The sequence below is a fragment of the Alnus glutinosa genome, chromosome 10, assembly GCF_958979055.1.
Source record: "Alnus glutinosa chromosome 10, dhAlnGlut1.1, whole genome shotgun sequence".
In the NCBI taxonomy this organism is placed as follows: domain Eukaryota; kingdom Viridiplantae; phylum Streptophyta; class Magnoliopsida; order Fagales; family Betulaceae; genus Alnus; species Alnus glutinosa.
In genome coordinates this window covers 13,346,120-13,418,208 of record NC_084895.1, presented here as the reverse complement: position 1 = coordinate 13,418,208, position 72,089 = coordinate 13,346,120, and the positions used below count along the sequence as shown (strand labels likewise).

Here is a 72,089-nt window from a genome sequence, read left to right as displayed (position 1 = left end):
TTCCATTTTGTGGTTGGAGGTAAGTGAAAAAATGAACATTTTAAATTTAGGGTTGTGTCGAAATTTGGGATTTTCGGGTTTATATTATATTGAAATTAGCCATATTCTGAAATTCCTTTAATGAATTTTGCGATGTTGCGAAATTTATTGTGTTGGGATGTTGCTTTCACGTGTGAATGTTGAGTTTGCCGGTTTTGTAAAATTGTTACCTTTTTGTTTCGGGTCGGCTTTAGCTGATGAGTTGTAATCATATGTTGCTTTCAAGTGTGCATAGATGCTGTCGGTTGTTGCATTATCATTTTTAGAGGTTGAGTCCACTGCAATAATGATAGTGGTCTGTAAATCCAATTTATTTAGTTGCCTCGTAGGGTCTTTGTCATGTTGTCTGATTGGGAGAAACATTTATATGCTTGTTTAACGATAGTGGTCCCAAAATGTATCCGATTGCATTATTTTCAATAACTCTCTTGCTTTTTGTCTAGTGGAAAGGGATAATACATCCTGCCTTTTTCTCTCTCTAACTCTTGTTCAGGCCCACATTCATGTCTTATACCAATATCATAATCAGAAAGTCTACTATTGCAGTCTTTACATTCATTACTCAAAAAGTCTATTATGTTTTTTTGCATTATTTGTTTACTCAAGTATTTTACCATTTCACCAGTTAGGATGGGGTCCCCCGAATGGTTTTTGAGGTTCATTATGGGGACTGGTTTGACAGACACTTCGGGTGTGAGTATGTTAGTGGTTCTGCTATAGTACATCACGAGACTTTTGATCATGATAAGCTATCATTCTTTGAGATAGAAGGTATTTTAAAAGAATGTGGCTACAAGTCTGGAGATTTGATGTATTTTAAAGACCCCGCGAAGAGTCTCATGGATGGTTTGCACGTAATAACGTCTGACGATGATGTCTTATTTTTGTCTTCTTGCCATATCGGCCATAACATTGTGCATTTATACATTGTGTCGTTTGGGGAAGAAAGAGGTGATCAAAGTGATAATGAAGAAGATGAATATGAAGATGAAAATGACTATGGAGCTAGGGTTGGTATGTATGATCCGTGGTGGGAAGGTAGGTTGAGTGATAATGAAGATTTGTTCGATGTTGATATGGATGGAGGTGATGGTTGGCCTAGACCCTCCACACAATCTTGTGGTGGTGGTGGTGGTGGTGGTGGTGGTGGGGCTGGACCCTCCACAGTATTCTTTCCAGGGTGAGGTTGGTGAGAATACTGATGAGGGTGATGATGAATACTGAGACTGTTGAAGTGGATTATGATGTCAATAATGTTGGTATGTCTGAAGGTAGTGGCAGTGTCATGAGCTCATTTGAGATTGCTGATGACGAGGACATTAGTTCTGACATGGGGAGGAGGGATATACTGGAGTCACCATGTCCTAGTGGGGAAGATGAAGAAGTTACACATGCACCCAATCATGATTTCCATGCAGTTGACCTAGCTGATCCAGACATCAAACTGAAACAAAAATTCTCAGACATTAAGGTGTTTAGAGGGGTTGTTAAGATGTATAATGTGAGAAGGGGGAAAGACATCAGATTTAAAAGAAATGAAAGGAGAAAGTGTATTGTGGTGTGTAGAGATCCCAAATGTCATTATCGTTTGTATGGCCAACAGATGGTAGATGAGCAGTCATTCCAAATAATTTCTATGCAACCGAAACATGTGTGTAGCAGGAAATATAAAAATTCCATTGTAAATGCAACTTGGATAGCTTACAAGCTAATTGACAAGTTCAAGGTTCATCCCAACATGCCATTGGATGTGATATTGGATGAAGTGAAGGATAGGTGGAAGGTAGATATGAGTGCAAGTTGTATGAATAGGGCTAGGAGGAAGGCTAGAAAACCAATTTATGGCAGATTAAAGTGTTAGTATGAGAGGTTGTGGGACTATTGTGAAACTGTGAGAAGGACCAATAGAGGAAGTGCTGTGTTGATGAAGGTGGAAAGACCATGCCCTGAGGTTCCACCCAAATTTCATAGGCTATACATGTCATTTACAGCCATGAAGAAGGGATTTCTAGATGGTTGTAGGCCAGTTATTGGGGTACATGGGTGCTTTTTAAAATGGCCATTTAAGGGAATGCTCTTGGCTGCTGTTGGTCGAGATGGCAATGACAATATGTATACAATTGCATATGTAGTTGTTGAAGCCGAAACCAAGGACAGTTGGACTTGGTTCTTGGAAACCCTGGTGTCAAATCTTGGAACACATGATTGGCATGCTAGGCTGACATTTATATCGCATTTCAAAATTGACTAGGAAGTTATGTCCTAAGGTGGCAAAGAAGCTAGAGTCAATTGGGCTAGATGCAACAGAGTGTGTTTCCCATTTTGCTGGTGAGAATTCGTTTGAAGTGGAAGCTCTCAGACAGTTGCGGTATGTTGTGGACTTGCATAAAAAAACTTGTAGTTGTAGACAATGGGAAATGACAGGTATCCCATGTGCAAATGTAGTTTCTGCTATACTATTTGATTGTGGGGATCCTGAGGATTATGTCTGTTGGTACAGTTTCCGGTATGGTGTGAATCTGCACGTTCCTTTGATGTTCTTCACGCTTCTCAATGATTCTGCAAAACAACAAAAACTAGGGACCCTTCCGGGGGTCCCGCTCCGATGGCTAAGTTAGCTTCTGTGAGAAAATAATACTCTATGCATAAAATTCTAAGACTTAGTTTATACCTAGGGTATGAGCCTATTTATAGGCAAAGTGGTGGAGTCAAACTTGGATTAAAACTTTTGCTCCTTGTTGATCTAGAACTGTTGTTTAGAGTTCTAATTGAACTTTAATCCTTCTTAGACTTCTAATCTGATATCTTCTTAGACTTCTGATCTGATATCTTCTTAGACTTCTGATATGATCATTATTCTTATCTGTTTGGACCTTATTTGACTTTTGAATCTCCTCTTTGGATCGGGTTGAGTGGGATTTATCCCCAACAGTTACCCCCCAATTCCCTTATCCGAAGCTTGCTTGAATAATGGGAATTTCATGTCTAAGGAAACACGATCTTTGTCTCCTTCTGAAAACCTGCTAACCTGCAAAACCTGAGGGTTAAATCTTACCCCCCATTACCTTCTTGTTTTTTCTTAGGGTTTTCTCCCTGTCTCTTGAAATGGCTAACTCCTGAAAAACATGAAAAACTCGAGGGTTAAATCCGACCCCCCTGACTCTCTTTATTTCTTTCTCTCGGCAATGATTGATCCGAGAATGCTTTCTTGTTGCTCTCGGCAAGGACTGATCCGAGAGGCTTTCTTCCTAGACTCGGCTATGACTGACCCGAGACTCTCGGCTAGGACTGATCCGAGAAGCTCATTCTCAGCTAGGACTGATCCGATAAGTTTTTTCTTGCTCTCGGCTAGGACTGATCCGAGAGGCTCCTTCTCGGCTAGGACTGATCCGAGACTCTCGGCTAGGACTGGTCCGAGAAGTTTCTTCTTGCTCTCGGCTAGGACTGATTCGAGAGGCTCCTTCTCGGCTAGGACTGATCCGAGAAGTTTTTTCTTGCTCTCGGCTAGGACTGATCCGAGAAGTTTTTTCTTGCTCTCGGCTAGGATTGATCCGAGAGGCTCCTTCTCGGCTAGGACTGGTCTGAGAAGTTTCTTTTTGCTCTCGGCTAGGACTGATCCGAGAGGCTCCTTCTAGGCTAGGACTGATCCGAGAAGTTTTTTCTTGCTCTCGGCTAGGACTGATCCGAGAGGCTCCTTCTCAGCTAGGACTGATCTGAGAAGTTTCTTATTGCTCTCAGCTAGGTCTGATCCGAGAGGCACCTTCTAGGCTAGGACTGATCGGAGAAGTTTTTCTTGCTCTCGGCTAGGACTGATCCGAGAGGCTCCTTCTCGGCTAGGACTGATCCGAGAAGTTTCTTCTTGCTCTCGGCTAGGACTGAGCCGAGAGGCTTCTTCTCGGCTAGGACTGATCGGAGAAGTTTTTCTTGCTCTCGGCTAGGACTGATCCGAGAGGCTCCTTCTCGGCTAGGACTGATCCGAGAAGTTTCTTCTTGCTCTCGGCTAGGACTGAGCCGAGAGGCTTCTTCTCGGCTAGGGCTGATCTGAGAAGTTTTTCTTGCTCTCGGCTAGGACTAATCCGAGAGGCTCTTTCTCGGCTAGGACTGATCCGAGAAGTTTCTTCTTGCTCTCGGCTAGGACTGATCCGAGAAGTTTCTTCTTGCTCTCGGCTAGGACTGATCCAAGAGGCTTTACCTACAAAATAAGCGACATCAACGGGTTCCCGGTCCCTAGACCGGGAACACTCCGATGCTTAAGTCAGCTCTATTCTTTTATTCTGAAAATACTTATTCCCAAAATCTGGGAAATTTTTTGTCTTTTATTATAACTAGTCTGAGTTAAAAATAAAGTCTAGTTCTTTGCAAATATAAATGCTAAAAAATAAAAGCAAGCCTGAAATTCTCGAGAGTCCTTTCTACATGATCACGGGCAGATTCTGCTGCTGCCTCGGCTCTCTACGCCGTGGGCTTCTACTTCCTTGGTCCTCTGTTCTTTCTATGTCATCTAGGGGATCATTCTCTTGATCCCTTTCGTTTGGTTGAGGACGGTCTCAGGGATAATAATCTCGTGGCTGCTAATCTCGGGGCTGATAGTCCTGCATTCTTGTAAGGAGGATTACCTGGTATCTTTTGTGATTTTCTTCTTTGCGCTCATCCTTGTTCATCTCGGGATTGGGCAGTCCCGGCCTCTTGCACAACAATTCGGCATTCTGCTGAGTTAAGGATTCGATCTAGGCTTCCAATGCTGCTATGCGATCTTGATCTCCACCCACCGAGGGAGGGAACGGTGGAGGCTGCGAATTATTCTGAATAACTGGCTCCATTCGGACTATGAGCTCTTCATTTGTTTGGCTTCCGGAACGTGTGTTCATCACCACGCTGGATCTTTTTTTTCTTTTATGTGGACGAAAAATCGTTTCCCACAGACGGCGCCAAACTATTGGTACAGTTTCCAGTATGGTGTGAATCTTCACGTTCCTTTGATGTTTTTCACTCTTCTCAATGATTCTGCAAAACAATAAAAACTAGGGACCCTTCCGGGGGCCCCGCTCCGATGCCTAAGTTAGCTTCTGTGAGAAAATATTGCTCTATGCATAAAATTCTGAGACTTAGTTTATACTTGGAGTATGAGCCTAACCTAAATTAAAACTCCTGCTCCTTGTTGATCGAGAACTGTTGTTTAGAGTTCTAATTGAACTTTAATCCTTCTTAGACTTCTAATCTGATATCTTCTTAGACTTCTGATCTGATCATTATTCTTATCTGATGATTATTCTTATCTGTTTGGACCTTATTTGACTTTTGCATCTCCTCTTTGGATCGGGTTGAGTGGGATTTATCCTCAACAATGTCCATGAATAATACAGTTTAGAGACCTACAAAAAAGCATTTGCCCCACTAATATACCCTATGCCTAGTGAGGAACAATGGGTCTGTGCTGTTGGGCATGACATATTGGAACCTCCAAGATGAAGAGTCACCCCAGGTAGACCTAGGAAGCTACGTAGGAGGTGTCCTGATGAGAGTAGAGACCCTAAAAATCCAAACAGAATGAGGAAATTTGGAGCAAGGGTGAGATGCTCCAAGTGTATGGTAATTGGGCACAATAAAAGGGCATGTCCCCTAAATGGGGCTGGACCCTCCGCACAAGCTTCACAATCTGGAACAGAGGTTGAGTGTCCTAGCCAGCCTGCAGCAAGTGTGAGTTGACTATATTCACTATCATTACTACTTATGTTTATTTTTACAAATAATTTCTATGTCTAACATATATATTTATCTCAACTTTATGGTTTTATGGTATTTTATTCAGTCACAAAGTGGCTATTCCAGCATATGTAGAAGAACCAAAACCCCTGCAATAAGGGTTGGTATGAAGGTACTATAATTAGTTAATATTTGTCATGCTATGGCTAACTTTATGGCTATTAACAAATTGACAGAAAAATGCAAACTCAAGTCCATCTGTTGCCACAAGGAGTTTCCAGCCAGCACCTGAGGCTGCAAGGAGATTCCAGCCAGCACATAGTTTCCAGCCAACACCTGAGGTTGCACAGAGTTTCCTGCCAGCACCTGAGGCTGCAAGGACACTGGGAAACACTCAATCTTGTGCTACAAGATTTCTCCATCTCTAGCATGGGGCAGAGTGCCAACCCAAGCAACTTCCAAAGCAGTATATGTTGCTCCAAAAGTTGGACAGTCTGCTAGGTTGAAGGCTATGTTCCACAGTGCTCCCATTAAAAAGGGTCCAATTGTAACCATTGACCTTGATAGTAATTCAGAACCTCAACGTGTAGTAGAGACTGGTGTATCACATGCTTTGGCAGTCAAAGGAAAAGGCAAAGGCAAAAATATTGTGCCAACCATTGAAAAAGAGATTCAAATTATGCAAGCGAAGGAAAAAAGGATGAACCCAATTTGGAAGAACTAATTGTTGTTGTTTGTTGTTTTTAGAAGAACCAAAAAACTGATGTTTGTTTGTTTTGAGAAGAGCAAGTTTCTGTGGTGTTTAGATACAATATGTAAGGCATGGTTTGCAAGGAAATATGTAAGGTTCTGTTTTGATACAATATGTATATTGAATAAGAAAATGTGTTCTACCATGGTTGTTAATATTCTTGTTAATGTGGTGTTAGATATGTGTTTGCTAGAATTAGATTGTATTGTAACAGTTCCTGGAGAGTGGATTTGTGTGTGCCTTTTAGGGTTATGTCCTTGAAGGTTTTGTAGGCATTTTCACAAGCTTGTTTCAACATTGCCAAATGACAGTGCTTTGGTTTTTTTCAATTCTGTGTTGATTAGGAAATTACATATTACCTATTGCTATAGGAAGTGTCAAGGAGTTGTCTAAACACCTCTCTTGTATATTGGTGGAATTTGCAATCCTTGTTACGATTGGATTTTAGCTGTTGAAGTTTGGGTTTGTTTACTTGGTTTATAAAGGGTTTTGCTGCTATATGCAGCAATAGGTTGAGGTCCATAAAGTAGCATTGGTGGTTTGGTGCTCTTAAGGTCAAACGGTGAAGGGCCAGTAGATGAGGCTTGTTTTCTGCTCTTGCACAGGATTGGTGTGTATAATGGAGTTTGGTCAATGCCTTACATAAATATTTTTCTTAGCAATCTCTCCCACAATAGACTGAGTTCTATATTATTTATCTCAACTAGCACAGTGGGGAATATTAGGTAACATAAACCAAGTTATTAGTCTACAATTAAATTAACTTTCACCTGATTTGGACTAAGTGTTAATTAGCACATAAGTCCATGTTGGTCTGGTACATATATAACTAAATAAACCTTTAATGATAAGTTGATAACTATAAGTAGTGTCACCACAATAATAACAGTAGTTTCAAAACATGGGGTGCATAGACATTCATTACAAAACATGGGGTACATCATAGACTTCATTACAAACACAAAAGTACTAAACCAGTACATATGGACGATTCAAGGCAATGGCATACGGCAAACTTTGCCATTGTACGTCTCTTTGTAAGTGTATCCAAACAAATACAGTGAAAGTGCGCAAAAGATCCATGAACAGAGAAGAACATTCTGGTACTTCTTCTTTATTGTGTGGACTTTGACCTCCCCAATCTCCACTTCTGACTTCAGTTGCTCAGACTGTTTCTCAATTAATGCCTTTAGTTGCCCAATCTCTATCCCCATTTCAGCTTTTACCTTCCCAACTTTATTTGCAACCATGCTTTCACATCGCTTTGCTTCTGCTACCAACACTTCGTGCCTCTGCCGCAATTGTCTTGCCACCCTCATACCATATTGACACAACTCAGGATCAAGCCATTCAAAGAACGCACAATCACGGTTAATCTATAAAACCAATAACAATGATTAATCACCACAACAATTTGAGACCATTATTCAATAAGAGTGAGTTTCATGCAGCTCCTCAACTACTTCACTAAGAAGGTAGAGACATCATAGATAGCTTAACCTAAACAATTTGAGACCATTATTCAAAAGATCAGGAATGCATTAACAGTAGCTTAACATATACTGCGTTTCAACCTATATATTGATTTTCTCACATTAAATCCCAATGAATTATATGTTCTTCAATTTGTGGAGGTATTATTATTTTGGAATATGGGGAATTTAAGCATGATGTATACACATAACCACTTATAGGATTTCCATTGTTTTTTGGAGTGATATGATAGTGTACATTCTTTAAGAATTTAATTTAGTTAATTAATTTGGTAGAAGGACATTCGACCTATTTTCTGAGCGACAACAAAAGAAAAGAAAAATAAAACCTAATATTCATCTACGCATTACTCAGTAAACTTTAGGTTTACACAATGCTTTTCATGCAAGAAACGAGTCAAACTACAAGGACTTAAAACATGGAAGTAGAGACCTAACATAAGAATCGAACACCAATAACCAATAACCATTGACATATAGTGACCGAGAAATACAGACCCACATTAGAATCGAACACAAACAACGAATGATCATTATCTACTCACCACAAAAATTCGAATCACTAACTTACCTTCCAATTTTCGCAACTCACGAATCTCCTACCGAAATTTTCAGTGGTGTGGGCAGTTTTCACCATCATCGGCCGCTCACAAAAACAAATGTGCTCAATTGAAGATGTGGCCCCGCTGCGTTGCGTGGACTCGGAGGTGCTGATTTCAGTGGAAGATTCCATGGGTTGATTGCTTTTTGAAGACAACAAAAGTCTCGAAAGTTGTGGCTTTTAGTATTTTTTGACCTAAAAGGCGTGTGTTGTTTTTCAAGGGCATTAAGGTAATTTAACGTGTTAAAACAAGGGTATAAATGGGACATTATCTTCGAACTTGGCATGTGACACGCACGTGTTAACTTTTCTGTCTGGTTTAACCGCTAAGGGTGACAGAATGCCTGAATTGCAAATTTATGGAACTTCGGGGGGGTACATTGCAATTTTTTAAACTTTGGTACCCAAATTGAAAATGGCCGACAACTTCAGGGGGTTGAATTGAAGTAATGCTACATATCATCCTTTGTCCTCCTTTTGTCCCCCCAAAATTGATGTAGCTATTAAAATTACCATTGGATCAAAATCAAAAACTGAATTGTTTTTAACCCAAAAAAAAAAAAAAAAAAAAAAAACTCTTGGAACATATCTAAAACTGAATTGCTTGCCGTCCAAACTTTTAGTAAAATTAGATGTCTCTAATTATTAATTTAAGGGATAAAATAAATTGTTAGGAATCCGAATCCATATATAGAGTTATTGAAATGAAATCTACCTTGGAATAACATGTAAGGAAACCTTGACAATAATAATAATGGAATATCAACTTTGTAGGTAATGCATAAAAACCTAAAACTGATGGAAAGTAAATGAGATTTGCTTAAACTGACAGCAATAATGTTTCGAAATAATAATCAATAAAAAATTATAACACTAAAAAATAATAAGTACGAATGTGATTGAGGGACTCCATATGGTTTTTTGTTTATATATATATATATATAAGCTAGGTTTTCCTCCTTTCCATAACACACACAAAATAAAAAATAAAATCCTACATTAGTGCAAATTTGGTCTGCCCCATTAACACTACCTTTAGAGAGGAGCAAAGAGGGAAGACTCAGCTGCTAGTATAATTTTTGACATGCATATAACAGTTATAACACATACCAGGGCGCATCAAAACCTGCGCCCATAAACCAGAACATCACATAATGCTTCATTCATTTGAACAAAACCAAAATTTGGTTTCAGTTTTTCCCATGGAATAATTACTAGTGCATGAAAACCTCAACCATGCTACTTTGGTAGTTTTTGATCATCTTGACTCTTGGTCTTGCAATTAAGCAGGCTTAGCGTTGGCTGGATATTCCAACAGGGACGACATGAAGATAGCCGTAAAACTATAGCATACCAGGTCTACTGCAAAGCTGATTTTCTCGTTCAGATATTTCAGAAATATATAATCTACAACTTACGTTGATTTAGGCTGCATGCGGACAGAGAGAGAGAGGCACTCGGTTTGTTGGGTTCGAGAGAGAGAGCAAGAGAGAGCTCGGTCTACATACATCAATCACAACTATTCAAAGTTAAACCACAAATGAATACCGCAATTTTCACAAAGCTTGACAAGAAAATAAATCAAAAAAACCGTAAATAAGGTGTTTGAGGGATTAGGATTCAGACCAACAAATCCAGATCTGAGTTTCAAACCCAACTAGATTGAGAATAATGGAATTGAGATTCTAGATCCAAAAACAAGTGGAAAAACAAGATCTTTCTGATACTACCAGAGGAGATCGAGGAAAAATGGAAAGAAAAAAAGAAAGAAAGAGAAAACCTGACCTCGGTGGGCTTGTCGGATCTGTACGGTGGGAAGCGATGGAGATGGGTATGGGTCATCGGAGATGGCTGTCCGGTGGTGGTGGGAGGTTGCAAAGGCTGGCGGTGGTGGGCGGTAGCGACAACTGCTTTGGTTGGGAGAAGTTTTGAAATTTGGGGAAAAGCTTTTGTGAAATGAGGAGGGGGGGGGGGGGAAGGAAAGAGAAACTGTATATTTGAATCAGAGCACCAAATGAGCACCACGGTGGGCTCATGCGTAAGGTCGACGGTGGCCGACTCACGCTAGGGTTGAGGAGAGGAGATGGAGAGAGGGGGGGAAAGATTTTGGGGGAAAATGGTTTGGGGAAGAAAAATGGGTATAGAAAGGACGTGGATGGGTTTTTAAAATTCATTTTTTTTTTTTTTTTTAGAAAAAATAATATATTAAAAGCTAAAAGGCCCTTTCCACGTAGGAAATGGCTGGGCATGGGACGGTAAAACGTCCCCTGCCTATCATTACTCGAGGGAAACAGATGCTTTCCGTTTCATTTAAAACAAAGAAGAGCCGGTTATTTGAGTACTAGTAATAGATATTTTATAGGTAATTATTTATAAATATATATATATATATATATATATATATATATATATATATATATATATATATATATATATAGGAAAAATACCAAAAAAATCACAAAAAATCACATACAACGGATTCCTTACAAATTTCTTAAGCATTGGGAATAGTACAGTGTTTCCCAATGTGAGAGAGAGACACATAACATAAATAAAATGAAAGAAAAAAAAAGTAAAAAGTAAAAAAAATAAAAATAAAATTCTATATATATATACATATTTTAATGGTTTAGAGAAAAATTAAGAGAAGTTATTGTGGTATGTTTTTAGATAAGTGAAGCAAAAAGTAGTTTTGTTCTCTAAATTTAGAGAAAATGGTTGGTTGTCTCTGCTAGTGCTCTGTAGGTTATAAAATAAGGGGCAAAATTGTCATTTCAATTTTTTTAGATAATTTTACCCCTAATTTTGTAACTAACCGGCTCCTCGAGGATCCTATTGCTCTAGGGAGCATATCACTATTTTTGTACACTTGTTTGGTTTCTTTTTTATTTATTATTATTATTATTATTATTATTATTATTATTATTTTTTAGAGAGAGAGAGAGGGGGCGAGGGTGAAAGAAGAAATCTCCTGTTTTTTATTATTATGGGTATGGTTGATCGTAGTTCAGTGTATTATTAAAAAAAATCATCTTAGAATATATAAAAATGAGAGAGAAAGCGGAAGCAGAGAGAGAAAGAGACTAATGAAAACCGTTAAGGAAACATCTTTACTATTTGAATGTAAATGAAATTGTATTATAATGAGTACTATTTATAGAGTAGTTAAGGAGCGGCGAAAAAGAAAACCTAGACTAAAAAAGAAAGATAATAAACCTATGAGGAAATAGAATAAAGACTTAATATGGAGAGAATATTCCAAAATACTCTTAACATTTTGAAGTCATAGATATTGTACAACTATGCTACTTTTTGATAGATGAGAATATGCCATTTTTGTTTACTTTTAGCTAATCCTATAATAAAAAAATACCAAAAAAAAGCTTCCTATTTTGCTAGCCACTTTAATTAAAAATTTTACTAGTTGCTACAATGCTAAGCAAATTTGCATTGCAGTGTAACTCAATAATAATAAAAAAAAAAAAAAAAAAAAAAAAAAATCAATCTGATTCACTCTATTCTTTGAAACTAGTAAAAATAGATGAAGAAAACATTTTTAAATAGAAGAGTCGAAATGTTTAGCCGAATGTCGACGCTTTGAATAAAATGAGTAGATAAAATAAATAAATAAAAAGACATTTTGTACATAATTTTAAACAAATATTTATTAAGCCAGACGTGAATGCTTGTATTGAATGGATTTCTCTTCCTGTTATTCATTCTCCAATCATATTCCATTGATGAAATATTGTACATGTTCCTGGTTCTTGTACTAAAGATCTGCTTACATATAATATATTTTTATATGTTGGCAAACAAACGGAATGTTTTGGCATCAAGAACGGTTTGTCGAACCGATGCAACTGCACCCACCGCGGATAACACTGAGGCTGCTACAGCTATCAATGTGTTGGCCCAAAAAACAAGGCCACGCTTTGAGGGCTTGAAGGTCACATTGTAGAAAACCATTGGGAAAATTAGATCCAGAGGAATGAATCCAAATGCCCCCAAAATTGCCATTATATCTCCAAAGAAAGGTAGCATTGCCGCAAAAAGTGTACCTACGATCACTGATATCGACCGGGAAAACAACCTAGGTACAACGTTACGAATGGAAAACTGATCCACGTTGGGGTCTGCAAATAACTTTTCGAACACTTCATTTGTTGGTTGCAAGTATACCTGCAGCATAACAAGTATGACTGTTAATTTTTTACACGATTTGTGAATTTGATATGAAATTAGCAGATTAGGATTTGTGTAGTCTGATCTGTTTAATTAAATAGGTTGGGTTAGATCGAGTTGACTTATATAGTCTTATATTCATACTTCGACACGACCTGAACCCAACATGCAATATTCCAAACTGATAATTTTTTACACTCCCTGCAAATTAAACCCAAAACAAACTTGACATGAAATTAATAAGTTAGGAATTGGGGATATTACCCTTTTAATAAAATAGGTGGGATTAAGGTTAACCTATATAGTCTTATAGTATTCATGCTTTGACACAACTCAAACACGACATACGACATTCAGGGTAACAATTTTTGACACTACCCATAATACTATAATTTTGTGTTAAGTTCATATCAGGTTTATGGGTAGTGTCAAAAATTGTTACCCTGAATTACCGATGTATATTGAACCGGCGGTAACGCAAGCGCTGTAAGCAAGAGCAAGGAAAAGAGAGACAAGATTGAAATGCCTGAGGGAGTGGAAGGATGGAATTTGGGCCAAGAACAGCATTAGGACTCCGAAGATGGTGGTAAACTGGTAAAGCTTCATTGTCCCATTTGGATTTGACAGTAAGTAGATGAACTGCCAAAAAGAAACTCTAAAAGCTAGTTAGTTCAACATTCACACCCAGTTCAGTAAATTAGTTAAATAACACTTTTTCAAAGTATTTATATACGGTTTAGCATTTTAGCTATCTAATTTTACTATTTGGATCCAGTTAAAATATTACTATTATTATTTTTTTATATATATTTTTACTATTTTCAAACAAAGGACATAATCAAATTGATTATCATTATTATTATTATGTCCCCTTAAAAGATAACCATAAAGTGTATTTTTTTCATTATATAGTTGAAAATGTTATGGTTACGTACATCGATTTGTTTCCCATAGTTGTGTAATACATTTAATCTGGATCATATATGTAGGTGTCACACTCACGTCCCAGGGCGATGTTCCGACTGAGTGACTATATTGATGAAATCATGTTGAGGTCATGGAAGGCCGTATTACCTTTCATTGACATATGTTGGGATATCCAAGTTTGTATTATAACTACACTATTCACATCGTATAATTTGTTGGACTTGATCCCTTTGTGATATTAAGTAACTTATTATGCTCGGACTTGAGTTTTAATTATGGAGTTTGTATTATGTTTGGAGTTGAGTGACTACGTTAAGTTTGAACTTGAATTGTTATTGTTATGTGTTTTGGACTTGATACAATTGTTTGGACTTCCTGTTGAGTTTTGCACTTGGATATATAGTTTGGCATTTGATTATAAGTTTTAAATTTGAATTGAGATTTAGGTTTGTGTTGTTGATTAAGAGTTTTGTACTTAATTACGTTTTTCGGACTTGATATTGAGTTTTGCCCTTGATTAATTATGAGTTTTGGAATTAATTATGTTGTCTTGAACTTTATTACGTTGTTTTGGACTTGTTTTGGAATTGAGTTTTGATTTGGAGATTATTAGTTTTGAACTTTAGTTGTTATTGTTTAGAGTTTAGATAGTTTAATTTGTATGGACTTAAAATTGTATATTAGGTTTTCATATTATATGTTTGAATTTGCTCCATCAATTATTGCAGGAAAAAAAAAAAAGCACACATTTTATATATATATATTTGTTTTTTTTTTAGGGGGGGGGGGGGGGGGGGGGGGGGGCGGTTTAGTCTCGTTTAGTCTCTAAAACGACACTAAGCTGTTAGTGTCGTTTTACCTTAAGCGCCTCTAATTAGTACGTACTGTTTAAACAGTAAATAACAATAATCTAGAATCTTGACCTTATGTTTAACGTCGTTTAGCAAACGATACTATTCAAACGGCACTACATGATAGTCTTTTGTTTTTTGTTTTAGTGTTACTTTATCTTATGCATTGCTGAGGTTGAGCATTGTAGCCGCAAGCCAATTCTTTAGCAAAAGTGGCTAGCCAGAAGAAGAGGTCTTTTTTTTTTCTTTTTTCTTTTTTTTTGAGGGGGGGGTGGGGGTGGGGGTGCATATTTTGCTATAAAACTAATGCATCATTACTCATTTCTTTAAGGAATTAAGCTGTTTAAATTTTAATTTCCTTGAGGCTCTGCCCTCCAAGAAGAACACCAGCAATAACTGCGCCATAGCATATCCCAAATTGAAGTGGCCCAACAACATACTTCCCCCATCGTGGTACTGCCAATGCATTTACCTTCCACAACTTAGAATCCGTAGCAAAAAGCCCAAAATTGCAAATATTATTGGCATCAAATAAAAAAAAAAAACAAATTATAAATAAAAAAATAAATAATAGAGTGGGAATGCTTACCAAATGACAATAGTTTCATAATTTTTTACGAAGCCACCAAGGAAATAAAACCTTTTCCATATCAAATATCCCTTGAAATCCTAAGTGTCAAATTTTTAGGATGTGTTTGGTTATGCAATTTTGCAAGCCAAAAACATGGGTTTGAACAAAATTGCATTTGGGATTGCAGTTAAAAAAGAATAGCACTTCAAAAACCTGAAAAAATTCATATTTCTAAACTGCAAGCAAAGGAATTGATTTTCGAAAATTTGCGATTTTTTAGGCTGAATTGCAATTTTAAATGTTTTCATTAGCTACATTTTGATATCATTATTTTTTCAATACTAATGCCGGAAATCACATTTTTATCCGATAACTATCTACAATGCTGACATGTCTGTCCCGACCAATCATTAGATTATTTTATTTTTATTTTTATTTTTATTTTTTTAAAAAAAAAACAAGGATTAATACAAGGATTGATTGGGACCGTCTAAGATAGAATTAAAAATATAGTTTTTAGTATTACTCTTTTTTCAAACCACACATTTTAAAATCGCTAAATTAAACCAATTCTTAATTATTCTGTTAATATCTTGAACATTAAAATATGTAGAGAATTTATAATAGAGAAGGAAATGGCTAGACCGGAGTGTGCAGTATGTACAGATTACCCACCTAAAATATCTCCGGCCATGTCACGAAACCGAAGTTGGCGGCGACCGAGTTGTGCATGGTGCTCCAAAACCAGAGATAGAAGATTATATGAATAGAAGGTCAGCAAACCTACAAGGATGAGGGAAAGAACTCCCCCAACCCAACCTTGCAACGCCAATGCAAAGGGAAGACTCAGAAGCGACGGAGCGACGATAGATGTCGTCAAATGGTATCCACAGTGCAGCCATGACCCTAATCACAACAAATTTACACAGATTCTCAGAGCATTAATCAAAATTCTGAACAATACAAAATGAAGCACCAAAGTTTGGAGAAATTTTAATTACTCCCAAGCTGTTGGTTTTGCAATTAAATTTGTAATATCAATATTCCTTATTTCAGCATCTTTTAATTTCACACACCAGTTAAGATTTTCTCTTAAATCCTAACAGATGATGCCAAAATACCACGTTTTATTTATTTTAAAAAACAAAACAATTGTTGACCCATGGCAAGATGTTTAAGTTTGGTTGGGGTGCAACAATGCCACTCTACTCACATGGACGGCTTTTAAAACAAGCCTTGTAAGGTGCGATTTTAAATGCGATAAAAGGCTTTGGCTTTCCCCATTACATACCTATTGGTTTTCAAAGGAATGGTGAAAAGCCTAATTCAACAAATGGTATCAGAGCCAGGATTATCACTTCGAGTTGCGGGAGTGTCACGTTGAGGGAGAGATTGTTGGGGGTGCAATAATGCCTCATTGCTCACGCGGACGACTCTTAAAACATGTCTTGCAATGTGCGATTTCAAATGCGATAAAAAGTCTTTGACTTCTCTCGTTAGACACAAATTGGTTTTCAAATGAGATAGTCAAAGACCTAATCCAACAATTTATTTATTTATTTATTTTTATTTTTTTAATTTCTTTAGGGAAAATTTGTATTTTTATAAATTTTACAATGATATAAGAAACATTTTACGTGTTAGCTGTTACCCTAATAATAGGGATGAAATTAAAAGAAACTAAAACTTTTGTACCAAAATTACAAATTTTGATAATTCGAGATTATCGGCGCAAAACCCTTAATAGTTCGGGAGTAACTTAAGTTTCACCCAAATTATTATGTAGTCATATAATAACAAGAAACAGAAGGAAACATTGTCATCAATCATTTCTCCACTGTTACAACACGAAATCATCAACAATGGCGAAAGTTTTCCTACCATGGGGGAAAATCACTTAAGCATCTGAAAACGTAGGCATATAAGGGCTGTTGGGAATTGCAAGGAAAGTGAAAAACAAGTTACTAACCTCTGGATTTGAGTACAAACAAAGCTCCAGCATCAAGCTCTTTTGGAGGGTACTCAAGAACAGCATCTTCCTTGCCAGTTGTGGATGACATCTCTCTACTCTTTCTCTCTTAGAGCATCTTCCTTCTCCTGTTTATCTATTATCTGCTTAACTTATCAATATTAATCAGCCACACAAATTAAATCAGTAGGCATGGATGATCTTCTGTGTCTCTTTGAATGTGTGCTCGGCCATGCCTAGCCTAATGGGAGATGGTGCTTATAGAATCAATCATTATTATCTATGAATAGACATGTCCTCAATTTTAGGAAATGGACAAAACAAAAAATAAAGTGCTTCGACCAGCGACCAGTCAATGCCATGCCAAGCTAAAGTCAAAATAATGGAAATTAAAGCTACTTTGGACTTTGCTAGAAAAAAGTTTGATGGAAGACAACGAAATCGACATCAAAATTTGGTTTATTGTTTGACTTTAATATACGTGAAAAGTAAGTATAACGTATGTAAACGGCAGCACAAGAAGACAGAAAACAAGTTAGCAGGGAATTAAATTAATAAAACACCATATTCTACGTAGTTTTCCTTTAATTAACAACAAAGAAAGGCAAGTCTTCTATCGGTTATAATCTTAAGAAAATGACTCTTGCACAACAGTTGTACAATTCTTGTGCAAGGTTTTAAAGATATGAGGTGAGTTTTATGTGGTGAGTTTCATCACATGGGTCCCATGTGGGACCCATCCCATGTTTCTAGAGTGGTGTACAAACAGTTGCACAACTATTATGCACCAATCACTCCATCTTATGGGATAAGTCATATCTAGCCGTAGATTTTTGTTGGTACAGTTTCTGGTATGGTATGAATCTGCACGTTCCTTCTTCACGCTTCTCAATAACTCTGCAAAACAACAAAACTTAGGGACCCTTCCGGGGGTCCCGCTCCGATGCCTAAGTTAGCTTCTGTGAAAAAATAATGCTCTATGCATAAAATTGAGTCTTAGTTTATACCTGGGGTATGAGCGTATTTATAGGCAAAGTGGTGGAGTTAAACCTGGATTAAAACTCCTGCTCCTTGTTGATCTAGAACTGTTGTTAGAGTTCTAATTTGACTTTAATCCTTCTTAGACTTCTGATCTGATATCTTCTTAGACTTCTGATATGATCATTATTCTTATCTATTTGAACCTTATTTGACTTTTGAATCTCCTCTTTGGATCGGGTTGAGTGGGATTTATCCCCAACAATTTTCATCTAGTCTTTGAGTTTTGCTTAAGTTTTATATAGGTTATTCTATCACTTCACCTTTAAATTTATCGGTTTGGCATCCGTGAAAGAGTTTGAAACTTTGTGGATATTTTCTTTTTAATTCAGTAGAGGTGTAAAGCACCCTTTATATACAAGTATTCAAGAAAAAAAAATAGAAAGTTGTTAATTACAAATTTACAGGGGAAGCTGTTCTCTTTCCCTGTTACCATAAATCCTAGGATAAAAGAGTATGGTGAGTTCTGAACAGTATGGGCATACATGACTTGAGGTTGGTTGTCATGAGCAGTGTAGCTTGGCTTGTGATGGGTTCCAAGAGGTCTGAAACAGTATGGCATATGCAGGAAGAAAGAAGAAGTTGCAGCAGGTACTACACAGCAGACTTGGAGCGTGTGGCAGGGGATTTCTCAGAGTTTTCTGCAGGGGGGTTTATCAGGAGGTTTAATCCTCCACATTTGTCTTATTTAAGATTTGAAAACTTCCATGGCCAAATCCCACATAACATGTTGGATTTTGGTTAGAATTGATCATAAACACCCTGTCCTGCCTTCTCTCGCCCTAAAGTTGTCGTCGTTTGGCCTAAAAATTGCCGAATAACTAAAATTTTGGCTAAACCTGCCGGCGATCCACGACCCAACTTGACCACAATTGTTTGTTTTTCTTTGATTGATCATCATACAGAGATACTTTTTCTAATGTGTTGTTTCATCTTCTTGTATCCATTTGAGAAAATTCAAACTAGATTTTTGCGGATTGAAGAATTTAAAAGTTAGCATTTCAAGCTTCCTGCATTCCTAGTAATACCCATTGCTATACCTAAGGAATGTCCATTCAAGCGTACCAAACGTAAATAAAAAAAACCCGAATGCCTACAAAAGGGTCACAACTTCTCATTAATTTGTACGTCTTTGTCCTATTAGTTCGATTGAGTGAATAATTAAGAGAGCCACGACTGTTGACATTGAAATTAGGCTGGTAATTATGACACGAGCCGACAAGTTGACACGAACACGACACAAATTTAATGGGTTTGAGTTTACCTTAAATGAGTTTGGGTAGTAAATGGGTCGACCTGACGGGTCGTGTCACGGGTCACCCGTAGGTGACCCGCCAGACACAATGATGTTTTAATTTTTTAATTTTTTTTTTTTTTTCTTCCTTAAAAAAAAAAAAAAAAAAGAAATTTTTTAAAAGAGGAAATGGGATCATGTGGGCACAACTCGGGAACCCCAAAATTTGAGTTTATTGAGTCAAATTTATCTAATTTTCTTTCTCAGTTTGCTCTGCAATTGATTATAGGAGGGTAAGGGTTTTGTAATTCAGCTGGATCATACTAATTCCTTTGAAATTAGCTGGATGTACAATAAAAATCATTGATGCAATATAATCGTAATAATAAGTTAGTGTAAATTTGATTTAAATTTTTTTTCACTGTAGATTCTTGATTAAATATATTTGCTACAATTCTTGATTAAATAGACTTACACCACCCATCAACAATAAGACTCCTAAATATATAACAGCTTACAAACTACTCAACACTCCTAACCATGACTAAAACGTCTTGAAATGATGATTTTTATTCAACAAACAAATAACCATTTTTACTAAAACTAAAGTACTCGAGAGGCAGCATATATATATAGATATTAATCTTTTTGCAGCGGTACATATCTCCATGGAACGTAGCAGGCATGTTTAAGCTAAACGGGTCGACCCGATATGATTCATTATGCTAAACGGGTTTCATGGGTGTGTCGGGTGACTCGTTAAATTACCGTATCGTGTCATATCGTGTCAAGAGTCCCAACCCGTTGAAATAAACGGGTTGTATTTGAGTGTAGCTTAAACGGGTCATATGTCTTCACAGATCGTAAACGAAACAACCTAAATACCTGCTTTGCCAGTCCTTTGAAACTCATTGATAGGAACCGTGGCCGTGGTTGGAGGAGTAAGAAGCCTAATCCGCGTTATGTGGATTAAGCTTCCACGTGGTGATTAAGTGAAGTTCAAACTGAGAAGTTGATTGCTATCACACTTCTCAGTTGAGTAGCGATAGAGCTACAACTATGTTTCCTTTAAATTGTTATGTTTATCTTTTGCTTATGTTTATCTCTTTTGCTCTATGTTATCGTTTGCTTTATTTAAGTTGGGAAGAAGGAGTAATTAAGTAGGAATAGAGTTCTTATCAGATGGGTTGTTCATGCCCAGTAGGAGTAGTTGTCTATTTAAGGGAGGAAATAGCCAAGAGGAGGAGAGATATAACACATTGGTGTACGGTGTTTTCCTACCTAAAGTGGAAAAGGGTGTTTTCCTACCTCAAGTGGATTATTTATCAATTCCAGTATCATTTCTCATTCAATTCCATTCACAACCCATCCATCAATCTAGTAGATCCTTATCAAGTGGTATCAGAGATTCAATTCCATTCACAACCCATCCATCAATCTAGTAGATCCTTATCACTCATGCTCCATATACGTACAAATTCATGTTGCCATGAGTTGAAATTGGTCCTTTAAAGCTACGTGGATCTTTAATGCCCTCAAGAACTTTGAAAGGCATGTGCCACAACTATACTGGAAAATGATTTGCTGGGGGACGGGAAAGCAGGCTATTTTTATCAAAATAAAATTAATTTTTAATAAAAAGGTGTTCTTTAATGTCACATAGGATACTTTTTTTTATTAAAACTTATTTTTTTAATAAAAAGAGCTAGCTGGGGATGTTTTCCGTCCCCTTATCAGGGCTCTACTATACTTGCCATGTGCATTAAATGCCTGCATGTCCCAAATTATAAGATTCGTTAGCAATTCGAACAATAAATGTAATAGAATTTTAATAGGAAGAGAGTTTTTTTTTCTGCTTATATTAATTTTTTTATATTTACTTTCTGAATTATTAGCTTATCTGTTCAATTTAGATATCCTTGCTTTTGGTCACTTTTGCCTACTTGTTACTTCTTTTACATAGAAGCTTTTAACCCTCACTGCCACAAATTCCAACAATTACCTACCTGTATTGCTGGCAATTGTGAAAGGGCCCATGAATTGCAGCAATCTAGGCATATAATTATTGGAGATCCGAATCCGACTACTGCTATGTCTAACTTGTATTGCTTGGTTTTTTGTTGATTGTAGCTAAAGTTGGCCAAACTGTCGCTGGGTTTTTATTTGCCTTGATCGGCCACATTAGTTTATAGCCGCAGTTAAAGCTACCTTTGGTGAAGACCAAAAATTTCTTGTAGTTTTCAATGTGATAATTTAAAAAAAAAAAAAAAAAATCATCATTCAAATAGTTAAATATATTCTACCATTCGCTATAAGATTGCAGTTCTTATAGTTGTCATTCTTATCATCATTAAAATTGCGGACTAATTAATTTCTTTTGGATCGAAGGGCATAGCCATGCATTTGAAGTGTGGATACATAATGTTATTGTCAATATTAAATGTTAAGACTCATACATTTTCAAATCAAGAAGTATTTGTCTAACGGATGATAGAGGCCCCCCCCCCCCCCCCCCCCCCCCCCCCCAATAATCAATACTGAGGATACGACTACTATGGATGTGTTTGCTAGAAAAACTAGGCTAAGCTTTGATGGCTTGAAAGTCAAATTGTAGAAAAGCATTGGCAGAATCAAACCTAGGGGGATGCATCCAAAGGCCCCCAACAATGCCATGATATCTCCAAAGCAAGGTAAAACTGCAGCAAATATTGTAGCTATGATCACTGCTGTTGACCTGAATATCACCCTTGGCACCACATTCCGGATTGAGAATTGATCTACATTTGGGTCTGAAAACTTCTTCTCAATGATTTCATTTATCGGTTGTAAGTAAACCTGCAAAATAACCCATGTAATCCTCATATGTCGCTGCAGAAAACTTTTAATTAAGACAATATTTAATAAATTTAAGTGAATTTATTAGAATTCATGTTCACCAAGGCAACATTTCTTTCTTTCTTTCTTCTTTTTTGGTTCAAATAATGCTACTTATAAATGGAATAGATTAGTGGTGTTACAATTGTTGGGGAACCCATCTTTCCCGACCAAGGCATTCGCCGACCTCGAATCATCCGAGTAGCCTGACCGACTGGAAGCCATAATTGTGAGACTGACCAAAGGACACGATTAGGTGACTGAACACCAAGAAATCCGGGATCCACTAAGAGCCCATGCTTCGCCAGAGGTAAGTCAATCTGTCAGTCACTATTTGAACTGTACCTGAACATTGTTCGTGCCAAAAGAGATCATGTCCCTTAAAAGCCAGAGCAGCTTTACCTAACCATAACTACGACAGTCTATAAATAACAGGATTCAAGTATTAAGTTTTTTTACACACTCACTTTCTCTCTCCCTCTATCTCATTGACGCATCCATCTAACTTGGGCATCGGAGGAGGACCGCTGGGGAAACCCACAGTGTGTTCTTGTCGTCTTTATAGGCTATTGAAGGCATTCTTCGAGAACGGTGTCTCCACGTTACCGGTCGAAAACTGCATCAACAGTTGGCGCCGTCTGTGGGAACATTTGTCGTTCTTGCGAAATATATCTGTACATCTGACATGGTGACTACACGATCAGAAGCATTGAGAGGCCTGTGGAGGAATCGGGTCAGGAAGCACCAAGAAAGAGGAGAAACCTCCTCCAAATCTTCCCCCAAGTTGGAAATCCTCAATGAGAGGATAGCCCAAATGGAAAAAGAAATGTAGGAGTTGGAGGAAAAGAATGTTGCGCTACAACGATGCAATGCGGAAGATTTGCACTCAGCAGCTTTGCAACCCGATGAAAACAAAGAGTGGGATGATGAAGCACAAGCCGAAGATCAAGGAGATAGGGAGGGAGAAAAGAAGAATCGCGATACTGTGGGTCGAAGGCCTCCAAAGCGCAAAGCATCAAAAAAGGTAGATAAGAAACTGAAGGAAATCATTGAGAGACTGGAGCTGAGGTGCGACTTGTTGTCGGTAGCAGTACAGCACCCGCCTAACGGAAGTACGTCGAAAGTCGGGGGCCTGTTCCAGAAATCGGTCTCCCCATTCGCTGACGAGGTGGCCTCATTCTGTCTCCCTAAAAAGTTTAAAGTCCCCGATATCAAAACTTACACCGGGCAGGAAGACTTGATTAAGCACCTGGATAATTGTCTCACTCACCTCGAGTTGCAAGGAACGCCGGACGAGGTGGCGTGTTGGGCTTTCCTGTTAACCTTATCGGGGAATGCCCGAGACTGGTATAGGAGGCTTCCCCCGAAGTCTATCCGAAATTTTGATGAATTCGGAAAGATGTTTCTGACGCAGTTTATGGCTGGGATTGTGAGGAGGAAGCCGGACGGGACTCTCATGTCGCTACAACAAGGGCGAGATGAATCACTTAAAGAATTCCTCCAACGGTTCAATCAGGGGAGGCTTACCACAAAAAGTCCCATTGAAGAGTTCGTTCATTCAGCCCTCTACCAGGGGATCAGGAAAGACGGGCCACTAATGACCGACCTAGCCCCTGAAACCGACACGTTACCGTCACGAATTCATGGAGAGGGCCGATGAGTTTATCAATCAGGAAGAAACACTTTGGGCTTTACTCGGGAAACGGGCCGCCCAGGCTTCTAATTCGGGGGAAAAGTCAAAGAAAAAGAAGAAGGAGTTCCACAAGAGGCAAGACACAGCAGAACCTGGGAGCAAGAAGAAATTCCACGAATATAACTGGACTCCCCTCAATGCACCTATCGAGGAAGTCCTAGCAGTGATTAAAATGGATCCTATGTACAAGAAGCCCCTAGAAATAGTCGGGACTCCCCATCCTAGGACGGCTCATCGCTACTGCGCTTTCCGCGAGTCGAAGGGGCATAGCACAGAAACTTGTAGGTCCTTGCGAGCCTTGATTGAAAAATTTATCGAGAACGGGAAGTTAGTCCGCTTTCTGGTGAGTTAGCGGGACCATCAAGGGTTCAGCCGAAATCCACAGCCCGAAGAACGGAGGAACCAGCCCCAGAGGTATCGGGAAGAGCCCAGGGAAAGGGCAGAACGCCCCCGGGATCGCTAGGGAGCCTAACAACTGACCACCCAATCGGGACAGACGAGAGAGAAGAAGGAGTCAAGCACGATAGCTTGGTTAGGAAAATCTCCTCGAAATTCACACAATATCCGGTGGTTTTGGGGGAGGAGGCAAATCTAGTGCAGCGCGGAAAGCCTATGCAAGGTACCTGAAAGACTTTGAAGTTTATTCGGTCCAGAGACCGCCAAAGATGAGGAAGTACGAGAATCAAGTTATTAGCTTTTCAAACGAAGATCTTATAGGGGTGTCACTCCCCCACTCGGATGCTTTGGTTGTGACTTTAGCTGTCGCCAACCATAACATACACAGAGTTCTGGTCGACACCGAGAGTTCCGCCGACATAATATATAAGTCGGCCTTCGATCTGATGAGCATAGGTCAAGGAAAATTAATCCCGACAAGGGGTCCCCTAGTTGGTTTCGCTGGAGAGCAAGTCCTCCCAGTTGGAGCCATCGAGCTCCCGGTCATGGCGGGAACCAGCCCCCGGTAGAAGACAATTATGGTGAAGTTCCTAGTTGTGGATGGGCGGTTGGCTTACAACGTCATATTGGGAAGACCAGCTCGGAATGAGTTGGGAGCCATAACTTCAACCCGACACCTGTGCATGAAATTCCTGATAGACGCGGGAGTCAGAATAGTCAGAGGAGACCAGAAGTCCACCCATGTGTGTTATAACGCTACCTTGAAGGCCGGGTCCGGAGGGGATGCCAGGAATGAAGAGAAATAGCAATTACAGTCAGTGGAGCCAGTCGAAGACTTAGAAGAATTCGAAATTGGAGGTCCAGGAAGAAGGATAAAGATTGGCTCCCAACTCCCCGAAGATTTAAAGGAGGAGCTGGTTATGTTCCTCAAAAGTAATAGCGATGTATTTGCGTGGAATCATGAAGACATGCCTGGCATTGACTCCTCGATAATCGTGCATAGATTGAATGTAGACCCCAGTTCCAAACAAATTAGACAGAGAATGAGGACTTTCGCACCAGAAAGGAACCAGTCGATTGCTAAAGAAGTGTCAAAGTTATTAGCAGCATGGTTTATCCGAGAAGTTGACTATCCCGAGTGGCTTGCAAACGTTGTATTAGTAAAAAAGTCTAATAACAAATGGAGAATGTGTGTAGACTTCACTGACTTGAACAAGGCCTGCCCGAAAGACAGCTTCCCATTACCTCGTATAGTCCTCCTGGTCGATTCAACTTCTGGGCACCAACTTCTAAGTTTCATGGATGCATTCTCGGGCTACAATCAAATACAGATGGCAGAGGTCGATCAGGAGAAGACTTCGTTCATTACTGATCGGGGTTTATACTGTTATAAGGTGATGCCGTTCGGGTTAAAGAATGAGGGCGCCACATATCAGAGGCTGGTAAACAAAATGTTTGAGAAACAAATGGGACGGAATGTGGAAGTGTACGTTGATGACATGTTAGTAAAAAGTGTGCAGGCCCCAGACCATGTCTCTGATTTGAAAGAAACATTTGATACGTTAAGACGCTATGGGATGAAGTTGAACCCGACGAAATGTGCCTTTGGATTCTCATCCGGGAAATTCTTGGGCTACTTAGTATCCCAAAGGGGCATAGAGGCGAATCCCGAGACGGTACGGGCAGTATTGGAGATGTAACCGCCGAGAACCACGAAACAATTGCAGCAGTTGACCGGAGGATAGCGGCCTTTAAGATCTTGAAGAAAGCATTTGTATGGGATTCAAGGTGTGAAGAGGCTTTCAAAAAGTTGAAAGAGTATTTGATGAACCCCCCCTTCTTGAGCTGGCCAATGGAGGGGGAAATTCTTTATCTGTACCTGGCAGTGTCGTCTTCGGCTGTTTCCTCGGCTCTTGTCCGAGAAGATGCTGGCATCCAGAAACCAGTATACTTCACTAGCAAAGCACTTCGCGGTGCTGAGGAAAGATATCCGAGGATAGAAAAGTTGGCTTTTGCTTTGATAGTATCGGCCCGCAAGCTGAGGCCATATTTTCAAGCACATGCTATCCGGGTGTTGATTGAATACCCCTTGAAGAAGGTGCTCCAAAAACCAGACCTGTTGGGTAGACTTGTCAACTGGGATGTGGAGCTCGGGCAGTTTGATATAGAGTTTCACCTGTTAAAGTGCCTCTCGGCCCCGGAAGCACGCTATGTCTTGAGGGAAATTCACGAGGGAGTATGCGGGAATCACTCGGGAGGACGAATGCTTGCCCACAAAGCGGTGCGGGCCGGGTGTTATTGGCCAACGATGGGAAGAGACTCAGTCGAATTCGTCTGAAGCTGTGATAAATGTCAGCGGTTTGCTCGAATTATGAAAAACCCTCCCGAAAAGTTGAATTCAGTCTTGTCGCCATGGCCGTTTTCGAAATGGGGAATGGACTTGGTCGGTCCAATGCCGCCCGGGAAAGGAAAAAAGTTCTTGGTGGTGGCAGTGGATTATTTCACGAAGTGGGCCGAAGCAGAAGCGCTGGCGATCGTGACCGCCAGCAATGTCATAAATTTCCTCTGGAGGTTGGTCGTCTGTCGTTTCGGAATCCCCTATGTCTTCGTCATCGACAATGGGGCCCAGTTTGACGGAGAACCATTCCGGAGCTGGTGTGCTGAGCTTGGTATCCGAAACCACTTCTCTACCCCGATTAGGGCTGAGCATGGGGCGGGGATGGGGATTTTTTTACCTCACCCCGCAGAGGTGCGGGTTCCCCAAAGTGAACCCGCACTCCGCAGAAAACCCCATGCACTCGCACGGGGCGGGTGTGGATGGGGCGGGGTTGCGGGGCAGGGATCCCCGCGGGTTATGACCCATTGACCCTTGTGTTCATTATTTTCTTAATCTTGATAACAGGTAATTAATAATCTAAATTTTTCTATTTTTACTCCATTGTGTTCAAGGTTATCCAAATTTTTCTATTTTTACTTTTGATTCATTCAACAAGACATCCCCTGCTGGGAGTGCTGTCACCCTTGCAAATTGCAAGTTGCAATTTGCAATTGAACCCTAATTAAAATGTAAGGGGAAAAAAACTTAAAAAGAAGAAAGAAAGCATTTTTCCTTGCAATGTTTTCAATCACTTAGTGCAAAATTTTTTTTTTTTTTAAAAAAAAAACAGATTACAAAGTAAAAACATAATATTACAAATATTACAAATAACTGCTAATTACGAATAGAAATTCAATCCCATAAATGAACAAATTACTGACAAAGCATAGAACACAATATTACAAGATGAAGAAAACCTAAATGTTAAATGTTCCAAAGCATCAAGCACCTCCCAATCGGATTGAATCTTCACTTCACTAATCCTCCTCAAGCAAAAGATTGATGTTCTTCAAATTGATTTCTACAAAGATTGGAACCGATAATTAGAAATTTAGAATATTTAAATAGCAAAATAAATTAAGAAGTGAATAATAGAAAGCTAAAGGCCTAAAAGCTTACCTGACTCGAGCTTATAACTTTCAGGATCTTCAACCATCTATGTGTCATAACCATTGATGGGTTTTGATCTTAACCAGTTTTGTGTACACACCAATGCTTCAACCGTTATTGGGGCCAATGAACTTCGAAAAGGATCCAACACACGCCCTCCAGTGCTAAATGCCGACTCTGAAGCAACTGTAGTAATGGAATGGCCAACACAATACGTGCTATTTGGGCTAGTACTGGGAATTTGGTTGAATTCACCTTCCACCAATTTAAAATATCGAAGTTCTCATTCAGTTTTTCAATCTCCTCCATCAAATACCGATCTAACTCCGATTTATATTGAACATCACTATTAGAAGTCAAGAGGTTTTTGTACCTATTCATCAATGTATAGGTACGTTTCCCAGTTTCTCCCGAGGAACCTTGAGGAAGTACACCACTATGTTCACCTTGAGAGTTTTCTCTAGTGTCGAAGTGATCAAACAATTTCTTAAGGTAGTTCTTCAATTTTAATATCATATCATTGCATTGCTCAACACCAAGAATATCATTGAACCAACATTCCAATGATCCCAACTTGATCCGTGGATCGAGAATAATAGCAACAAACAACAACACATTAACCTTATCAAGATCCCCCCAATACTTTTTATACTTCAACATCATTTTCTCCGCCATAGAACTCAATATATAATCATCATTGTCACAATATTCTTGTAAATGCAGTTGAATGGCAGAAACTTCTTCAATGTACATATTACATGTCACATACAAAGACCCCGAAAGTTGCATTATGGCTTCATAAAAAATTTCGAGGAACTTGAGAAAAACCCTAATACGAGCCCAATCATCACAATTAGGAGGCCCTAAACCGTTTTTGCTATCCAACAACGTAGGACCATAATATCCATCAAACTCTTCCATAAGTTCAAAAGCACTTTGACATTTTTCTGCACCTTCCAACATCTTAAATGTAGAGTTCCATCTAGTTGGAACATCCAAACACAACAACCCCATGAAATTAATGTTTTCTCTTTCCAAACAAATCTTAAAACTCTCAAATCTTGCAGGAGAAGACTTCACATATTTAACCGCACTTCTAACCCTCATAATGGATTCATCAACCTCTTTCAACCCCTCAGTCACAATAAGATTTAAGATGTGTGCACAACACCTCACATGCATAAACCGATTTTCTAATATGACACTAGGCTTATGAGCACTTCTCTTCCTCAAGTACTCCAAAGCAGCATCATTGGAAGAAGCATTATCAACCGTGATAGTGAAAATGCTACCAATGCCCCATTCATGCATACACGACTCAATCTTTCCCCCAATGGTCTCACCTTTGTGATTAGGAATTAAACAAAAGTTTAAAATTCTTTTGTGTAAGTTCCATTCATTATCAATAAAATGACCAGTAATACACATGTAATTAAGGTTCTGTATTGAAGTCCAACAATCAGTGGTAAGACAAACCCAAACACCAGATGTCAAGAACATTCCCCTCAACTTTTCTTTATCAGACATAAAGAACTTAAAACAATCCCTCATCATAGTAAAACGGGAAGGAATTGAAAACCTAGGTTCAACTATTTTCATAAAGTCCTTAAACCCTTCACCTTCCACAAATCTAAATGGCAACTCATCCATTATGATCATCCTAGAAAGTGCTGCCCTTATTTTTGAAGCATTAAACTTAGCAAGCACAAGGTTACCACTAGATCCTTCACCCATTGCCGCTTGTCCTTCCCTCTTAGCCTCAAAGCTTAACTTTGATTGTGTCTTATCAAACCTATCAGGAAATTTTTTACAGCTTTTCCTGATATGTGATAAGTACTGAATGTTACACATTCAAGCCCCCTAATTTACATATGTTAAGCTCTTAGTTTTGTTATAGTTTAATGTTTTGTGTTGTTTTTGTGTTTTCTTGTATTTTACAGGTTTTGGAAGAAAATCCATCAAATTCCAAGATTATAATGAAGTCAGCAAACTCACTTTTGGATAGATTCAATTCCAATCAATTTTGAATTTAAGGAAAGAGAAGTTGGCAAAAATTCGTTATTTTCGGAAAGAATCCAGAATGAGCATATCTCAGTAATTTAATCATAACTTTCGGCTCAAGTATCAGATTGCAACAAAATTGATGGCGTTGGAAAGCTAATAAGAAAGGAAACAAATATGTCTGAAATAGGTGTTTTCTAATTCGGACGTTTTCCATGCCAAAATCGCTCTGCAATAAAAGACCGCAAATCTGTACGAATTTTGGAATCCTTTTCCTACTTGGATAGAAATTTCAGAAAAGGAGAAGACTTGTAATTATTCTTTTTGGACTAGAAAACCTACTTAGAATTGTAATAGGAATTCTAGAGCTTCTAAAGCTTCTCTAATCCCTATAAATAGGCCTCTAGCCTTTGAAGAAAGACACACAAACTTGGAGGAAGAATCAAAGACTACATCAAGGAGGTTCTTTCTAGTTTTTATTTTCTTCCTTTATTTATTTTCTGTATGTATATAATTTTAGTTTATATTAGTTGTAACTAATACTTTAGTTAGGGCTCGATTGAAGCCCTAATCATGTCTCTTTAAGTTTATCAATTTGCTTTGTTACAATTTATATATTGATGTTTAACTTGATTAATTCTAGTTTCTTGAATTCCTCATATGTTTATGTTTGGCCATCATATGCATGTGGTATGGATTTGTTATTTATGTCAATTTGGATGACCGAGTCCTGGGTATAATAGAGTAACGAAAGAACCCCGACACAGGTTCTTGGATTAATCAACATAAAGACAACTGGAATAGACACCATGTTCCAATCTGAGTGTGTTTACCGATTTCCATAAATTTATGCTTTCTTGAAGAACAACTTAGTAGATACCATGCTAAATCCTTCAATGAAGAAAAGAGTTAGAGTAGATACCATGCCTAACTCGTTGATTAGGGAAATCAATAGCTTTAGGAGAAGATACCATTCCCTTGTGGCTGGTAAACATTAAACATCATGTTATGATTGTAGTATTGTGCATAGTGCAAATCTTATTTGAGTATGATTAGCGGTGGATATCGAAGCCCTACTGTTTCTTCATAGTATTTTTAATTCAATCTTTTATCCCGTCTTCTTCAACATATCGCTTTTAGGAATTTCTCTTTAAATACAATTTATACCAATCCTCGTGGGAATGATCTCGTATTTGCCTGCTATACTATTGTTTTGATCTTGTGCACTTGCGAGTAAAACGTACAAGTATTTGCCTATTTATTTAGGTAGATATTTGCACAACAATATGTTGTAGCATAGATGAAGTACCATGGCTTCTAGGGTGACAATTAAACTCCCTCTTACAATAATTGCACTGTGATTTATGATCATCGGGGTCAGTCGACTCTATCTTGGTAAAATGTTCCCAAACCGATGATGTTTGCTCATTTTTTTTAGGTTTTGGTGGGAGAGCTGCACTAGGATTTTGAGGGCCCATAGTTGAAGAACTAGAACCCATATTGGTATCCAAAAGACTAGGCCTAGATGAAGCAGAACTAGAACCAATAGGTCCAATAGTAGCACTAGTTGAATCGTCCATGACTTGATTCTACAATTTAAGTGGAAAAAAAAAAACATAAAAATTAAATCTCTTATTAAATCATTGTGTCAAAAACAACTACAATCAAACTACAGTTCAACTAAAAACTGTACAACTCAACTAAACAATACAACACAAAACCTGCTACAGAACAGAATTATGTCATTTAAAATTATGTCAATGAGGGTAAGGGCTATGCACATTTAATAAATGATCAAGTAGAGAGTTTAAATTAGTAGCCTTTATGTACTTGTGGAAGACAAAAAATATTCCCGAATTTGCTTACTCTACCCCCAAGAAATATTGTTTGAATCTGCTCCCATGTTGACTTACAGGATTTTGTGTCTATATATGCATGGTAAATTCTCAATATTTCAGGACTTATTTTCCACCAACAGAAAAAAGTAGCATGGACCTTAAAATCTCCTGATTGCAGCATGATTAGCTATAGAAAGGTCTATCTAAATCTTAGATCAACACAGCATCTTTCGCCTTGGCAGGTCCACTCTCAAACATCAAAACTGCAATTTCTGCAAAGTCAAAAATGACCACAACCAGCTCATGATGAAGAAAAGCAAATGCCACAACACAATACAAAAACTGTCCATACAACCAATACGAAACAACACCCAATCGCATTCCAACAAGAGTGTAATACGTTGTTCGAGCCACAACCAGGTTGTAAAGAGTCTAAAGACTTTCACACCCAGAGCTTCAATTGGTTCTCAACTAGAAAACAACCACAACAATTTAAAAATCTCATTTACATTTCTACTAAAAGCCCAACCTCAATAATCAGAACGCAACTATTTGGCTTAGTTTAGGCTCTTCTAGTAAATTTTGAAAAACCCAGACAGGTTATAGCACAAAAATTTTCCAATTTTTATTCTCATACTGTTTCCTCAGCTTCTTTTCTTGAAAAATATTAACGAACATAAACCACAAACTGTTAAAATGGAATTTAAACTCTATAAAAAAAAATTACTTTCTCATTACCCAGAAACTAAAAATCATAATAAACTCATGCCCACAAAGCCAGTCCAAATGGTGCGAGAAATTGAATTTCAAAAATTAATTCACATCATTAAAAAAAAAGATTGTTCTTAAACACCTGAATCGGAGAAACTCTCAGTCTCGATCTCCCCTTCTCTGCATCAAGCGAATACCATTACAATCGGCGATCAAAATCCACAAGGACCACAACAATGAAAAATAAATTAAAAACATAAAAAGGGAAGCCAGTGAACAATCTAGAAGACGATGAGGAAGAAGGTGATCGTTACCTCCTTATAGTGTTCCCCTTCCTCTGCTGCGGTCTGTGGCTGCGGGTGTGTCTGTGCCGGACCGTGCGTGCGGGGAGGTGACTGCGGGTGACTGGTGAGCCGGTGACTAGCGAGGCGAGTGGCGGAGCCGCGGAGTGATGTACTGATGTGGGCTTACTGGGCTGCCGCGCAAAGGCTTAGGGAATACTGGAATAGGGAGTTAGAGTCTTAGAGAAGGTAAAGTTAGGGTTAGGTTAGAAGTAAGAAAAGTTGCTGGCTTTCTAGTTTCTGCCGTTTTCTTCCTTCTTCTTCTTTTTTTTTTTTTTTTTTTCAAAATATGCGGGGCGGGGACCTGAGAAATTTTTTGGGTCCCCCCCGCAACCCGCCCCGCACCGCACGGGGGGCCCAAAAAAGGCCCCGTGGCTTGCACCATGAGTGCGGGTTTTAGCCTCTGCGGGGCGGGGAGGGGCAGGTTCTGCGGGGCGGGGCGAGTTTTTCGGGGATTTGCTCACTCCTAACCCCGATGTAACCCAAGTCAAATGGGCAGGTAGAGGCGAACAATAAGACCTTACTGGGAACATTAAAGAACAAATTAGATCGGCGGAAGGGATTATGGGTTTAATATGTCCCGAAAGTTTTATGGTCATATCGGACGACAGCGAGAACCCCAACTGGGGAAACCCCGTTCTCATTATCATATGGGATTGAGGCAGTCATATCGGTCGAGATAGGATCCCCGAGCTACAGAGTCTCGCAGTATGACCCGAATTATAATAATGAAGGAATTAGCTTGTGCCTCGATTTGTTGCAGGAACGGAGAGATGACGCGCAAGCAGTGGGCGAAGCTTACCGAGCCCGGGTAGCTAGATACTATAACGAGATGGTGAACCCCAGGAAATTTCGGGTCGGAGATTGGGTACTCAAAAAAGTGAATTTGATGACCAAAGATTCCGCTAAAGGAAAGCTTAATGCCAAGTGGGAAGGACCATACCGAGTGGTCAAATGCCATGAAAAATGAGCCTATCGCTTGGAATCCCGAGAAGGCAAGTTGTTCCCAAGAGTATGGAATGCGGAGCACCTGAAGAAGTACTACATGCAATTCTGAAATCTCCCTTTTGTAAGCCCATGCAGTTTGAATAGAATGGCTGAAGTTGCAAATGAATTGTATATAAAATTTTTTCTTTTCTTATCCTCCTTCGGATAAAGGGGGATAAGTTAATTTATCAATTACCCTCACTCGGATTGGGGGGTAACTCGACATAAAATTTTTTCTTTTCTTATCCTCCTTTGGATAAAGGGGGGTAAGTTAATTTATCAGTTACCCTCACTCGGATAAGGGGGTAACTCGGCATAAATTTTTTTCTTTTCTTATCCTTCTTCGGATAAAGGGGGGTAAGTTAAGTTATCAGTTACCCTCACTCGGATTGGGGGGTAACTCGGCATAATATTTTTTCCTTTTCTTATCCTCCTTCGGATAATGGGGGTTAAGTTAATTTATCAAGTTACCTTCACTCAGATAGGGGGTAACTCAATTTAAGACGTAATCTCACAAAAATGAAGTAAAATAAAATAACTTAGGAAATACAGCTACAATTACCTTAGTTATTTAGGGGGAAGGTAGATGGTAAATCTTGCAAAGGCGAGTTTATATCACGGCCGATTCATACAACGGATTTATGCAATAATACCTAACACCTAACAATCTTTGTAATCTTCCTTGTTCTCAGCAATCTCAAATGACACCTAATTGTCTTGTTTCCTTTTTCAAAAAGAAAGAAAGAAAATTAAAGCATCGAATCCCATTAATTCTCTTCAAATAAGGATGTATACAAAACACTTAAGATATAAAGAAGCCTATTCATCTTCGGGCTGGACGTCTTCCGGAGGATTGTCTTCACTACATTCTCTGTCGGATGCGTCCTCGGGATTTGGAGCATCTTTAATCCAATCATGAACGTCGGGAAAGTACTCGATTCCGAGATCCAAGAGCTCTGAGTAGCACGAACTCGGAAGCGACAAGAAGTTTGAACTCACATTTTCAAAGGATATTCTTAACCAATCGGAGCAAAGAACTAAAGCTTGGAAGTTCTCGAACCCGATGTGAAAGCCAAAAGCCCAAGCTTTGGTACGAAGCCAAGGAACGAAGGATAGTTGCTCAGAGAGCCTCCTAATCTTAGCTTTATAGTGGCGATACTTCCTTCGAATCCTCTGGTATCGGCCTTCTAGCCCCTCCAGCTTTTCAAGAGTTGACTCCCTCTCCGCGACAGCTTGATTTTTATCGGTCTCGGCAAGATTCTTCTTGGACACAGCCTTCTCCGGTGCAAATGATACTTTGTCTTTTTCAGCCGAGATCCAGTCCTTATCAATCAGGGCCTGTTCCTTCTTGGCAAAAGTTATGTCCCTCTCGACAACCAAATGATTCTTTTCAGCAACCAATGCCTCTTTGGCCAGGATCGCCGAATTGAGATCCGCCATAAGAGTCAACTTCTCGTCTCTCAAAGAACTCAGCTCGGCAGATAGGCGTTCCACCTCTTGACGAGCTCTGTCCGACTCGGCTGTTAGCCACACCCGTTCAGCATTGGGCAGTTCTCCCCCGCCGTGGGATTCAGAGGAGAGGACTGGGATCCGACTTGAAGAAGCTTCAGGAACTCTGACCTTGGTCTCAAGAGCCTTACACTTGTCCTTCAAGTCGGACAGCTCTTGAGTCTGGCCGGCGATGACTTCATCTTGGGACACCACGGTATGTTCAAGCTGGCTGATCCTAGGGCGAAGAATCGTCTCAACGTCAGGGTTGGCACGCATGTGCTCCAGAAAATTGGACCATGTGGTGACAGATCAAAGAAAGTCCAGAAACGAAGAAAATGAATGAGAAATGAGAAGGGGAAAAGAGGACAAGTGCCAATAGGATGCAAAGGGAAAATACCGCGATCTAGGATTCGATGATGTCCTAGGCAAATTTGAAAGGTGTAGTTCTCCCGATATCCTCTAAAAGCTCATCGGGAGAACGGAGGCTAGGGCTTCCAGAGGGTCGCCAAGTAGGCGGACACCCAAGAAGTCGAACGTGCAAGAAGCGCCGGAAGGCCCGGCTCCATAAGTACTCGGAATGAAAGTTCCTCCTAAGGGTGTGTCCTTGGGAATTGAGGTACCCGGGTCCAAGGTTGTACGTTGACCGGGCTCTTCGTTATGGAGATCTCCTTCGGATCCTGAGTCAGGGCTTCTCAGTTGGACCTCGTGAGAAACCACCCTAGGAGCTTCAGCAAATCCTTCCTCGAGTGTTCGGACATCAGAAGTGGCCAGATGCTCTGGAGAGGACTCGCTCCGCTCGTGAGTTTCATTAGGAATGTTCGAGGGAGAGAGAGGCTCACCCCGCAATGTAAACTCTGGAAGCCTGAAGCTCTGGGCGGCAAGGGATATCTCGTTAAGTATGAAGTCATCCCCCTCTTCAACGTGAGGCCTCTTCAAAGCTTTGTCTTTTTGGAGATTGCTAGCTTTGTGTTTGATACCCACGCCCTTGCGAAGACGTGTTGTTTCAGGTTGGGTAGTCTGTTGTGTCTCGGACTCGGGAATGTTCCGTTGTTTGGGGACTCCTGGCGAGGCGATGTCCCTCCGAGCCTCGACAACCGAAACTTCCTCCTGGGACTCAGCATTCGGTTCACTCGTTGAACTGCTTGCAACTGCTCGGGGGGACTCAGGAATGCCCATCTCGATCACCACCCCCTACCTCTCGGAATAGGGGGACGTCGAGCTCTACAATGGCTCTCAAGCCAGGAACAGCATCGCGCCCCTGAGAATGAGAGCTGCCAGGTATGCTCTTCTCCCGAGAAGTAGAAGTTCTGCTCGCCGAAGGGTTTTCTTCCCTTGAATCTTTCTAGGGATCCCCCCAACACTGGGAGCCTGAGAAGAGGGCTTCCTGGCTCGTGAAGCCTCTCTCTGAACGTGGGATGGAATGGGAGCTACCGAGGCCTTGGCCTTCGCAGTCTTGGGTTTCCCGGTCTTGGTGAGTGGAACCTTTTTCTCGGGAATTTTTTAGCCCAAATGATCGTTCAACGATTTGTCGTTAACAATCGCGTCGAAGTCATTCTCCACCTTGTGGTGATTCTTGCAATAGTCGATCATGCGAGTCACCTCATCTTGTTCTTCGTCAGATATCTCGGGAAGGTTGGTCAAGCCACTATCTAAAGCCCTCCACTCCCGAGAAATTCTTTGGGATTTGGTAAGGTTCACAGATTTGGGGCATTCCCATTCCCCCGAAACTCGAAAAACTTGCCTTTCCCATTCTTTATTGTTTGAATAGACAGGCTTCAAAAAGATAAACGAGGGGCCTTGGCGGGTCCGTAGCTTCACAATACCCTCGGAGTCCATCATTGGTTGGTACACATTGAGGAGTTGCGGGATCGACATCCGAGTCCCGACTACGGTCCTCCAAAGTATGAACGATGCAAACAGATACCTTCCTGAATTTGGGAAAATTTGACTCGGAGCTACCCTCAGGGAATGGGAGCCTTAACCCTGCCATGAACATCCGTTCAAATAAGGAAATGTCGCCGCCCGTGATGCTTAGTGAAGATGGGTCTCAGAAGTGAAGGTAGATTGAATTACCGATATCGTAATTTACACGCAAGACCCATCGTTCTTCACGGACAGAAGAGAGACGTGTCGATTCTCAAGAGGGATAAGTACTGGGGGGTTGTTCCCGAGAACGTCCTCTTCATCTTCCCCCACTATGTTTTCTTCAACTTCACGAGTGGGTTCAGATGAGGCGCCGACGTTATCCTTGGAAGGCATTTCCTGAAAATAGGGAGAAAGATGTAAGCGAAAGCATGAGAAGAAAAGCGGGAGAGCAGGAAAAGGACGTGAAGATGAAAAGTGAAAGGTGAAAAGTGAAAAGTGAGTCCGGTCCTTGCAACCAGGAGTCCGGATGGGCTACCTTAGGGAAAACAATCCCCATGACCGGAAATCAAATCGACTCGATTAGCAGATATTGTGCGGATATTGACGTGGCAGTAATTAATAATTACTGCCCCTGACGCAACAGTTGAGGTGTCAGGAAAATTTAATGCCAGTGGCAGGGCGGCAAACGTTCGAAATTCAAAATTTTCAAAATTTTGAATTTCGAAACTCCCAAGCACTTCTTAAAATAAAAAATCGCCAGCTGCCCCTCCCGACAAACACAATCCTGTCTGGTAGACAAACATAACTTCTCGGTGTCGGGAAGTAGACGCTCTGGAGAGCATAAGGTGCCAGGGTTCTGATTAAAAAAGATGGCTAAGTGATAACCCGCAAGATCTAGTTGCTAACAAACACATAAGTATAGGTAGTTTAAATATTATCGGGAACACCTTATCTAATTGAGGATCCTTAGGCTACAAAACACACTTGTTGTATCAAATGAAAGGAATCATTCAAGGATCACTCGGTATGCATTGAAGGCAAAACAATAGGGGGCACTCCCCCAGATGCATAATCCGAGACGGCGGATCCCTTGCTGACCTCGGGAACGTTACGGGGAAGACTGGCCATTGAGGATCAACACGGACCGTGTGTTGATCTCGAGCAATGAGAGGAGCGAAGGGGCGTAAAGCCGAAAATTACGTCGAAGTACGGCCTGTGTCAACACCAAGTAAACGGAGGGCAGCAGCAGAGGAATTACTGAAAAATCCTTTCGTCTCACATATAAGACAAAAGAATTGGGGGGTAACTGTTGGGGAACCCATCTTTCCCGACCAAGGCATTCGCCGACCGTGAATCATCCAAGTAGCCTGACCGACTGAAAGCCATAACTGTGAGACTGACCAAAGGACACGATTAGGTGACTGAACACCAGGAAATCCGGGATCCACTGAGAGCCCATGCTTCGCCAGAGGTAAGTCAATCGACAAGCCACTATTTGAACTGTACCTGAACACTGCTCGTGCCAGAAGAGATCATGTCCCTTAAAAGCCGAAGCAGCTTTACCTAACCATAACTATGACAGTCTATAAATAACAGGATTCATGTATTAAGTTTTTTTCACACTCACTTTCTCTCTCCCTCTATCTCATTGACTCATCCATCTAACTTGGGCATCGGAGGAGGACCGCTGGGGAAACCCACAGCGTGTTCTTGTCGCCTTTGTAGGCTATTGAAGGCATTCTTCGAGAACGGTGTCTCCACGTTACCGGTCGAAAACTGCATCAACAACAATAAATACTCACATACTCTAGACGCACTCAAGCAACCTCTACATAAAAAGTAATGGGAGGGATATAATATAAGTCTACCACATGGCAAGCATCTAAGGGACCACTCCCATGAAGCCTCCCAAAAAAGGGGGGCAAACAATCCGGGCTACGCACATTATCTCATCTCCCACTCTCGGCATCAAGTTTTCTATCAGATAACCATTTATTGACTTAAGTATATCGGAGGTTTCCAAAGTCCCCTATGACTGTAACAGTTTTAGGTGACTTTTTTCTTTGTTTTATAGGAGCCCCATGTTGAACACTATAGCATGACGTTGCCATAGCGAGAACATCCGTGATTTTAGTGGCAGAGCTTATAACACCCCCAAAAAATAATAGCCTACGTTGCCTAATTGTGTGGATTCTTATGATATGAGTATCAACTTTCATAGTGGTTCTTTAATTATTATGATAGATAGGTGTTAAGTAAAAATTGGCTTCTTATTAGGTTAAACTAGACTTTATAACTGATTTTAGTGAAATACAATTGTAACTTTGACTAGTACTTTTAAAATGATAGTGCAGACTGCAGATGTGGCTAATTCTTTTTCTAAGTCGGGACACAAATGTGCTTGGAGGCTGTCAGTGTCAACAACCTGGCCATCCAGTAATTTTTTTATTTTTTATTTTTTTATTTTTTATTTTTTTTGTTTTTCTTTTATTCAATCATATCCAAAAGTCTCGATTCATTAATTTCATCGAATACGTGAGGTTCAAAAAAGTTTTTGATGAAAACATGTCAAGGAATATTGGTGATCATTAACCAAGTGCACAATACTTAGGAAATTGGTAGAGTAGCTAGTAATGAGATAATCTTACCACAGAGACAGCCGATACTTGTAAAAGAGTGAAGACATTCGTCATCAAAAGAAACCAAATGGGCAACAAGTACTTGCCATCGCCCATAAAATTGGCAAGAACTGTTTTTGCCATAGCCTGATTCCCAAATGCCCAATACCCCGAGATTGCTACATTGAAAAATGTTGTCACTACAACGCCAGAACAGAGGCATAGGCCTTTAAACATCTTTCCCTTCACTGGAGGTGCTATAGTTGCCTGCAAGTTGGACAAAACATATAATGAATTGCATTAAGAGCCTGCTTTAATTAAGACCGTCAAGGAACTTAAAAAGTGTTTTTAATACATAAGAAGTTATGCAAAGTAAAAATTGGTCAGTTTGGTCAAAAACTTTAAAAGCACGTCTTTGAAAATTGCGTTTTCCAACAGAAGCTTGAGAGTGTGTTTGGAAGTGCAATTTTATAGGCTAAAAGTACATTTTAAACCAAATCGTTGAAACTGTATTATTTGAGAGTGCGTTTTTTAAAAATTTGTGGATAGAAAACGTAGAAAAACAGTGTTTTCAAATCGCTAAGAAAGGAATGCGTTTTTAAAAACATAGTATTTTAAAAGCTAAACTACAAATTTAAAAGTTAAGCTATGATTTTACTTAACACTTAACTGCGTTTTTAAATCGCATATTTTTAAAATTGCTAGTTTTTAATCGTACTTTTTTAAATTGTAAACCCAAACGAACTTAAAAGCGAAGCTTTTTCTAATTTTTTTTTTATAATCAACAAAAACTTTATTTTTTAATGCAATCTCAAATAAGCTCCAACTCTGCGTTAAAACTCATTAAACATATTTACAAGTACATCTATTTAAATCAATTTTCTGAACAGCTATATATCAACTCAATGAAAAGGGTCAGAAAACCTGTATCTCAGGCAATACGGCGCACGTATAAGTAGTAATGATGATTGAAATAGCATTAAAGGCACTGGAAATACGATGTTCTTCAGCTCTGTTGATTGAATAGTCCCTAACAGGTGCATTCTTGGAATTTCCTGCATGCGAGTACAAAGAGAAAATATTGCACATTATATATATATATATATCCAATTAATATATATATATATACAGCATGTGTAATGATATAATTAATATATGGCTTTTTATTTACCAATGTAGATGGAATCAGCAGTGGCACAAGCGCCGTAAGCAAGACAAAGGATTAAAGAAACAAGGTTAATGTGCCTTAGGGAGTGAAATGATGAAATTTGAGCCAAAACCAGCGCGCACCAAGGTTCCAAAGAGAAAATAAAATGTCCAAGATTCGTCGTCCCATTTGGGTTGGAGAGCAAGTAGACGAACTGCCAAAAAATGAAAGAAAAAGGATTTGTGAACAAGGGTTAATTATCTTTTTCTTCTTTTTTGTTTACTCACTTTCTAGTGACCAACAGTTTATTATTTCTTTATTAATAGAGTTCTGAAACAAACATATATATGTTTAAATTAATATTTTAACACTTCGTTCACGTGTGAAAAATTTAAATTCTCTTCAATAATTGAGACTTTAATTAAAATAAAAAATAAATTATGAAATTTGGGTTCAAAGTCATGACCTCTACTCTGATACCATATAAATCACCATTTATTGTAATACCCCCATTCGACAGTGAATATAAATTCCACTAAACAAGTGAGATATAACATGTGAAATATTCAACTAAAATAAGGACGGCCGCACTACAAAAAAAAAAGGCATTTTGAGCCGTTTCTTTTGGAGCCGTTTTAAAAAAACGGTTCCAATTGTAAATGTTTTCAATTAAAACGGCTCCAATTGGAGCCGTTTTTATAAACGGTTTGTAATTGGAGCCGTTTATAATTACAACGACTCAAACTAGAGCCCTTTTAAAAAACGGCTTCAAACAAATTTCGAGTCACTTCAATTTAAACGGCTCAAAATGGAGCCGCTTTATCTAAAACGGCTCTAATTTGAGCCGCTTTATGTAAAACGGCTCTAACTTGAGCCATGACTATTTCCCTTATCAATATTAATTAGAGTCGTTTTTATGAAAAAAGGCTCAATTTTCAGCCCTTTATTAAAGACGACTCTATTTTGAGCATTTTTATTAAAAATGGCTTTAAGTAGAGCCGTTTTTACGAAATGGCTCAACTTTGAGCCACTTTACAAACGGCTCAATGTCCAGCCGCTTTATATAAATCGGCTCCACTTAGAGCCGTTTTTAAAAAAAACGGCTTTAATTTCCAGCCCTTTTATCAAAAAAGGTCTCCAATTTTAAAAATTTAAAATAACACAATTTATAATGATTCTAACCATATATACTAAAAATAAAAGTAATTTATATATATATATATATATATAATCACAACACCCAAAGACAAGAAACGAAGCCCAACCGACCAAACGCCATTGAAGTGAACTAGAGATAATGAATCTCTACTCATAAAACCAAAAAAAAAAAACCTGGCTTAAAACAGCTAAAAAAATGGTAAACTTTGAACACAAGCAAGAATATACAAACAAAAAATAAACAAAGATCCTATCATCCTAAAATATCGGCTCCGAGAAAGAAACAACTGCTGGAGTCGACGTGTGTAAAGCACATGCCTTCTCCGGAAACCCCTTTAGCAATGGACAATCTTCACAAGCTTAGGTCGACTCCTTCCGAGACTAGAGAAAAGAGTTATAGCCCACACGTGCATAAAACAGAAGATCTAAACCGCTGATGCATGTGCATGGGTCATACACCAACCAAAGACAAATTGCACGGCCTCATTAAGTGACCATCGTGATCAAGAAAGGAAGCCTCTCCCTACCGCGAACGAAGCTTTTAGGTTTTTCTCTCCAAAGAGACTGTATAGTATTTAGTCAGTATGACAATATATATATATATATAATATGTTATCTATATACATATACTAATTAAACATATATATACTAACTATATATATAATTAATATGTTATATATATATATATATATATATATATATATATATATATATATATATATATATATATATATTAAAAATTTAAAATAATTTGAGTCGTTATGGAGTCGTTTTTATTAAAAATGGCTCTAGTTGAAGCCCTACTAGTTAAAAACGACTCTAGATAGAGTCGTTTTTTAATAAAATGGCTCTATTAAAAAATATTCTATTTAGAGTCGTTTCTGAAACGTCTCCTTATGTTATATATATATATATAAAAAAAAATGAAAAATTATTGGAGACGTTTTAATATGGAATGACTCAAAACAGAGTCGTTTTTTTTATTGAAACAACTACAAACAGAGTCGTTTTATAGTAAAACGACTCAATCCGGAGACGTTTTATAGTAAGACGACTCCAATTGGAGTCGTTTCTTATTAAAACGACTCCATCTGGAGTCGTTTTTATACAAAACGACTCCAGGCGGAGCCTGGCGCGCGGGACACAAATCTGTCCCGCGCCAATCCCTTGTCTTTTCGCATTTATTGCGAAAGTTGTTTTTTGAAAAAACAACATCTCTCTCCCCTGTATGTGAAACCTGCCAGCCTAAACGCTATCTCTTTTTTTTCTCTCTCTCTCTCTCTCTCTCTCTCTCTCTCAGTGAAGCCGGCCACCGGCTGCAAGGTCGATCGGCGTTCTCCTCTCCGGTCCTGCGTCGGTGTTTCCCTCTCGTCTCTCTCCCTCGGCGGTCTCTCTGTCACTCTCTCAGGGAAACCCCCACCACCGGCCGGGGTACCACCGGAAGGCCGGGTAAGTCCGGGTCACTAGCTCTCTCTGTTTCTCTGTTTAGCTCTCTCTCTCCCTCACGCTTTCTCTCTGCAGGTGTCTCCCTCACAGCTCCAACTGGCGAAGAACGAGCTCGGCGACGCTCTCTCACAGCTCCGACCGGCGAAGAACAAGAGGTGTCTCTCTCACAGCTCCCGCACGCTTTTTTATTATTATTATTTTTTGTCATTTATTTATTTTTTAAATTTTTTTCTGCTTTTTATTGCTGCTTTATTATTTTTAAATTTAGATATTTCATAAAATTAAAATACATATCAAAAACTGTATATTCATAGACTATTTAAAATAGCAATCTAAATATAAAAGCATATTTAGACAGTGTAATAATCTAAAAATAGTTTAGTGTAAAACTTTGATTCATACCTAAAACTTTTCAGGAAATAAAAAATATTGGTATGTAAAGAAAAACTAAAAAACATAGTAACAGTGTAATACTCTAGTATTTTTTGGTTAATTTCTGGTGAATTATGAATGAAAACAGTGGTGGACCCATAATTTTTGTTCGGGGGATCAATTTTTTTTTTTTTAAATGAAAACAAACGAAGTAAATAAAAATTGATTCAAAATATTAAAAAATATAACTAACGAAATAAATAAACCAAAAAATAGATAAATATAACTTTCAATTTATTTTGTCATGCCTAGAGTTAATTTATTTAATTGTTTTCATAGTTGGTCTATATCACTATGATGGTAATGAGAATATATATATATATATTTAAGCAATGATCTATCGGCATATTTGTTAAATTTATCTTGGATGAGTTTGATTCGAATTCGATTGAAGCATAATGAAATCATTGTTACTCTCCATAATCTTATATAGTTTAGGCTTTTGTTTTTAAAGTTGTTTTAAGTTTTTTTGTGTCTTTTTTTTTTTTTTTTTGGCAAGTAAAGCTACCTTGAGTTGGTTTGGTGGCCCACATATTAAAAAGTAAAAATGGTGGTAGCCTGTGTATATAACACAGTCCTTAATTTGTGTTATATATTTGTAACCATTTTCTGTATTATAATGTAGTAAGATAAATATGGACAAAAGTTGGATGACGAAGTGGAGAGGTTCGAGGGAGTCTATGGAAGGGGCCGAAGCGTTCGTGAAGTATGCAGTTATGAACTCCAGAAATAAAAATTCAATTGTGTGTCCATGCAAGAAGTGTGGCTTGAACAGGAGCTTACGGCCAGAAAAAGTATATGACCATTTGACTGGTGGAAGGGGAATTATGCCTAATTACACTGAATGGATTTGGCATGGGGAGAAGATTAGGGCTCCTGTACCTAATAAAGGACATGTTGTTGAATCTCCCAAGCCGGCTCCGGCTGCAAATATTGTACCAATACCCGACGAGTCAAGAACGATGCAGTCCATGTTGCAAGATGTTTTTGGCATGCATAATACTCGGGCAGACGATGGTGAGTGTCAAGTGGAAGTGGAAGCCGATTATGTACCTGAAGCAGTTGATGAAGAGATCGATGAGAGTGCCAAGAAATTCTACAACTTGGTTCAGGATACAGACAAGCCACTTCATGATAAAACACAATATAGCAAATTGTCAGCTATTGTTCATCTATACAACTTGAAGTGTGTGGGTGGATTCAGTAATACGATTTTTACATCTTTGCTTGAGTTCATCAATGAGATAGTACCAACAGATGAGCCAGCTTTGCCTAAAAGTATGTATGGGACAAAAAAATATTTAAGAGACTTGTGGCAACTCACACAAAAAGGGATGGGACGCCCAGCACGCAAGCAGCTGGAGAGACGATTGTAAGTGCTTAACTTTGTCTTTATTTGTGTGTTGTTGAATATATCATATAATAAAGTAGTATAAGTATTTATTCCAAAGCAAATAAGTGTCTAATAATTAACACATTTAATATGTATATGTCAGGAAAAGTTGAAGGAGCTGATGACAGATGACACTGCAAGAGCGAACCCTGTATGAGTTCAATACTATGGGCAGAAGATGATGCTCTTGCAAGGGCAATGGGAAGGGTAGAATATTCGGGTCGTGTTCGTGGAATGGGGGTTGGCCCATTACCAGTTAGACCCACCTCTCGATTATCTGCATCACGGTTGGCTCAAGAAGCTGCATTTAATACTCAAATGAATGAGATGATGAAAAAGTGGGAGGAAGAGAAGAGAATATCGGATGAGCGATGGGAGGAAGAGAGGAGAAGGACAGAGGAAGAGAGGAGAAGAGCGGACGAAGAAAGGAGAAGAGCGGATGAAGAGAGGAGAATCGCGGATGAAGAGAGGAAACAAACTAATGAAAGAATTGCAAGATAAGATCAAATGATGGAGAAGATGCAGAAGATGATTGACGATCTTGCTAGAGTCAATGCATCACTTCTACGCAACTCTTCGTCTGCGTCATGCTCATCGTGAGGGTGACATCCACAGTAACTAGTCCACCAGGTTAGCTCCAAACATGATTAACTATAATTTTTTTGAGTATATAAAGTTGAAAATGTATATTAGGACTAAATGGTTATTTTTTGAGTATATAAAGTTGAAAATATTACATGTATCGTTACTCTATATATATATATAACAAATTTCATTTAAATCACTAATGTAGGTGATGTGCTCTTGACGTCTGATGATGTTGATATGCATAAGGAGCTATCGTGGAAAAGACATATTGAGTTGTTGTGAATGTAGTATTGAATTTTGTAAATGATGTAGGTAACTTTTGTGTTATCGGTTGGACTTGATCGGTTTGTGATCATAGATAACTTATGTATTATATTTTGAAATTACTTATGGTGATACCGTTTATGATTGTAGGTAACTTGATTGGTTTGGGGTTGAGTGAAATTATATATGGTGATATGTTGTATTTGTTATTGTTTTTGTTTTAATGCATTGATATGAAGTTTGTGTTATATATGAGTTTATGTGAAAAGAACTATCGTGAAAAAGACATCTTGAGTTGTTGTGAATGTAGTATTGAATTTTGTAAATGATGTAGGTAACTTTTGTGTTATCGGTTGGACTTGATCGGTTTGTGATCATAGATAACTTATGTATTATGTTTTGAAATTAGTTATGGCGATATGACGTTTATGATTGTAGGTAACTTGATCGGTTTGGGGTTGAGTGAAATTATATATGGTGATATGTTGCATTTGTTATTGTTTTTGTTTTAATACATTGATATGAAGTTTGTGTTATATATGAGTTTATGTGAATATAACTATCGTGAAAAAAACATCTTGAGTTGTTGTAAATGTAGTATTGAATTTTGTAAATGATGTAGGTAACTTTTGTGTTATCGGTTGGACTTGATCGGTTTGTGATCATAGATAACTTATGTATTATGTTTTGAAATTACTTATGGTGATATGCCGTTTATGATTGTAGGTAACTTGATCGGTTTGGGGTTGAGTGAAATTATATATGGTGATATGTTGTTGTATTTATTATTGTTTTTGTTTTTGTTTTTGTTTTAATGTCTTGGTGTGTACATTAAGGCATTGTTTTTGTTTTAATGCATTGATATGAAGTTTGTGTTATATATGAGTTTATCTGAAAAGAACTATCGTGAAAAAGACATCTTGAGTTATTGTGAATGTAGTATTGAATTTTGTAAATGATGTAGGTAACTTTTGTGTTATCGGTTTGTGATCATAAATAACTTATGTATTATGTTTTGAAATTACTTATGGTGATATGCCGTTTATGATTGTATAGGTAACTTGATCGGTTTGGGGTTGAGTGAAATTATATATGGTGATATGTTGTTGTATTTATTATTGTTTTTGTTTTTGTTTTGATGTCTTGGTGTGTACATTAAGACATTGTTTTTGTTTTAATGCATTGATATGAAGTTTGTGTTATATATGAGTTTATGTGAAAAGAACTATTGTGAAAAAGACAACTTGAGTTGTTGTGAATGTAGTATTGAATTTTGTAAATGATGTAGGTAACTTTTGTGTTATCGGTTGGACTTGATCGGTTTGTGATCATAGGTAACTTATGTATTATGTTTTGAAATTATTTATGGTGATATGCCGTTTATGATTGTAGGTAACTTGATTGGTTTGGGGTTGATTGAAATTATGTATGGTGATATGTTGTATTTGTTATTGTTTTTGTTTTTGTTTTAATGCCTTGATATGAAGTTTGGGTTATATGAGTTTATGTGGATGTTTATGAGTTTATATATATAAACAATATTTTTGCAATTAGGTATTTTAAAAAAAATAAAAATAAAAATTTAAAATATTGTATTTTATTTATTTTTAATTTTAGAGCCGTTTTAACACTTAAAACGGCTCTAAAAATATATTTTAATTATTTTAAAATTTTTGAGCCGTTTTAACACTTAAAACGGCTCAAAACTTATATTTTAATTATTTTCTAATTTAGAGGCGTTTTAAACTTTAGAACCGCTTTTTAAAATGGTTCAAAAAGTTTTGAACCGTTTTAACAAGCGTCTCAAACCGGTTGGAGAGCTTTTTTTGAACCGACTCAAACAGTTTTGAGCCGCTTTATAAAAGCGGCTCTAAATTGTTTGATCCGCTTTTGTAAAGCGTCTCAAAAAGTTTTGAGACGCTTTTTTAAAGCGTTCAAACAGTTTTGAGACGCTTTTATAAAAGCAGCTCAAGTTTGAACCGTTTTATGTAGAAAGGGATCAATTTTAATGTTTAATACTTGAGGTGTGGACCCGTTTGTAAAACGGCTAAAAAAAAAACGACTCAAATTGTTTAGAGCCGTTTTAAGGGCTTAAAAGGGCTCTAAAAAAGCGGCTCAAAACAACGTTTTTTTTGTAGCGGGATAAATTATGAAGTCGTGGTTAATTCATGACCTCTGCTCTAATATCATATTAAATAACCATTTATTGTAACACCCCCATTCATGTGTGAATTTAAATTCCCTACAACAAGGAAGATTTAACATTTGAAATATTAATATTTAACTAAAACCATGAAAAAATTATGAAGTCAAAGTTCGAATTCGTGATATTTCTTTTAAATACCATATTAAATCACCTTTTATTTTAAGCGATTAAATTAATAAAAAAATCATTTAAATTAATATTTTTTAAAAAATATTCATTTAAATTAATATTCTAAAAAAAAAAAAATATCCGAGAAACTTAAACATATATGGTGTTTAAATTTATTATGTCAAAGCTTATGGGATTTGACAGAAAAATTTGAACCCTAAAATTAATGAACCCATGTAAATGAAGGTGGTAAACAAGCTTTTTAGTATTTTAAGAAAACTGTAATGATCAAATCTACGATTGAATCCTTTGTTAATTGGAAAATTGATTAATAAACTTAAAGGAAGATCAAACACAAATTAATGATGAATCACTGACATTAAGGCTTTGCCCTCCAAGAAGAATTTCTGCAACTACTCCACCATAGCATAAACCAAGTTGAAGGGGGCCAACAAGATATTTTCATGATCCCCATCTGCTTCCTGTGGAGACATTCCATATATAATCCATTATTAAGTTAGAATCAATTGCCAAAGCCTTTGTACCAAGAATTTTATTGACAAATATTCTTTGCATATAGGAATGATCGATGATGAATTACTAAGGTGTATCATTGGCCTAAGTTTTTCAAGTCTCCATCGGAATTCTTTACAATTTGTTGTTTGAATTTCAAGATCCTCTATAATTGGTTAAGTTGTGGGATTCCAAACAATTGGTAGATGGTTGTAGAGCCCACCTATCTTGGACAAGTGAGCTTCGCACCCCAGACTGTCCGGGTAGGCAAATTGTAGGAAATCCTTATCCTTATGATAAAGACATTTGAGACTTCGAGTGTGTTTGCCACTCTATAATTTCATAGATTATCAAAAGTGCGATTTTAAACTAAATTATTGAAAAAATATTTTGGGAGTACATTTTTAAAAAAATTGCAATTTAAAAACATAGAAAAATTTGTTTTTTCAAATTGTAGGCAAGGTAGCGTGTTTTTAAAAACTCACGATTTTAGAGATCAAACTAGGTTTTTAAAAATCGTGTTTCTAAATTGTACGTTTTAAAATTACTATTTTAAAATTGAACTTTTTTAAAATTACAAACTCAAATGACGACCCTTCACAGACAACAAGGAGAAATTATCAAATAAGTGAGCCTTGAACCTTCAAATAAAAAACGATTGAATTGACCAACTCTTCAATGATCTTGGTACGTATCTTAGGTTTCAACTTTCTATTCTTTGTACAAAAGAAAAACAGTAGAAGAAATTTAGCCATGACGAAAAAGAAATATGAATCGGTCACAAGGCATAAATTAGAAATATTAACCTAAAATATCTGTAGCCATATCCCGGTACCGTAGCTGGCGGTGGCCAAGCCGAGCATGGTGCTCCAAAACCATAGATAAGAGATTATAAGAATAGAAAGTGATCAGACCTGCCACGATGAGGCCTATAAGGCCCCCAGCCCAGCCTAGCAAAGCTAGCGCAAACGGCAGACTTAGAAGTGCCGGAGACACAATGGAAGTCGTCAAATGGTAGCCGGAATGCAACCATGACCCTGTCACCATAAATCCAAATTCTATCATCAAAGGTTTTGTTGCCAAACAGTTAAACACCCTTTTAGTAGTGGAATTTTTTTTCTTTACCAAACAACCCTTACACTAACCTCCAGATTTCCAGACAAATAAAGCACCTGCGTCAAGCACAACTAGAGCATTGACAACGCCATTTTCGTTGCCACCTGTGTCTGTGGTTTCTTTCATGGAGATTTGAAGCTCAGTTCCCATCTCTCTCTCTCTCTCTCTCTCTCTCTCTCTCTCTCTCTCTCTCTCTCTCTCTCTCTCTCTCTCTCTCTCTCTCTCTCTCTCTTATATAGATTGAAGATGAAACATGCATTAAAAGTGTAAAATGGTTAAGGCCATATATACATATGGAATGGTAATATTCCAACTGATTGACGACTATATATATATTGTTTGAATGACGTCCATGTTAAACTTGATTTAGTTACTTGCAGGTCTATCATCAAATATTGCCTTGTTTACCTTACCTTAATTTCTCTATAAATACTTATACGACTTATTATAATACAATTTTTTTTTTCCTAATTTATTATAATTAATACATTTGTTTTTTTTTTTTTAACAATATAATACAATTCAATACACTTCAATGTAGCCCTTATTCTTGTTTTCTTTCTTTTTTTCTCTCTTATACTTTATATATTTTATTATATATTTCTACAATATATATATATATATATATATATATATATAGATACCTATTGATACTGCTTTCAAAATTGTTGAAACTGATGCCTCCGACATTGGTTATGGAGGAATTCTAAAACAAATTGTTTCACCAGGATCATCTGAACAAATTGTTCGATTCCATTCTGGATCCTGGAATAATGCACAAAAGAACTATAGTACTATTAAAAAAGAAATCCTCTCCGTTGTTCTTTGCATTACAAAGTTTCAATCTGATTTATTAAATCAGAAATTTTTATTAAGAATCGACTGCAAATCTGCAAAATATGTTTTGAAAAAAGATGTTGAAAATATTGCTTCAAAACAAATATTTGCCAGATGGCAAACAATTTTAAGTGTTTTTTATTTTGATATTGAATACATTAAAGGAATTAACAATTCCATCCATGATTTTCTCACTCGTGAATTTTTGCAGTGCCACCATGATAAGTGCTGAATGTTACACATTCAAGCCCCTTAATTTACATATGTTAAGCTCTTAGTTTTGTTATAATTTGATGTTTTGTGTTGTTTTTGTGTTTTCTTGTATTTTATAGGTTTTAGAAGAAAAACCGATCAAATTCCAAGATTATAATGAAGTCAGCAAACTCACTTTTGGATAGATTTAAACTCCAAATCAATTTTGAATTTAAGGAAAGAAAAGTTGGCAAAAATTCGTTATCTTTGGAAAGAATCCAGAATGAGCACGTCTCAGTAATTTAATCATAACTTTCGGCTCAAGTATTAGATTGCAACAAAATTGATGGCGTTGGAAAGCTAATAATAAAGGAAAAAAATATGTCAGAAATAAGTTTTTCCTAATTCGGACGTTTTCCATGCCAAAATCGCCCCGCAATAAAAGACCGCAAATCTGTATGAATTTTGGAATCCTTTTCCTACTTGGATAGAAATTTCAGAAAAGGAGAAGACTTGTAATTATTCTTTTTGGACTAGAAAACCTACTTAGAATTTTAATAGGAATTCTAGAGCTTTTAAAGCTTATCTAATCCCTATAAATAGGCCTCTAGCCTTTGAAGAAAGACACACAAACTTGGAGGAAGAATCAAAGGTTCCATCAAGAAGGAGGTTCTTCCTAGTTTTTATTTTCTTTATTTATTTATTTTCTGTATGTATATAATTTTATTTTATATTAGTTGGAACTAATACTTTAGTTAGGGCTCGATTGAAGCCCTAATTATGTCTCGTTAAGGTTTTCAATTGGCGCCTTTGCTACAATTCATATATTGATGCTTAACTTGATTATTTCCTATTTTCTTGAATTCCTCTCATGTTTATGCTTGATCATCATATGCATGTGGTATGGATTTGTTATTTATGTCAATTTGGATGACCGAGTCCTGGGCATAATAAAGTAACAAAAGAACCCCATCACAGGTTCTTGGATTAATCAACATAAAGACAACTGGAATAGACACCATGTTCCAATCTAAGTGTGTTTACCGATTTCCATAAATTTATGCTTTCTTGAAGAACAACTTAGTAGATACCATGCTAAATCCTTCAATGAAGAAAAGAGTTAGAGTAGATACCATGCCTAACTCGTTGCTCAGGGAAATCAATAGCTTTAGGAGAAGATACCATTCCCTTGTGGCTGGTAAGCATTAAGTATCAAGTTATGATGGTAGCATTGGCATTGTGAATCTTAATTGAGTATGATTAGCGGTGGATATCGAAGCCCCACCTTATTTCATATTATATTTCTTCAATATTTTTATCTCTTCTCTTATTTGATCTGATTAATATTTTTATTGCTTTTCACTTGTCTCAATTATTAAGGAATTCATTTTAAGCATAATTTACCAATCCTCGTGGGAATGATCTTGTATTTGCCTACTATACTATCGTTTTGATCTTGTGCACTTGCGAGTAAAACGTACAAATATTTATCTATTTATTTAGGTAGATTTTGCACAACACACCATGGCAAGTAAAAAGGATCGAGGAAAAGGAAAAGTTATTAATCCCTCTATTAATAAGCCTCTGGCTATCAAGTCAGAATCTTCCCCTATTGGCACCCCAGCTGCCTCTCCTATTACCACTTCGTTGGCACTTACTAACCGGTTCATGACCTTCAGCCCTGAACCAAATATTACTTACAGTAGTGCTCTTGCCTCTGAATACAACCCATTCCTTGGTCCTTCTCATAGACCAAGAACGCAATTCATTAAGGTTGAAAAGCCCTCAGCCTATATTCGCCTACCCTATTTCCAGCACCTATTTTTTGTTGAGATAGGAATGGCTCCCATTAAAGATCCCAGCCAATTGGCTCTTGCTTACTTTCCCCCTCATTTTCATTGGATTCCTGAACACCCCCTCAAAGATATTGCATATTACACCACTATTTTGGTTGAAACAAAATCGGCCCATTTCAAACCGATTCCTGACCAAAAAACTGGTAAGACTCTCTACATGAGCGTCTACTTTGATAAGATCCTCCTTCTCAAAGATTGGGGTGAAAATCCTTCCCAACCTAGAATGCTTGCCAATTCTGAGTTGTCCTATTCTTATTATGATTATATTGATCCCTGGTTCAGATTTATGCTTTAGTAGAACTCTACCAATAACCACTCATGGTTTATTAATTTTGATAAAAAGTTCACTGGGATACTTCCTCTCTGGTTCTCAAAATGGTGGGGACAGTTCGGAGCAATTCCAGACATTTTCCCTCTGCAGCTCACCAAAGCTTTTGGAACCTTCAGAGACTATTACAACACTGATGCTTATGGAAAGAAATTCCCCACCATAATGCATTTTGCTATAAAATTCAAGATTTCTTGGATTTTAAAATGGAATTATATTAAAGATGGTGATACCATTGATCGCCATTGGTTTGTTAAATGGTGGGACAAATTCCCCCAAACTGATGCTATTATTCAGACTGTTTACAAGGATTTTGCTAAGAGGTCCTCATCAGAAAAGAGTACTTCTCCAGCAGTTCCAATTACGGTCTCATTAATCACTACTACTGGACTTGTTATACCTTCGCAATTCCTTCCTCCTCCAGAAGAAAAGAAGGTTGTTGCTGATAAGGTTCCAGATGACAAGTCTGCTGCTGCCTCATCCTCTTCATCTAAAAAGAAGAAGAAGAAAGGCCCTTCCAAGAATGATATGAGAATGTTCCAGCAATTTCTCAAATCATACAAGGAAGAAAATGATGTTGAAGACAGTGAAGACAGTGGAGATGAAGAAAATGATAACTCTTCAGAATTCTCCCTGGATACTACTGGCTTGTGCGGAGAAAAAACCGCCACCTATTCGGGCATGACCCTATTACTACTCAGGATGCTCTTAATGCCTTAGACGAAATTCCAGGCATTGAAGATATTCCAGAACTCAATTATTAACCCTTGTGGGTCCCCTACTGTTAATTCACGATTCAGACAGTATTATTGAGCTCCACCGAAAGTTCATTCGTCTTTTGCGGAATTATTGGTTGCATCTGCAGCTGGCCGACATTCGTGGCCGACAACTTTATTGACTGCTACAGTTCCGTCGCATGCTGATCTACAGTCTTGTTTATTTACTATTATACCCCTTGTAATTGTCCTATTTAAAGGACCAAAGCCTTCGGGGTAAGGCAGAAGCTTTTAGACAAGAAAATTTTGTTTTCCTGATCTGCTATCTCCTGCTCTCTCATTCTCCTATTGTGATCTTCCGATCTCCTCCTTTGTATTATCCCCTGTTATTTCTGTAAGTATTTCATTTTGAAATAAATTACAGTTTGATAATTCTGTTAATTTTGATAAAATTTATTTTATCATTTTACTATCATTACTTGCATCCCCTGTTGGCAGGTTCATACCGCCTTCCCCTTCTCCCTCATACACACACACACACAGCAACTTTCTCAGGTCTCTCTTGACCTCCTTTATTCCGCGCTCTTCCGCTCCCTTTATGGTATCAGAGCCATTAGTGTTAAGATCTGTTTCATTTTGTTTATCTTCTCTCTCAATCTATTAAAGCTTTCGTTTTCCGAAGACTTTCTCCTTAAGGTTAGGGATCATAACCACCCCCCCGTACAGGCCGCTCTTTAGCACAAACCTGGTTCCCGTCCAAGCCGGGGTAGGCGTTTAGGGATTGGTCACAAAAGGTCTAGGGTCAGGGCATGTGTCGTGAAACAACCAACTAAGGTTAGAGACTTTGTTGATTATGTTTGTTTTAATGTTTGTTTGATTGTGATTTGCAAGATGTGGAGGTCTAACTCTTCTGTTAACTCTAGGTCCTCTGTTAATCTCCCTGATAATGTTGTTAATTCTGAACATTACTCTGTTGAGGGTGATTCCTCTTTTGATTTCAAAAATTGGAGTATTCCTAGACTCCCTGATAAAGAACTTTACAAAACTTCTTGGTTTAAGAGCTCTTTCAGAGCTGAATATGCTGTTAAAACTGTTGAACAAACCATTCCTATTTCAAATAGGAATGAGGATTTTGAACTATTTAACAAGAGATTTGTTGACCAATCTCTTGCTAAAGGTTTTAAGTTTTTGCATATTGGAGCTGTCCAAGTTGCTGTTAAACCATTAACACGAATTGGAATTGATGCTTCTGTATTAATGTGCCTTCGTGATGCTAGGTTTATTGATTTCAGAACTAGCACTCTTGGCATGGTCCATACGTCTCTATACAATGGACCTGTTTATTTTGATACGTTTTCTAACATAACTCTTTCCTTGAGTGATGTTAATATTTCTAAAGCATTAACTTTAAATGTTTTAACTTCTGGTTATGACATGTTGATTGGTAGTTAGCCCGTAGTTATTATCTACCACATTTATTACAAATTGTTAAAAACCAACTTGAATCCTCAAGCTGTCATTAAAAACTCAGGAGAATCTACTCTGTTAATTCAGAGCTCCACCTGTGATGCTAATATCCGAATTCCTCGGATGATGAAATGGAGTGAAATCACACTCCCAAATGAATGGCTAATTGAGAATGTTACTCAACCAGCCAAAGTTGCCCAAAACGATGCTAATGTTGATTACATCCAACAATACATGGATGGATCTGTCAAAATTAGCTTCGCTGATTTAAACTTTCAAGAGTTGAAAGGCCCTTGCCTAATGAGAGAAGAAATTCCTTCTCTGCTAATCAAAGAAGAAATTCTTTTGCTGATTCAACTACTACTGAAGGTTTTCAAAGACGTGATAAAGATATTGAAAACTTTTTGGCTGATTCTGTTTCTGTTGATTACAAGCTAAAGGGAGTTGCCACCAGTTCCCAAGTTTGTTCAGCTTTCTATTCTGCCAAACAATCGGTAGTCCTTTCCCAAGCTTCACAAGCTGAAGAAGGAGATATTTCCCCCTCTGCTTCTGATTTAAATGCTCCTATGCCAGAGCCTGTTTTCCATCATTGCAACGCTATTACTTTTACTGAACCTAAGAAAATGGGTTTTAATGATCTCGACTGGCCTTCTTTAGAGAAAGATTTTCGATCTGAAGAAAATCGCCAGAAGAGAATAATTTATTTTAAATCTTTTTCTCAAAAGGAACAAGATCCGTTAAAACTTCAGTGGGTGGAAAAGATGCTTGGAGAGCAGAGACATACTCTGTTTTTTGACTTTCTTCAAAAGGTTAAACCTGGTGTTTTAAATGTTGTTAAAAAACCTTTTGTTTTGGCTGAAGACAACACTGTTGTTAAAGCCTCTCATCCTCCTGTTGAAACCCTCCGAGTAAAGGGAAAAGATGACACTATTGTCATTGCTTCTCCTTATAAAACTTCTACGAATGATCCTACTCATTCTGAGACTCGGAAGATTATTGAACAAAATAATTTTGCTAATCAATCCCTTCACATTATAGGTATATATATATATATATATATATATATATATATATATATATATATATATATATTGCTTGTGGACCATTTGAATAAATGGTTTTGTTCAAAACATCGAAAGGGCAAAATAGATGATCAAGACTACATTTTGACTGGTACTTTAATTTATGAATTAATACGTTTATATCTTACTCATGGAACATGCACCCCCAAAATAAAAAAGTAAAAAAAAAAAAGGGTTAAATACAATTCGCCCCCTGAAGTTGTCGGCCATTTTCAATTTGGGTACCAAAGTTTAAAAAATTGCAATGTAATCCCCCCCCCCCCGAAGTTAATTCCATAAATTTGTAATTCAGGCATTCCGTCACCCTTAGCGGTTAAACCCGACGGAAAAGTTAACACGTGCGTGTCACGTGCCATGTTCGAAGATAACCTCCAATTACCTTAATGCCCTTGAAAAAAAACACACGCCTTTTAGGTAAAAAAAAAAAAACACTAACACTCGTGTTCTTCGATCAGTTGAAAACACTAACTCTCGTGTTCTTCAAACCAGAGCATCTCGTCTGCTGTCAACAACTACGAAGTGTGACATTGCGACCGTGTGTTACGGAAATTAGGGATTTCTCTCACGAGGGCATTGATTTCCATTTTGTGGTTGGAGGTAAGTGAAAAAATGAACATTTTAAATTTAGGGTTGTGTCGAAATTGGGGATTTTTGGGTTTATATTATGTTGAAATTAGCTATATTCTGAAATTCCTTTAATGAATTTTGTGATGTTGCGAAATTTATTGTGTTGGGATGTTGCTTTCACATGTGAATGTTGAGTTTGCCGGCTTTGTAAAATTGTTACCTTTTTGTTTCGGGTCGACTTTAGCTGATGAGCTGTAATCATATGTTGCTTTCAAGTGTGCATAGATGTTGTTGGTTGTTGCATTATCATTTTGTGAGGTTGGGTCCACAGCAATAACGATAGTGGTCTGTAAATCCAATTTTTTTAGTTGCCTCGTAGGGTCTTTGTCATGTTGTCTGATTGGGAGAAACATTTATATGCTTGTTTAACAATAGTGGTCCCAAAATGTACCCGATTGCATTATTTTCAATAACTCTCTTGCTTTTTGTCTAGTGGAAAGGGATAATACATCCTGCCTTTTTCTCTCTCTACCTCTTGTTCAGGCCCACATTCATGTCTTATACCAATATCATAATCAGAAAGTCTACTACTCCAGTCTTTATATTCATTACTCAAGTATTTTACCATTTCACCAGTTAGGATGGGGTCCCCCGAATTGGTCTTTGAGGTTCATTATGGGGACTGGTTTGACAGACACTTCGAGTGTGAGTATGTTAGTGGTTCTGCTATAGTACATCACGAGACTTGTGATCATGATAAGCTATCATTCTTTGAGATAGAAGGTATTTTAAAAGAATATGGCTACAAGTCTGGAGATTTGATGTATTTTAAAGACCTTGCGAAGAGTCTCGTGGATGGTTTGCACCTAATAACGTCTGACGATGATGTCTTGTGTTAGTATTTTGGCCTCATTCTATGTTTTGGACAAAATCACTTGTGTGTAAAGATGCTTCACAGGGATTCTACTATTCATAAGTACTTCAGAGTCAGAAGATTTTCAGTTCCCTATCAGCCATCCGGACGATCGAGCCATCCAGTTCAGACGCTCATCTGTCACTGTTCCATCCGTCCAGACGACGTGCCATACCGTCCGGACTATAGACAGACCAAGCATCATCCGTCCGGATGACGTGTCTCTTCGTCCGGACGACGTGTCTCTCCGTCCGGACCCTCCACTGTGTCGAGAAGGTTCTATCCAGCTTGCATCCGTCCGGACGTTTCAGCAGCATGTCCGGACGCCTCTCAGTACTCGAACAATCTCAGATTCTTTCCAAGTTCCAATAAAGGGAAGATTGATCAACCGTCCGGACGATGTGGTATCCTGTCCGGACGCGCGTCTCCTTAAGGCAAGAATCGCAATTCAAATATCACCGTTCGGACGTCTGACAGCAGTGGTCCGGACACGCGTTCATCAAAGAAAGAAATTGCCGATTCAACTTCAACCGTCTGGACGACTGCCTATCATGGTCCGGACGCGTGCACATCAGATATGGAAATTACGTGTTGAAGTTCAGCCGTCCGGACGCTCATCCCCCATGGTCCGGACGCTCGAAGCCTTATAAGGAAATTACTTGGAGCGGACGTGCGACTGTCCGGACGATGTGCCATCCCGTCCGGACGAGACTCTTAAACAGGAAAGATTTCCCAGCGAAATTTTCAGTAAAATCTTGTCGCACAGTTGTCCATCCGGACGGCCCATGTCCACCGTCCGGACGGCGCCCAGATATATTTTGCCTGACGCTCATTTGAGCCCCCAGCCTATAAATAGAGGCCCCCGGGCATTGAGAACTACAAGAATTCGGTATTGAATTCCACAAGAGCTCAGAGAAGTTCAAGATCCCTCTGAAGCCGTTTCAAGTGTTCTGCGCTACAACTGAAGTCTATCTTAGAGGTCGGCTCTAAGGTAAGGATTCCATTGAAGACCCATTCAGGTAGGAGACCTGGTTGGGAAGCGTTCGTGTTGGGTTACACGTCAGAGAGCAAGGTACGACCACTGCATCGATACATGTGAGTGTTACTATCTTGTATCTAGCTTCGTCTTCTGAATAGTGGAATTCCTGGGTTTGGCTACCCCGGAGTGGTTTTTCTCTTAGTTGAGTTTCCACTTCGTCAACAAAAACTGTGTGTCTTTTATTTTCCGCTGTGCTTAATTTTTTGTTGACACTTGTTGCACACACTTTATTTTTAGAAGTCAATTTCAATTTTCAATTGGTAGCAGAGCTTGGTACACTCTGAGAAGATTAAATTCTTGAGTGTCATTTATTTTTGACTTCTATTTGCTACTATGTCTCAAACTCTTAATTCTGTTCCTACCTTCGATGGTATGAACTATGGCTATTGGAAAGCTCGGATGCGATTCTTTTTAAAATCTATTAACTGTTATATTGTTGAAACTGGTTGGACTAAACCAGAGGATACAACACTCGAGACAGTCCCTCTGAAAAACGCCCGACTTTCCAATGATAAAGCCTTCCATGCTCTATGCCAAGCACTTTCTCCTTCTGAATTCGCCAAAATTTCAAATTGCGAATCAGCCAAAGAAGCATTGTAAATCTTGGAAACAACATATGAAGGCACGAAACTTGTTAAATCTACGAAACTTCAAATGTTGATTTCAAGATTTGAAGAAATTAAGATGTTGGAAGAAGAGACCTTTGGAGAGTTTTACTCCAAGATGAGTGACCTGAGGAACTCCATGGTGAGTCTTGGGAAACCTATCTCGGATGTAAAACTCATCTGAAAGATTCTAAGATCTTTTCCTGAGCGTTTCAGAATCAAGGTGACCACCATTGAAGAAACCAAGGATCTTGAGGAGATGAAGATTGAAGAGCTGGTAGGATCTTTTCAAACATATGAGCTGTCTCTACCCCCGGTCAAGAAGTTGAAGACCATTGCTCTAAAGGCTTCCAAGAAGAAGGTAGAAGCATCATCTGAAGATGACTCTGAGGATGAAGAAAAGGTTGTGGCTATGTTAGCCAAAAATTTCAGAAGACTGATGAAAGATGATCGGTTCAAGAAGAAGTTTTCTAAAAGAGTGAAGAAATCTCCCAGAGGACCCCGATGTTTTGAATGCTCAGGCTTTGGGCATATCCGGGCCGATTGCGGGAATCTTAGAAAGGGCAAGAGGAAAGCATACAATGTGACTCCCAGTGATGAGTCAGAAGAAAAAGCTCCAGAGTCTGAAAAATTTCTGGCCTTTGTAGCCCCACATGTTGAAGAAGAAGACTCATATTACTCGGAGCATAGCAATAATGAGGAAGAGCTCAAGGAGGCCTACAAGACACTCTACATAGAGTATAAGAAGCTGAGGGAAGGTCGAAAGCAGCACCTGAATGATCTGAATAGTTTGCAGACCGAGAAGAGTTCATTGCTGCTCAAAGTACAAGAGCTCGAGGAAAAGCTACTAGAGACGCAGCTCCAGCTAGAAAGAGTTACTGATGATAAGCTGACTCGTATGCTGTCCATCCAGAAGAGACCAACTGACAAGACTAGTCTTGGGTATGTAGCTCCCTCTTCCTCAAAGACTGTGTTTGTGAAGCCTACAGTCTCAGAGCCTCCTCCCACTTTTGAAGATAAAGGGAAGGACAAGGTCAACGATGATGTTTCAGGCATTCAGGAGCCTCATTCCATCAGAAGACCTCCTATATGCCACCACTGCGGTTTAAGTGGGCATGTTCGTCCTCAGTGCTCCCTCCTGAAAGCACAAAAGGCCAAAGCCAAGAAAAAAGTGCCTAGGCAAGCTCATTATGGCACTAGACCTGCAGCTCAGCATCAGACTCCATGGCATCAGGCACCTCACCAAGCACCAAGGTATCAGTATCAAGCCCCTTGGTCTCATGCTCCTCAGTATCAGCGGCCTTAGCAGCGGTTTGTACCAGCCAATCACAGTGGCATCTACAAGAGCAAACCCAAGCAGTTTAGAAGGCCTCAGAAAATGAAAGAAGAGCAATACTCCAGTGAGCCTCCTATCTGGATGCAGAACATGATGGAGTGGATGATGCAGTCCTGCCAGCAACCACCCACTGGAAGGCAGGCTTGGGTTGAGAAGGACAGCTACCCCATGAGGGGGTACAGACGCACCTAGCAGTTTCGAGTGTTCATGCCTAGGATTCAGTTCCTAGTCCTATGGCATCAGGTTTGATTGCTCATTTTACTTGACATATTGTTATATGCAATCTAGGAACCAATTGTGTTTGCCTCCTATGTTTCTTGAAAGAACTATACAGGTATTTTTTTTGGGGAAGACAGAAAAAGCAGGTCGAGCGACTATTTTTCTGTAGTGGCATCATTGAGTGTACACAAGTTTGATCTTGCCTTTGCATATGATGTTTTTTCCATATTGCATGTTTTTTTTAATAATAAAAAATAAAAATAAAAAAATTTGGGAAGAATTTACAGGAAATTTTTTTCCTTGGCTTATCAGATCATTGAATGTATTTTCTCTTGATATCTCAATTCCTTGAGTATTAATTTATTTTGTTTAGATATAATTGAGAGTTTCTAACTATAATTTGCCAAGTGTTTTTCTTGTATATGCAAAAATTGGATAGCTTCTTTTCTCATGCGATGAAAAATGTGCACTATCCACAGCTCCCCTATAAGGTACATCTTTCCTTCTCTGACATTTTGTATATGAAGAAGTTTTTGATAAGATGACCAAATTGACCACATGCTAGTTGAACCTAGCACCTATAAACTCTGGCATTTCCTTTAGTATTGCAGCACCGTAAGAAACAAGCAGTTAATCATGTGATCTCTGTGTTTTTGGGTATATATTCACTGCTTATGAGCTACATTTGCTGTATGCCTTGCCCTCTACGTGCAAGTAAAACTTTTACGTTGTCCTTCATGGTACAAGTAAATCATTTAGGTTCTGCATCTCAAGGGGAGTGTATCAGATGAGGGTGGCTAGGTCCTAGTAAGTTATAAGGTTTGACTTTTGGCTTATCTTCCAGTTATTTTCTCTCTTGTCTAGAAAATCTGGTTACTCTCTGTCATGTCATCGAAAGTCTTACCTTAAATGGTTTCTGTCTTCACACACACACGCATTGCATGAGTTGAAGTGACTAGTTGAATTTTGCATGTGCAAGAACTTATTTGTGCTAATTGATTTCTCAACTCTCTTTTATATCTCTACTTAGTATTGAGATGCTCTCTGATTGGGTTATCAGTGGTTTATACATGTGTATTCTGAAACTGACTTTGAAAAATTTGATTTCTGTGAATTTTTCTCAATTTTTCTGTTGTTTCAGTGTGAAGCGTTCGGACGGTCTCTATTGACTTCCGGACGGATTAGTGGTCCGGACGGTACTCTTTTGGAGTCCGGACGGGAATGGAGCCCAATCGTCCAGACGGGACCTGTTTGAGTCCGGACGCTCACGGCAACCACCAGGCGGACGGTTAGTAAAACCGTCCGGACGTGCGCGACGTGTCCGCATGTTCCCAATGCAGCGCGCGTCTGGACGATGTAAATGCTCTGTCCGGACGGGGACCCCACAGAGGCTATATATACCTCAGTTGACTGCATTTTCTTCTCCATACCCCACACAATCTCTTTTTTTGGCATTTTGTAAGTGAGTGTTTTTGGTGTAATTTCATCCTTGTCTTTTGTGCATTCTCACTCCATTCCAGGTATTTTTCTAGCCTCTCTATTTTTTTTAAAAAAATATTGTTATACACTCTGCTTATATTTTTGCAAAAAGTCCTTTTTATTGCTTTTATTCTGCCCAATATTTTTCATAATCTAACAAGAATATTACTTTGGATTTTTGCTGCAAATCTTGTTGGTTTCCTGTGCAGAATCATGTCAGCCGGCAGCCCACCTCGCAGGGTCCGTCAAAGGACTATGGAAGATAGAGCTGCAATCCAGGCCAAGATTATGGACTGCACTGTCATTGCTGAGCGGAACGTCATTCGATCCGATATCATGGTGCCACCATTGGACAACATTCTTGACATTATCCAGACGTACAATTGGGGATATCTCCATAATTGTGCATTTGTGGTGTACACCAGACTGGTGAAGCTTTTCTACGCCAACCTGGAAGTGGTACAAAAAGATGATCGTGGAGTGGTGCTTCAGTCCTCCATGGCAGGCCACATCATCACTGTTGATCCCCAGGTCATCAGTCACATCATCCGAGTCCCAGTGCTCGAGATTTCAGCCAGCCCATATAATGAAGTGGTGCTTCCTCCTTCCCTGGATGATCTCAGGGAATTCTTCCGTGCCATTCCCCACGGCGAGGAGCGCTCTACCTCCATCAGGATTGGCGCCTTGTCTCCCTCCCACCGCATGCTGGCCAAGATGATTCAGCAGAACATCTGGCTTGTTGTTCGGCGCAGTGATCTAATCTTGAAACGGGCCCAGTTCGTCTATGCAGTCCACCTCCGCTTGCCCTTCTGCCTGTGCAAGCACATTCTAGGTGTTATGACGGACGCCCGTGATGAGGGAAATGCCGGTCTCCCGTTTGGCTGTCTGATCACTCAGATGATTCTTCAGTCAGGAGTCGATGTCATTGGCGAACCGAAGATGAAGATCCAGCAGCCCATCAGCAAGCAAACACTGATGAAGTCCAATGCACAGCTGCGGTGGGATGACTCCGATAATGAGGTGCCCATAGTTGCTGCCATGCCTGTTGGATTTCCAGAGATGGCTTCATCCTCCCAGACCGTCCCGCCCTCTGAGCCAGAGGTCAACTATTCCCAGATCATGGAGGCCCTTGCTGCCATTCAGGGGGGGATGAGCAATATGCAGGTGTCCATGTCCTCCATGCAGCAGACCATTACTTCTATGCAGCTAGAAGTGCACTCCATCAACCTATGAGTAGAGCAGAACCAGCTGGACCTTCAGCAGTGCCTGAAGTTTCATCATCCTAGCAGCAGTGATGATGAGGATGATGCAGATCGGACTCCACCCCTGCCTGAGGATGTTTGATTCCCTGGTGTTTTTGTTGTCTTTTTGTTTTGTTGTTTAAAACTTTTGTCTGTAAAACTGGTTGACTTATATTACTCTGTTTCCTGGGTCCTTCTGAGACCGTTAGGGGGAGTAATTTTTATTACAGTTGGTTTTTATTACTCTGTTTTACCCTTTGTCCCTTTGTGACAAAAAGGGGGAGTAATTTTTATTTTTGGACTGGGAATGTATTTCCAAACAGGTCAAGTGTTTTTTGTCCCATAATGGCCAAAGGGGGAGTTTATTAATAATTTTGGCCTCATTCTGTGTTTTGGACAAAATCACTTGTGTGTAAAGATGCTACACAGGGATTCTACTATTTAGAAGTACTTCAGAGTTAGAAGATTTTCAATTCCCTGTCAGCCGTCAGGACGATCGAGCCATCCCGTTCGGACACCCATCTATCATTGTTCCATCCGTCCGGACGACGTGCCATACCGTCCAGACTCCAGACAGACCAAGCATCATCTGTCTGGACGACGTGTCTCTCCGTCAGGACCCTCCACTATGTCGAGAAGGTTCTATCCAGCTTGCATCTGTCCGGACGTTTTAGCAGCACGTCTGGACGCCTCTCAGTACTCGAACAGTCTCAGATTCTTTCCAAGTTGCAATAAAAGGAAGATCGATCAACCGTCCGGACGCGCATCTCCTTAAGGCAAGAATCGCAATTCAAATATCACCGTCCGGACGTCTGACAGCTGTGGTCCGGACGTGCGTTCATCAAAGAAGGAAATTGCCAATTCGACTTCAACCGTCCGGACGCTCGAAGCCTTATAAGAAAATTACTTGCAGCGGACGTGCGACCGTTCGGACGATGTGCCATCCCGTCCTGACGAGACTCTTAAACAGGAAAGATTTCCCCGCAAAATTTTCAGAAAAATCTTGTTGCACAGTTGTCCGTCCGAACAGCCCATGTCCACCGTCCGGACGGCGCCCAGATATATTTTTCCTGACGCTCATTTGAGCCCCCAGCCTATAAATAGAGGCCCCTGGGCATTGAGAACTGCAAGAATTCGGTATTGAATTCCACAAGAGCCCAGAGAAGTTCAAGATCCCTCTGAAGCCGTTTCAAGTGTGCTGCGCTACAACTGAAGTCTATCTTAGAGGTCGGCTCTAAGGTAAGGATTCCATTGAAGACCCCTTCAGGTAAGAGACCTGGTTGGGAAGCGTTCGTGTTGGGTTACACGTCAGAGAGCAAGGTACGACCACTGCATCGGTACATGTGAGTGTTACTATCTTGTATCTAGCTATGTCTTCTGAATAGTGAAATTCCTGGGTTTGGCTACCCCGGAGTAGTTTTTCTCTTAGTTGAGTTTCCACTTCGTCAACAAAAACTGTGTGTCTTTTATTTTCCGTTGTGCTTAATTTTTTGTTGACACTTGTTGCACACACTTTATTTTTAGAAGTCAATTTCAATTTTTATCTTGTTTTTGTCTTCTTGCCATATCGGCCATAACATTGTGCATTTATACATTGTATCGTTTGGGGAAGAGAGAGGTGATGAAAGTGATAATGAAGAAGATGATTATGAAGATGAAAATGACTATAGAGCTAGGGTTGGTTTGCATGATCCATGGTGGGAAGGTAGGTTGAGTGATAATGAAGATCTGTTCGATGTTGATATGGATGGAGGTGATGGTTGGCCTAGACCCTCCACACAATCTAGTGGTGGTGGTGGGACTGGACGCTCCACACAGCATTCTTTCGAGGGTGAGGTGGTGACAATACTGATGAGGGTGATGATGATGACAATACTGAGACTATTGAAGTGGATTATGATGTCAATAATGTTGGTATGTCTGAAGGTGGTGGCAGTGTCCTGAGCTCATTTGAGATTGCTGATGACGAGGACATTAGTTCTGACATGGGGAGGAGGGATATACTGGAGTCACCATGTCCTAGTGGGGAAGATGAAAAAGTTACACATGCACCCAATCATGATTTCCATGCAGTTGACCTAGCTGATCCAGACATCAAACTGAAACAAAAATTCTCAGACATTAAGATGTTTAGAGAGGCTGTTAAGATGTATAATGTGAGAAGGGGGAAAGACATTAGATTTAAAAGAAATGAAAGGAGAAAGTGTATTGTGGTGTGTAGAGATCCCAAATGTCATTATCGTGTGTATGGCCGACAGATGGTAGATAAGCAGTCATTCCAAATAATTTCTATGCAGCCGAAACATGTGTGTGGCAGGAAATATAAAAATTCCATTGTAAATGCAACTTGGATAGCTTACAAGCTAATTGACAAGTTCAAGGTTCATCCCAACATGCCATTGGATGTGATATTGGATGAAGTGAAGGATAGGTGGAAGGTAGATGTGAGTGCAAGTTGTATGTATAGGGCTAGGAGGAAGGCTGGAAAACAAATTTATGGCAGATTAGAGTGTCAGTATGAGAGGTTGTGGGATTATTATGAAACTGTGAGAAGGACCAATAGAGGAAGTGCTGTGTTGATGAAGGTGGAAAGACCATGCCCTGAGGTTCCACCCAAATTTCATAGGCTATACATGTCATTTGCAGCCATGAAGAAGGGATTTCTAGATGGTTGTAGGCCAGTTATTGGGGTAGATGGGTGCTTTTTAAAAGGGCCATTTAAGGGAATGCTTTTGGCTGCTGTTGGTCGGGATGGCAACGACAATATGTACCCGATTGCATATGCATTTGTTGAAGCTGAAACCAAGGACAGTTGGACTTGGTTATTGGAAACCCTGGTGTCAAATCTTGGAACACATGATTGGCATGCTAGGCCGACATTTATATCGGATTGACAGAAGGTGATTGCTTTGCACACCATTAGTTCATATATATATATATATATATATATATATATATATATATACTAGTCATTTTATTTATTGCTAATTTACTCTTTATTTCGTTTTTGTAGGTTCTTATGCCTGCCTTTGAGGATGTGATCCTGATGGCGGATCATCGAGTTTGTGTTAGACATTTATGGGTAAACTTTAGAGATGAAGGGCATCGAGGGGTTGCACTGAAAGATAAGCTATGGGCTGCAGCATGTGCCTATACCGAAGCCGAGTTCAATGCACATATGCAGAAGTTGAAAAGAATGAGCTAAGCTGCTTTTGAGTACTTGGACAACATTGATCCAAGTGGGTGGTCCAGAGCATGGTTCCACGATTACCCTAAATGTGATCTTCTTGTGAACAACATATGCGAGTGTTTCAATGCCTAAATTCTGAAAGCTCGTGACAAGCCTATATTGACCATGTTGGATATGATAAGAATAAAACTCATGAGGAGGTATCAAGTCAAAAGAGATGGCATTTCAAAATTGACTGGGAAGTTATGTCCTAAGGTGGCAAAGAAGCTGAAGTCAATTGGGCTAGATGCAACGGAGTGTGTTTCTCATTTTGCTGGTGATAAGTTGTTTGAAGTGGACGCTCCCAGACGGTTGTGGTATGTTGTGGACTTGCATAAAAAAACTTGTGGTTGTAGACAATGGGAAATGACTAGTATCCCATGTGTGAATGCAGTTTCTTCTATACTATTTGATTGTGGGGATCCTGAGGATTATGTCCATGAATATTACAGTTTAGAGACGTACAAAAAAGCATATGCCCCACTAATATACCCCTATGCCTAGTGAGGAACAATGGGTCCGTGCTGTTGGGCATGACATATTGGAACCTCCAAGATGAAGAGTCACCCCAGGTAGACCTAGGAAGCTACGAAGGAGGTGTCCTGATGAGAGTAGAGACCTTAAAAATCCAAACAGAATGAGGAAATTTGGAGCAAGGATGAGATGCTCCAAGTGTATGGTAGTTGGGCAAAATAAAAGGGCATGTCCCCTAAATGGGGCTGGACCCTCCGCACAAGCTTCACAATCTGGAACAGAGGTTGAGTGTCCTAGCCAGCCTGCAGCAAGTGTGAGTTGACAATATTCACTGTCATTACTACTTATGTTTATTTTTACAAACAATTTCTATGTCTAACATATATATATTTATCTCAACTTTATGGTTTTATGGTATTTTATTCGGTCACAAAGTGGCTGTTCCAGCATATGTAGAAGAACCAAAACCCCTACAATAAGGGTTGGTATGAAGGTACTATAGTTAGTTAATATTTGTCATGCTATGGCTAACTTTATGGCTATTAACAAATTGACAGAAAAATGCAAACTCAAGTCCATCTGTTGCCACAAGGAGTTTCCAGCCAACACCTGAGGCTGCAAGGAGTTTCCAGCCAGCACCTGGTTTCCAGCCAGCACCTGAGGCTGCAAGGAGTTTCCAGCCAGCACATAGTTTCCAGCCAGCACCTGAGGCTGCAAGGACACTGGGAAACACTCAATCTGGTGCTGCAAGATTTCTCCCACCTCTAGCATGGGGCAGAGTGCCAACCCAAGCAGCTTCCAAAGCAGTATATGTTGCTCCAAAAGTTTGACAGTCTGCTAGGTTGAAGGCTATGTTCTGCAGTGCTCCCATTAAAAAAGGTCCAACTGTAACCATTGACCTTGATAGTGATTCAGAACCTCAACGTGTAGTAGAGACTGGTGTATCACATGCTTCGGCAGTCAAAGGCAAAGGCAAAGGTAAAAATATTGTGCCAACCATTGAAAAAGGGATTCAAATTATGCAAGCGAAGGAAAAAAGGATGAACCCAATTTGGAAGAACTAATTGTTGTTTGTTGTTTTTAGAAGAACCAAAAAACTGAAGTTTGTTGTTTTGAGAAGAACAAGTTTCTGTGGTGTTTAGATACAATATGTAAGGCATGGTTTGTAAGGAAATATGTAGGGTTCTGTTTTGATACAATATGTATATTGAATAAGAGAATGTGTTCTACCATGGTTGTTAATATTCTTGTTAATGTGGTGTTAGATATGTGTTTGCTAGAATTAGATTGTATTGTAACAATACCTGGAGAGTGGATTTGTGTGTGCCTTTTAGGGTTATTTCCTTGAAGGTTTTGTAGGCATTTTCACAAGCTTGTTTCAACATTGCCAAATGATAGTGCTTTGGTTTTTTTCAATTATGTTTTGATTAGGAAATTACATATTACCTATTGCTATAAGAAGTATCAAGGAGTTGTCTAAACACCTCTCTTGTATATTGGTGGAATTTGCAATCCTTGTTATGATTGGACGTTAGCTGTTGCAGTTTGGGTTTGTTTACTTGGTTTGTAAAGGGTTTTGCTGCTATATGCAGCAATAGGTTGAGGTCCATAGAGTAGCATTGGTGGTTTGGTGCTCTCAAGGTCAAACGGTGAAGGGCCAGTAGATGAGGCTTGTTTTCTGTTCCTGCACAAGATTGGTGTGTATAATGGAGTTTGGTCAATGCCATACATAAATATTTTTTTTTAGCAATCTCTCCCACAATAGACTGAGTTCTATATTATTTATCTCAACTAGCATAGTGGGGAATATTATGTAACATAAACCAAGTTATTAGTGTACAATTAAATTAACTTTCACCTGATTTGGACTAAGTGTTAATTAGCACATAAGTCCATGTTAGTTTGGTACATATGTAACTGAATAAACTTTTAATGATAACTATAAGTAGTGTCACCACAATAATAACAGTAGCTTCAAAACATGGGGTACATAGACATTCATTACAAAACATGGGGTACATCATAGACTTCATTACAAACACAAAAGTACTAAACCAGTACACATGGACGATTCAAGGCAATGGCATACGACAAACTTTGCCATTGTGCGTCCCTTTGTAAGTGTATCCAAACAAATACAGTGAAAGTGCGCAAAAGATCCATGAACAGAGAAGGACTTTCTGGTACTTCTTCTTCATTGTGTGGACTTTGACCTCTCCAATCTCCACTTCTGACTTCAGCTGCTCAGACTGTTTCTCAATTAATGCGTTGAGTTGCCCAATCTCTATCCCCATTTCAGCTTTTACCTTCCCAACTTCTTCTGCAACCATGCTTTCACATCGCTTTGCTTCTGCTACCAACACTTCGTGCCTCCGCCGCAATTGTCTTGCCACCCTCATACCAAATTGACACAACTCAGGATCAAGCCATTCAAAGAACGCACAATCACGGTTAATCTGTAAAACCAATAACAATGATTAATCACCACAACAATTTGAGACCATTATTCAATAAGAGTGAGTTTCATGTAGCTCCTCAACTACTTCACTAAGAAGGTAGAGACATCATAGATAGCTTAACCTAAACAATTTGAGACCATTATTCAAAAGATCAAGAATGCATTAACAGAAGCTTAACATATACTGCGTTTCAACCTATATATTGATTTTCTCACATTAAATCCCAATGAATTATATGTTCTTCAATTTGTGCAGGTTTCAACTCATGAGAAGATTCTCATTATTATTTTGGAATATGGGGAATTTAAGCATGATGTATACACAGAACCACTTATAGGATTTCCATTGTTTTTTGGAGTGATATGATAGTGTACATTCACTACAAAAAACACTGAAAATCGCCGCGTGTCTACAGTACCGGTTACTGTAGACACGCGGCCAGATGGCAGCGTGTTTTGCTGGCCACGTGGCCATATGCGGCGTAGAAACAATTATTGGCCGCGTGTATAAATTACACGTGGCATTTTGTTGGACACGTGTATAAAAATACACGTGGCCAACTGGTGTTTTTTGAAAAAATATTTTTGGAACTCTTTTTTAAAAAAAAAAAAAAAAAAAAAACAAACAAATAGTATGTACATGATAATATTACTATGTACCCTATACCAAATTAGAGTTTATAAACTAATTAGTTTTGTACAGTACTTGTATTTAAATTTTTTTGAATTTATTTATATAAAAAATTCTTATTATATACCCCAACAATAAATTTGTGCTATATTTAGTATGTATTGTACTTATGGTTATGTTTTAGGGTTTACATGCAGGTTGAGTTTCTTGAATATGGTTTATGCGTTAGGACTTAATTTATTGTATGTGTAGTACATACTCTCAGGGTTAGGGTTCGTAGAACATCCATCTGAATGTGTTGGCCTTGTGGTCCCGATCATTATAGCATACCTTACACAAGTATAAAATTGCATGCCTCTATCATTTGATCTAGTTCAATGTTCAAAACTTGGTCGAACTATCATTTGATTCTAGAGTTAGGGTTTATAACTATATATATAGTATATATATTTAGGGTTAGGGTTTATAGCTATATATAGTACATACACTTAAGATTAGGGTTAAGGTTAGGGTTTATGGCTTACATATAGTACATACACTTAAGATTAGGGTTAAGATTATGGGTTTTAGGGTTCAATTTTATGGTCAGGGTTTAGTATAGTATATATATATATATATACTTAGGGTTAGGATTTAGTTTTAATTTATAGTTTACGGTTTAGTTTTATGGCTTAGGGTTTAGCAATTTGTACAGTACATACACTTAGGGTTGCATGTGTTTGTGTTTGTATTTGTATTTGTATTTCAAAACTATCTTGTCATATTTGTATATACATATATATAATATATGCATGCATGCATGCATGTAAACGGCGTGCCGAAACTATATACATTTATAGTTACTTGTATATACCCTAACATTGGGGTTTATGGCTACATATATATATATATATATATATATATATATATATATATATATATATAGCTATATACAGTATAGCTATATATAGTATATACACTTAGGGTTAGGGTTTATAGATATATATAATAGGTATATACACTTAGTGTTAAGGTTTATGTTTATATAGAGTACTAAATGCATAATTAAACCAAATTTGTGCTATATATATATATGCATAATTATACGGCGAGGAACAAAAAAAAAAATATGCAACATAACAAAGTACATACATTTAGGGTTAGGGTTTATGGCTATATATAGTATATAGACATAGGGTTAGGGGTTATGGGCTACGTGCAATATGTTTATAGTATATTTACATTTTACGTGTTGAGTACTTTACATATATATGGTATACTTATAAGTAAACCCTAACTCTAATTAGGATTTGCGTTAATGGAATACTAATCTAATAAAACCCTAACCCTATATATATATATGACCTATATATATATATATATATATATATGAACCTTAACACAG

General features: G+C 38.6%; 2 protein-coding genes and 1 pseudogene across 2 annotated transcripts in view; all 3 read right to left on the bottom strand.

Moving 5' to 3' along the window:
* LOC133879580 (GABA transporter 1-like) overlaps positions 1 to 13,428 on the bottom strand; it is a 124,083-nt gene extending 110,655 nt beyond the window's left edge. Inside the window, exon 1 of the mRNA XM_062318202.1 lies at positions 13,225 to 13,428. Within this exon, the coding sequence (XP_062174186.1) occupies positions 13,225 to 13,378 (154 nt within the window). The 5' untranslated portion in view covers positions 13,379 to 13,428. The remainder of the gene's footprint in view (positions 1 to 13,224) is intronic.
* Positions 13,429 to 14,875: 1,447 nt separating this feature from the next.
* On the bottom strand, positions 14,876 to 17,342 carry LOC133879583 (GABA transporter 1-like). The gene is made up of 3 exons (XM_062318205.1): positions 17,091 to 17,342; positions 15,797 to 16,027; positions 14,876 to 15,006 (listed from the first exon to the last, which is right to left on the bottom strand). The coding sequence occupies exons 1-3, from the start codon at positions 17,179 to 17,181 to the stop codon at positions 14,894 to 14,896; spliced, it is 435 nt and encodes a 144-aa protein (XP_062174189.1). The 5' UTR covers positions 17,182 to 17,342; the 3' UTR covers positions 14,876 to 14,893.
* Positions 17,343 to 19,680: 2,338 nt separating this feature from the next.
* Positions 19,681 to 50,232, bottom strand: LOC133879062 (GABA transporter 1-like; annotated as a pseudogene).
* Between the last annotated feature and the right edge of the window lie 21,857 nt (positions 50,233 to 72,089).

Coding starts and splice junctions, on each gene's coding strand:
- LOC133879583 (XM_062318205.1), bottom strand. CDS start 17,181: ATGTCATCCACAACTGGCAAGGAAGATGCTGTTCTTGAGTACCCTCCA. Junction 16,028..17,090: donor GTTTGTACTCAAATCCAGAG/GTTAGTAACTTG, acceptor TGTTGTGATTAG/GGTCATGGCTGCACTGTGGA. Junction 15,007..15,796: donor CATGGCCGGAGATATTTTAG/GTGGGTAATCTG, acceptor ATGCATTGGCAG/TACCACGATGGGGGAAGTAT.